The sequence below is a fragment of the Pinus tabuliformis genome, chromosome 3_2 (genome assembly GCF_031772625.1).
Source record: "Pinus tabuliformis cultivar Carrire ecotype Pingquan chromosome 3_2, CPIR1, whole genome shotgun sequence".
NCBI classification, from domain to species: domain Eukaryota; kingdom Viridiplantae; phylum Streptophyta; class Pinopsida; order Pinales; family Pinaceae; genus Pinus; species Pinus tabuliformis.
The window spans coordinates 1,250,280,546-1,250,352,634 of record NC_142302.1 but is presented as its reverse complement, the minus strand read 5'-3'; positions in this window follow the sequence as shown (position 1 = coordinate 1,250,352,634).

Here is a 72,089-nt window from a genome sequence, read left to right as displayed (position 1 = left end):
TGCCTTGCAACCATTCATCTTGGTTGGCATACTGCTCAATGTGTGGATATTTATAGTGATCATACCCTAGCAGCCTGTATTTGACTCTTCTAGCACTGATGAAGCCTTCGAGGTCATAAGGGACCCACCAGAAGCTTCTCTTTAGTTTGTATTTATCTTTGAGGTTTTGATCAGCCTCTTGCCAACCTTCTTTCTTATTCATGATAAAGGGGCCCATATGGTCTTTGAATTTGAGGTGGGCTTTCTTCTTGGCACTATGAAAGTGGGTGAGGTCAGAGCTAATGAGTTGCCTATAGTATTCCAAGGCGAACAATCTCATCGGTACATATCTTGGGAGCCTATATGGACAGAGCTCACAGCCATAGATTCTGATGACTGTGTGGTTTTGATATAGGTACCAGTCACCTATTTTATAGTTCTTGGACAGCTGCAAAGTTTTCTGGATCTCAAATGATAGTCTGGGAGGAGGGGATCTCATCAAAAGGCAAGAGACTGGGTAAACAAATTGGTCAATAAACTCACAGTAAGAGTATGGTGAATCTTGAACTTGGTGGAAAACTGATGACCAGAAGATAACAGACCTCCTCTCTCCCCTGGAATCCAATTTCTTAATGGGGCATTGAAAGACTTCTGACTGATAATACATGAATAAGTGGTAGATATATGATGAATATTTGAACACACCCTCCCTATCAACTTTCAAGAGCTGGTCATGTATTTTGTTGGCTATAAACTTGGCAAAGTTATATTTGTAAGCAGGAGGCTGGCCTGGGCTATAAGCAGCTAATAATACCAGCACTGTCTCATCAATGTGCTCACTGGTTTTGTAGCCCAGCACATAGGAGATCATATCAACTAGGAGCTTGCCTACATCAGTGAAATGGACATACAAGAAAGGAGGTGGCCCTGTAGGCTGGCGGTCTGCCCTCATGAATGTCTTGGTGACCTTCTCAATGTCAGCAGTGGAAAGTTTGGCGCCTGCATCCAGCAAATAGTTCATGGAGAAGGGAAACAGCAGCTGAGTCTGCTTGAAATTGAGCATTTGGTTGATGGAGTCAGGATTGATGTGGAAAAGTATGCTCCTAGATGGAGACTTGACAGTTCTCTGAGTTGGATCATAATTCTTAGCACATAAGCGGATGATTTCTGGAAAAATATTAACAGATGGGAGGAAATAGTAAGGCAGATTGGACTCCCATATCCCATATGTGTCATTGTTGCTCAAATAGCTGTCTCTTAATTGGCGGAAGGTCTGCAGATGGTTCCTGTCACCCACAAGGTCTTGGATGAGGTAATCTCTGTCAGCAAGAGGCATGGCTTCAAGCTCCTTGTTTGGTGGATTCATAGGAGTGACACTGAGAGCTGATGGTGTAGCCATTTGTAAAACTTCCAGGTCTTGATTATAGAGTGTAGCTTCTTAGTGTAACAATCTAAATATGATAGCTTATGAGGCTTTAGAAGTGAGGTGGCAGAATGAATGCAGCTGGGGCCACAGTTGCCTTTTGGAAGGAGCAACTTGAAGGAGTTGACTAAATTCTGGCTTCTTCTGGTGAATTCTCAGGATTTATGGACAGTGAGGGCAATTGCAGAGGAGAGAAGGATTATAAGTTGGTATAATGGGGTCTTTAAATCAAAAATTCGGCAAAAGGGAACAATGCTGGGTAGGTGGGAGAGTGAGTCGAATTTTAAGCCCGAAAGCGACTGTGCACCGGTGCAATTATGTATGGTGCCTGGTTATTTTGAACAGGGGGTGCTTTAGAATCTTTTAGGCTAACATTAACTGGTCAACACCATTAATTTAGGAGTTCTTAGGCAATTTAGTGGAGAAATTTGCAGAGAAATGGTAAGAACACGGGCAAACGGGTTGGTTTTGGCAAATACCTGGTTTAGCCAATGCCGAAGGTCGTCGAATTGATGAGAAGATGGAGGAGACTGTTGAATTGATGGGAGGCAGCGTCCGCAGCAGGCGAAATTTGAAATCCGGAGGTGGTTGGCGGTTATCAGCAGAACAGCGCGGCCAAGTTTGTATCCGTGAAAATGACAAGAAACGGTCATTTTTGGCCTTTTTAACCATAAATTTGGCGCATTAGCGCTTTTGGCGCTTTCCCGCGATGACATCAGCATGACGTCATCAGCGGGCCCCGGGTACGGATGGTGACGTGGATGCTGACTGGGATGCCAGCTTGGCGGGACACGGCGGCGGAATGCAGGGGTGGCAGGACAGAATGGCGGCGACGTGGAATAGTGGCGGGGACCCGGGCGTGACGTCACGCTGACGAAGTACCGACGTAACGGGCGCGGCGGAATGCAGGAGGCGGTTTCTGGTTTCCCCGCACCGCCTTTGGGGAAAGGTGGTTTCGGGGGGGAGGGCTCCGAACACCGCGGGCTGCCGCCACGTGGCGGGGGTACGGCGGCAATACCGCCCATCCCCCGGACGTTAAATGGCGGCATATCTATGGCCCATATCGCCCGCCCACCGTTAGATCAAGCCCGGCGGGAGATCAACGGCTGGCGGGGACCCGGTGTGTGGCGCGCAAGTTTGGGAAGCGGGACCCGCCCTACGTTTAATTAATATTTTACGGCGCGGGCCCAAACTTTGGATCGGGTGGGTTATGGTTTGACTTTTATGTATGCGCGGGTGCCGCAATACATAATGAAACTGCCCTTTAACCATTTTACCAAAACATTTGGGTTTTAACTTTGAGGGGGGTATTATTTTGCAAGGGTTTAAGGTGAACTGTGGTTTAGGAATAGGCTATTAATTTAACCAGAGGTTAGATTAATTCCGGGGTAAGGACTAGGAAGGGTTGACTATAGTCCCAGATGGACTAATGTCTCCCATGACATGTTATTTAGCTATAATGCTAAAGGGGGGGGATATTTAATATATTTTTTGGAAATTTTCTATAGTTTTTTGTAAGAAATAGGGGTGGGGAGTGCTTAGGGGGCTATATAATAGGGTTAGGAGTTAATATGGGTATGTGTGGTGAAGGTGGGAAACCAAAGACAGATGAAGTGTGAAGTGATGACTTTACACAAGAAATGTGGCTTCCTTTTGAAGAAGAAGGCCACAACTTGCAATGGTTTTGACAAAGGAGTAGTACAGGGAGGACTGTTTAGGCAGATCCTAAAGTCCTCAAGGGGATGTCAGTAAGAAATCTTTTGAAGGGAAATGAGGGAAGTTAGACATGCTTTGATATTTTGCCATATAGACCATTGTTCCTGTTTTTGTCTTGTTGGTGAGATGAGATATGATCTACCATATATCATGTGGCTTGACCTTATTTCTGCAACCCTCAACTGCCTACCCTGCATAATACACCTAACATTTTTTCTTCTTTTTGATGGGTGCACTTAGCCTTGCAAACCCTGATAATCCTCTTTTTCTTTTTGCTGCCCTCCTATCTAGGTCTACCCTTATGTCTTCCGAGGGCCCAGATTAAGCAATTGGGCTCCTCCCTTTCTCTATCCAGCTAATCATCTGCCAAGCTTGAGCTGTTTGAACAAGTATTCATTCTCTAGTCTAGAACAGGCAATTTAAAACATGGCATGGCCCAGCTTGCACTGTTGGGTCACCCATCAAGATAGCAGTGGCATTTTGGTTAGCCACTTTCCTAGTATTTCTTTAGGTTCATTTCAATTATTTTTTTATGACCAATTCATTTTCTTGCCTTTTGATTATTCTTTTAAGGCATACCCTCTTTACATTTTTTAACTGTCTGTTTCTCTCTCAAAGATGGAACCTTTGTATCACCAAAGATGAACATTTTTGGCACTTCCATTGTTAATCATGAAAAATGAAATCCTATTGGTATAGGAGACTAACATATACCAATATTCTTGATATTTACATTAGTTCCATAATCATCATATTATCATCATGTTAACGTCAAGTACATCTATACCAAGCAAGTTTCCATCAAGAAAACACATTAGTGATAATTCCAACAAGCTCCTCCTGAGACCTTCCTAGAGCAAGGTCAATGAGGTCAATATAATGTTTCTCCCCTTCCAGCTACAAGATTCTGCACTTCGTCCTACTACAATCTCGGCCTCCTTCTGCAACACCAAAAACCTTATATCTTCGAACGTGTGAGAGATATAGAGCACATAAACAAGATATTTCATCCTCCCAACTTTTTTTAGACCTTCTCTCTTCTCCTTCTTCCCTTTCTAGCTACATATCAAACTCTTTCTTATAGATCGAACTTGTGAGTGAGTGTATCTCAAATGAGGTCAAACTTCTCCTTTATATAGCCTTTTCAAGGGGTCAAATTCCCTTCTTTAGGCTTACTTAATGTTCCTAGGGCCGAGTTGTACTCTTGGAGATTCCAGGATTTTCTAGACTCAAAAATAATTCTTTTTACAATTAAAAATTTCTCAGAAGGGTCTTCTAAACATGATGTTGACTCCATTAACTAATGAAAATAAATTCTAAGACCTAAGAAACCCTGGAAGCACAAAAAACATGCTTTTACCTAGAAGACCATCAATAATGCGCATGAAACCCATGCTTTAATAATAATAATTTTTTTTCTTATTTTCTTCTTTGTTACATAGGATACATATTGAAATGAGTATAGCAATTATGAAGACCGAAACTAGTTACATTTTTTGTTGCATAATGTAGGGCAAATGAAGTTAATGAGATTCTTCTAGTCATGATAACTATTTGTGAGGTATTTTTAACTTTTCCTTATTATCATAATCTTCTCTTATTATTAGAGTTTGTCTTTTTAGTTCATCAAATATTTCCCAAAAGAAAAAGAGACAAGGACACAAGATGTTGGCTTTCTACCAGGGCCAAAACCTCTCACTCTTTGAGAGGAAAACCCGCACAAACTATTCTTATAGAGATATCAATTCACGAATACCAAGACCATGACCTTGACCTATATAACCACTCCAAGACCAAGACACCAATCCTCTTCTTTGTCACGGCTAAGATTATCATCATCATTGTTGCTTTACTTAGGTCATCATTATTGCACCATAAAGGTCATGACAGTTGCACCATTGTTGCACCTTCATTGAGATCATTGTTGTTCTTCCACATAGATCATTGATGCTCCTCCATTGATATTTTCACCATAACATCGAGATATTTGAATCTAAGCTTCTATGATCCATAATTTGAGTTTATAGAAATATTTTCGCAAAAATCACATCATAAAATCTTTGTTGACATGTTTCGAACCAACGAGTGTGGTTCATCATCAGGACAAGTTGAAAGAATCAGATCAAGGCTCCATGTTAAATAGGGATGACAGATTTTCCAACAGTTAGGTTTGACTAGAAAAAAAACGGCTATATTGGACCCAGGTCATAATTGAACAGAAACAGTTAGATTGGTCAAAATTATTAGTATAATATTATTATTTTTAATGTCATTTAATAATTATTGGTTTTAAAAAACCTTTTTTCTTTTTGAGTTATAAGTTATAAATTTAAAAGTGTGGAAATAATATTAAATATTATTAAATTATTATCATTATAAAATAGCAGTAATATTTTTATCATTATAAATTATAAACTTAAATAATAATCTTATAATGGGTGATATTAACCCATTTAGTTAGTTATAGCAAAGGCCATTTTTAATTATAATAACGTTTATCATTAATGTTTCATATTATAATAGTCCTAAATATTATTATTATTAAAATATTATAATGTTATAGTAGTAATAAACTTACTATTTAAATAATAATGTAATATTAATTCATTTTAGTTAGTTATGTCAATGGTAATCTCAATACCCCGGATGTGGGTGCTTATACTGCTAGTTAATGCGATGGGACAGGGGTGCAACAAGGTTGAACGACACCTGCTGTCCCTGTACCACTTGGTTCGTTGCCGGACGAAGTTTAAACAGAGGCATTGGATGTCATTTTGTCCCACATCATGGTGGCTTTGATATGCGCAGCCTGCACACGGATTTCTCCATCGCTTCCGCATGCTCTAACCTGAGCTGGGCTTCGGCTCTCTTCAATTCTGGAGTAATGGTGAGTGCAATCCAAGGAAGGAAGGATGAGGATAAATACAGGCTCAACTCTGCAATCCTTCGGAAGCCACCGGTGCTCTACTGGTCTGGTAAAGTTACGTTTTGGTATGCTGTCTGGTTATGCTTGGATAACTCTACGACGCTGCCTTTGTCTTCTCCCAATTTCCCCATCACTCCCCCCTCCGCTTACCCCAGCGCTCTTCATGCTCTTCATTCCACCATGGTTCGCCAACATATGCTCAGCAGACGGGGCGGCTCGCCGGGTGGTAGCTCTTGGCCTCGCGCCAGAAGGCATAGTACCTCAGACTCTTCGTCTTCTTCAGCGGAAAACCCCCACTATCCTAACACCAGAAGTGGTCGTGGTCGAGTAGGCCTTTGTTCCGTTCCCTTCCCCCTGCCCTCGCATCCCTCCCCCCATACCACGCAATTCCAGTTCAAAAGCTCCCTCAATAAACCGATCATCATAGCCACTCTTTCCATCTTCTTTTCTGAGGAAGCAGAGCAGAGTATCCCGATGACCTTCTCCATGGACGAGATGCACAGGGCTGGACCAAGTCGAAACAGAGACAAGGAAGGAGCGCACGGTGGTCATGGTGGTCAGACCAAATGGAAGGGGAAGGTCGTCGTTGGCAGCCTGCATGAGGATTTGGAACCGCAGAATGACACGCAAGTTAGGGAAGGGCGCAGCATGGACGTGTCGAACCTGCAGATGAACGTGTCGGACCCGTAGCTGGATGCAAGCAGAAAATAAGGCGAGCAACAGGCCGGGGGCCAAAATGAGCCAGACAACCCAGATGATTGGAGCTGCTCGATAGTGGAGGAACCTGCCACGGAGGATTTCATCAACCGCATCACGAATGCCAGGTGGCACTTCATTTAACTCCTGGCTCTTGATTCCTCTTTTTGTCCACGTAGGCGACACAATGAAGATGTTGTTATGAAACCAGCTCACAAAAAGATAGAAAAGAGAGATCCACGCCTTAGAATTCAGCCTCTTCGAGGGGGCAACCTCCTTTACATTACATAAATGAACAATTCTTGGATGATTCAAATGACAAAACCTCCTTTCTATATATAGGAGTCTATGGAGCCACAATATAATCCAGCCGACCTAACAATAATAATATAAAGCCACAAAAATAACAATAGAGGGATTCTATGGGCACATTAATAACAATATGCGGGTAATGGGGGCACAACAATATAAATAAGGGGTATAACTACAATAGTAATGGGGTAATCACTAGTATTATAGGGACCCAACATGCCCCTCTCCTTCAAAAAAGTGTTGTCCTCAACGCTTGAGTAGTTCAGGATACTTCTGCATAAAATTCTCATCCTCCCATGTGGAATCTTCAGCGGATAAGTTCTTCCACTTGATAAGGTACTCTGAAATTGATCGATTTTGTAGCTGTCGAGTTCTTGTTTCTATAACTGCTTCCGGTTCCAATATAATTTTTCCTTCCTCGTCAAGTTCTGGCAATATTGTTTGAACTGGGAGCTTGTCGCCTATAACCTTCTTTAAGCATGAAACATGGAAAACTGGGTGCAATCGAGAAGCTGCAGGAAGCTCCAATTTGTATGCCATAGTACCAATCTTTTGCAACACCTTGTACGGACCATAATACTTTGGTGATAATTTATTATCCTTCTTAGCTTGCTTGAGGGACATTTGCTTATATGGTTGTAGCTGTAGGAATACCCAATCACCTACATCAAAACTTCTTTCACTGCGATGTTGATCTGCCTGTTGTTTCATTCTATTCTGTGCCAACACAAGGTTATCCTTTAAGAGTTGGAGGACTTGTTGTTGATGTTCGATGTGATGTTCCACTGCCTGAACCTTAGAATTTTCTCTTAAATATGATGTGATGGATGGTGGTTGATACCCATAAAGTGCCATAAATGGGGTCATTTTTGTTGCTGTATGAAAGGAAGTGTTATACCACCATTCAGCCAGAGGCAACCATTTGACCCATTGTGTCTATTTATCAGATACAAAGCAACGAAGATATCCTTCCAAACATTTGTTTACTATCTCAGTTTGCCCATCAGATTGAGGATGATAAGATGAGCTATGAGCTAACTGAGTACCAAGACAAGAAAATAATTCTGTCCAAAAATTTCCAGTGAAAATGGGATCTCTGTCACTTACAATAATCTTTGGGTTTCCATGTAGCTTTTGAATTGTTTCCATAAATGCAGTAGAAACTGTACTGGCTTTAAATGGATGTGATAATGCACAAAAGTGTGCATACTTGGTAAGTCTGTCAACTACCACCATGATGACACTCTTTCCCTCAGACTTGGGTAAACCTGTGATAAAATCCATTGAAACCTCCTCCCAACGTTGGCTTGGAATGGATAAAGGTTGTAATAGACCCGGTGTCTTAATTGTTTCAACTTTATTTTGTTGGCAAACCAAACATTCTGCCACAAACTTTTGAATATCTGATTTAAGGCCATCCCAAAAAAATTCCTTCTTAACCCTGTGGTAAGTTTTTAAAAATCCTGAGTGCCCTCCTAAGGGAGAAGTGTGCAATTCCATAAGAATCTTTTGTTTTAGCTGGGAATTCTTACAGAGGTATAAGCGATCTTTGTACCATAACGAATCATTTTTCCAGCTAAATGTATCAGACGTACTGGAATCTTGTTGTAGCTTTCGAATAAGTGCCCACACTTCTTCGTCATTCTTCCATTCCTCCCTTGCTTCATTTATCCAATCTGGTTGGATAATAGAAATGCGCACAACAATGCTTCCACATCCTCATCCTTTCTTGAGAGTGCATCTGCCACCACATTTTGCTTCCCTTTTTTGTAGATGATTTCAAAGTCATAACCCAACATCTTTGTGACCCACTTTTGTTGCTCTTCAGAGGATAATCTTTGTTCTAAAAAGTATTTAAGGCTATCATGATCTGTTTTTACCTTGAAGTGTCTTCCCATTAGGTAGGGTCGCCATTTCTTAAGTGCATGGAGTATTGCCAACATTTCCTTCTCATAAATAGCTTTTCTTAGAAAACTTTCCCTTGATTGGACGACTTTCAAAAGCAATGGGTCTTTCATCTTGCATTAGAACAGCACCAATTCCATTTCCTGAAGCATCACATTCCACAATAAAGGTTTTTGTGAAGTCCGGTGTAGCTAAGACCGGTGCTTGGCACATTGCCTCTTTAAGATGTTCAAAGGCCTTTGTTGCTTCCGGAGTCCATGAAAATGCATCTTTCTTCAATAATGTTGTTAGAGGTGCTGCTATTCTCCCATAATTCTTAACAAACTTGCGATAATACCCTGTCAACCCAAGAAATCCTCGCAGATGCTTTATGGATGTGGGGATTTTCCATTCCTTAATGGCTTTAATTTTGCTAGGGTCTACCTTAACTCCTTCATGAGATACAATATGACCCAAATATTCCACCTCCTGGACTCCAAAGAAACATTTGGATCTTTTTGCATATAATTGTTTCTCCTCCAATAGTTGTAGCACCCTGTCAACATGTTCAACATGATCCTTCCAAGACTTGTTGTAGATTAGTATATCATCAAAAAATACTAACACAAATTTTCTAAGGAATGGTTTGAAAATTGAATTCATCAAACCTTGAAATGTTGAAGGTGCATTGGTAAGGCCAAAAGGCATGACCAAAAATTCATAATGACCCTCATGAGTTCTAAATGCCGTTTTCGGAATGTCTTCAATCTTCATTCTGATTTGATGATATCCCGAACGAAGATCCAACTTGGTGAAGTAAATTGATCCATGCAATTCATCCAGTAATTCATCAATGACAGGAATGGGGAACTTATCTTTAATAGTGAGCTTGTTGAGCTCCCTATAATCTGGACACATGCGCCATGATCCATCCTTCTTGTGCACCAATACTACTGGAGCTGAGAAAGAACTTTGACTCGGTTGAATTATACCAGCCTCTAGCATTTCTGCAACCATACGTTCAATTTCACTTTTTTGGACATATGGATATCTGTACGGCCTGATGTTTGGAGGAACACTTCCTGGAATCAGATGAATAGCATGATCATGATCACGCATAGGTGGGAAGACCTTTGGGAGTCTCAAATACCTTGGAATGATTGTCCAGGACTTTTTGGAGATCTGGAGAAATAGATGATTCCAATGTGGAAACATCTAGCGAACATAATTGTGCAATTACACCTCTTTGCTCCTTTTTTAGAAGCTTTGTCATGCCATTAGAGCTGATTATCTTTCCTGGTTTCCCTGCAATACCCCTTAATTCAACTTCCTTTCCTTCCACAGAAAATTTCATGAAAAGTTCTTGAAAATTAAAAGCTATTGTACCCAAGGATTGTAGCCATTGGACTCCTAGTACAACATCAGCACCTCCCATTGGAATGGAAAGCATTGGGCTAGTCAATACATATTCTCCCATGGATAGCTTGATATTATGGCACTTTCCAGAACAATTTATTGTTCCTCCATTTGCAATCATCACTTGACACTCTGGTGCTGGATATAGGAAGCAATTCAATTCTTTTGCTACCCTACAATGAATAAAATTGTGGGTGCTTCCTGAATCAATCAACACTATTACCTTTTTCTTCTTGATTTGTCCTTCTATCTTGATGGTTTGAGGAGTGGTAATTCCCGCCAATGCATTACAAGATATGGTCGGATTTATTTGTTCTTCATCTAGGCTTTGTTCCTGGAATATATCCTCTTCTTTTGACCTTTCTTGCTCCTTTTCTTCTTCCTCTTCACAATCTATGTAGAATAATTTCTTCTCAGCACACTTATGACCTTTTGTGTATTTGCTATCACAATTGTAACAAAGCCCTTTTGCTCTTTTTTCTTCCAATTGTTGTGGTGTCAACCTTGTAGGTTGTGGAAGACTATGGGCAACAACACTTCCGTCTTTATAGTTGTGAATGGTATGCTTCCTAGTTGCCATAATTTTGCTTTCCATTTTTCTTGCTAACCTGAATGCCTTCTCTAATGAATCAGGTTCCCAAAGGCGCACATCATGTTGGATATTATCCTTTAAAGACCCTATGAACACATCAATCCTATGCTCCTCTGGAATATCTTTTACCCTTATGTTCAATTTTTGGAACTCCTCAATGTGCTCCATTATTGAACCCTTTTGTTTGAGACTTATCAATTGGCTAAAAAAAGTGTTGCTTTTTGTATCCTCATAATGTGCTATCAATTCTTCCGTAAAAATTGCCCAAGTGATAAATTGTTTACGAGAACAAAGCCATTGATACCATACAAACTGATTTGGTTCCAAATATAAAGTTGCCATACGTACCTTTTGTGTGTTTTGCACATTATTGAGATCGAAGAATTGCTCCATCTGTAATATCCATGTGGCGGGATCCTTGCCATCAAACTTCCTCATATCGATTTTTGGAACATGGTGAGTCTTCGATCCAACATTAGATCTATGGAATCATGATTAACATTTCTTTTGTTCTCATCATGAGTTTCCTTTACTACCTTTTCACCATTAGTGACCCTTTCTTGTAGCAACTTCTTCAATTCTTCCATATCTGTCTTCAAATCTGCCATGTCTCTCTTCAAATCTGTCTTCGAATCATCCATCTTAGCTTCCATGCCCTTTATCTTAGATTCCACGCCACTTATCTTAGCTTCTGTTAGCTTTTGTGAGCGTGACATTTGTTGCACTTGTTCTTGTAATTTTGATATATCATGTAGCATTTCTTCCTCTTCTTCATGAGTCATGCTAGAGCTTTCAGGTTCCTTACTAGGTGTTTGCATTTTCTTTCCTCGGGGCATCAGTTACCGATAATAATGCTTTACTATGCCCTTTGAATTCCGTTAAACCAAGCTTACACAAAAATTTAAAAAAAAAACTACACACCTTTTTTCACTTTATAGAAGCCTGATATTGAATCTGATGTATCTCTGTAATTTCGGATCATCCAGTTCTGAAATTGCAACCTGTAGTAGCCTTCTGCGTCCTCTTTCCAATGCCACAAGTCTGAGCCAAATTGGATTCTCCAAGGAAGAGTTATGTGAAATCTCCCACAGTGACTTGCTTTTAGACTGGTTCAGTAGAGCGAACTTGTACGACGTGCCACGAGTCACTGTTTCAACCTTTGAATCTGAAAAACACATACAAGAAACTACAGTCCGTCCTCTTTCTGTACCTTTTTACGAAATTTCAATCCGATCCTCAGAGAGAGAGTTATGACGATTTTCCCCAGGTCACCTGTTTTGAATGTAATTCAGGAGTCTGCAAAAAGGCCAACTTCCTCAGATCATATCTCCGAAAATATCGCGCGAAAAGCTCTGAAATTCGGACCCAAGGTTCAGCGCCAATTCTTCTCAAATGGGTTTTTTTTGCGACTTCTGAAACGTCACAGAAAAAAAAAGTTATAGCGAAAATGCCACGATGACCTGTTTGGAGCAGCGAAACCCTAGAATCCAAAGCTCTGATACCAAATGTTATGAAACCAACTCACAAAAAGATAGAAAAGAGAGATCCACGCCTTAGAATTCAGCCTCTTCGAGGGGGCAACCTCCTTTACATTACATAAATGAACAATTCTTGGATGATTCAAATGACAAAACCTCCTTTCTATATATAGGAGTCTATGGAGCCACAATATAATCCAGCCGACCTAACAATAATAATATAAAGCCACAAAAATAACAATAGAGGGATTCTATGGGCACATTAATAACAATATGGGGGTAATGGGGGCACAACAATATAAATAAGGGGTATAACTACAATAGTAATGGGGTAATCACTAGTATTATAGGGACCCAACAGATGTATTGCTGGGTTTATGGGTGTCGCCTGTTCCTGGGTAGATTAGCTGGGGTTACAATGTGGTTTTACTGGCTCTCTTCAGAAAACTGTGGTTAATTTCCAGTGTTGTCCTCTTTTTTGCATCTCCTTCTCTTTCAAACTAGTTTCCCCTCTGTTGCGGCAGTCTTAGATCTAGTTAAATGGCAGCATGCTAAGATAGATTGTGTCCCTTCACAGCCAGAACACCTTTGTAAATACCTTTTTATTTTCTTTTAATAGATTACTCTTACTTAGAAAAAAAAAATGGTAATCTCAATAAAATTACCAATGTATAATATTAATAAAATTATTAATCCTAGTCAATATCAATAGTATTGCTTTAATATTATCCTTAAATTATAGCTAAACATTGTTAAATTATTATTATATTATTATAATAGTAATATTTCATCTATAATGGTTCTAGGAAACATTTTAATCTAACTTATTCAATAAGTTATCTAAGGAGAAACAAAAAAGAGGGAGAGGGGGGGGGGGAATATACATCAGAATAGTAATTTACGATATTAGTTCAAGTCATTAATAGAGGGGGGAGGCGTTGAAGAGGGGAGATATGACTGGGAAGAAAGGGCAGGGATCCAGCAACTACTGATTTTCCAACCGTCATCCCTATTGAGGTTACTAGGTCTTTTTTCAATCTCAATAGCTTCCCTAAATTTACAATGATGAAATTGCGAAACCTTAGCAATCACTCGGGCTTCCTCAATACAGACATGATGTTTAGTTTTCTCTGCATGTTCTGCCAGTGCAGAGGACTTGGTTCTCCCATGTTTTAGGTCAGTTGCGTGTTCATTGATCCTTTGATTAATGGAGCACCCAGTCTCACCAATATAGGGGGTTCCGCAAGAACAAGGAATCATATAGACACCCTTCATGTCCTTGGGGTTGATGGGATCTTTTACTGATTGGAGGGAATTTCGTGGACTTAAGGGGTCTGAAGGTCGAAGGGACATTATGCTTCTTAAGAATCCTAGCAATATTATCAGTGGTCCCTTGGATAAAAGGCATATGGACCCCTAGGATTCGACTTTTAGGTTCTTTTTTGACCACCAAGTTCTTGAAGGCTTTAAGGAAGGCTTTCTGACCAAGGTGTCTGCTATAAGCATTTTAAACAAAGACATTAATGAGATGGGACTTCTCTCTTTCGAAGCTCTTCTCATCGCAGATTCTCAGGGCATGAGTAGCGATGGTGTTGAGAATTCCCAACTTTGGCGCTGGGAAATAATGGGAACTAGCATGAAGATATTTCTCAGTGTGAGTTTTCTTCTGAAACACCTGGTGGGAAAGGGAACCATCAGAATTCTTCGAAATAAGAATGTCAAGGAAAGGGAGGTACCATTAACCTCTTGTTCCATGGTGAACTTAATGGTGGAGGATTGACTGTTGAGATGATTGAAGAAGAGATTCAACTCCTCTTGGCCATGAGACTAGATGACATTAGTGTCATCTACAAATCTCTTCCAAAGCTTGGGAAGGAGACGGGCAGATGCTAAAGCTTTGGATTCAAAATCTTCCATAAAAAGATTAACAACGACAGGGGACAAGGGGGAGCCTGTTATCACTCAGGTTTTTCCCAAAAGTTGTAAGAAATGGAATAATGCCGAGGTAACCACAGACCAATCTTTTAGATACAGAATTTAGCCAATCTGTATCCAGAGAGGGCTCTCTCTTTATGATTTAACTTTGTTTTTTAAAGGTATTAGGCTAGTTATGAAGTTCAAGGGTTTTGCTTTGAGTTTGGGTGGTGAGATTCCATAGAACAGAGAGGTAAAACAGAATAGTTCAGTCCATTGGGCATGATGGAGTCAAAGAATTTGGCTTTCTGGATTTGGTTTCTTAACAGAGGATGGCTTCACAGAGCAAGGTAGTCAAACAAGGAACAAAATAAAGAGCTGAAAACAGATGGAATGAGCTCAAATGGGTGAAGGGCAGTTAAGAATCCTTCAACATATTGAAAGAGGGAAAATGGATGATTACTGATAAGGAGCAGTTAAGAATTCCTTAGCAAATAATCAACATGAAAGAACCAGGAAACAGGAGCAATTAAGAGTTCATTGTTTATTCTAATTCTGGAGAAAACATAGAGAACAATAAAGACTGAAAATAGAATGCGATTAAGCAAATTCTGAAGTTAACTATTTTCTTTATCATTCAGATTATGAAACACGGATGATATAATAAACAAGAAAACTGTAAGACACAAGATATAGGGGATTTATTGATCCGGAGGTTGATTCAAGAATTCTGTGACAAGTCCTCTGCTTCAATTCTTCATCTAGTATGGCTAGACAACAGATGTTTCCAACAGCTCTTTATTCCAAAAAGTCAGTGTTACAGCAGAGTCTAGGAAATCCACACACCACAGACCACCCCAATACTCCAATGGAGGGGGTATTTATACAACAAAATATGTACAACCTATATCTCATAACAGTTGTGAGATAATATCTAGTTTTAACCTAAAATAGTTTACAAGTAAAATAGAAGCGGCTAGAGAAAGATAACTGATGTTGTGCTGGAGGCAGGCCTTTAGGGTTCGGCTTGCAGCTGTCTTTTATAGTAACTTTGCGTCGACTGCCTGTCTTAACTGAGCTCTTTAATTCTGATCTGCTACTTTTAATTTTGCTCTAACACTCTTTATTGCTGATCTGATACACTTTAATGCTTGAACTGATACTCTTTGACTTGTTTTGATGCTCTTTAATGTTGAACTGACCCCTGCTCACCACTGTCTGATATTCCGCCCAAAATTTCCTTTTTCCAAGGGTAACGGTGTAACTATGGAAAAACACCTGTTTTTGGAGCACTGGAGGTTGTTCTGCGCCTTTTGATTCATAACACTTAGCTCTTTCTATGGCTGGTATGCTAACTTCCTGCGGAGATTGCTGAGAAATCCTAGCAATTGATGTGTTGATAGCCATGTATTGGAAAATTCACAGGTACCTGTGTCAAAAGAGGAGGAAACCATACACTGGAGGGTCGGTTGACAGGCGATGGGGCTCGTCGATGGAGCCTTTTCTGGTCCAGAGGCGGTTGAGAATGAACTGCGAACCTGGTAGATATCATGTCCGGAGCGCTGTTTGCAGAGAAACATATCAAAAAATGACCTTTTTCCCTTTTATTTGACAAAATGGAGTTTTGGCGGGAACTTTTGATTTGGAGGACGAATGATGTCAGCAGAAGTACGGGGTAGGTGACGTGGCGGGTGATGTCAGCACGGGACGGAGGACATCAGCAGATAATGTCAGCGGAGGGCGGTGGTAAGCGGTTTTGCCCGCACTGCTTTTGGGGCTGGGTGGTTTCGGGCGGAGGGCGAGCGAGCATAGCGAGAGCGCGACGTGTGTCCTTGGTATGGTGGCAAAACCACCGGTTCCCCGCGTGTTAACGTTTGGCGGTTATGGTAGTCGCGAAATGATCATCGACCGTCGGATGGATGGGCGAAGATCTGACGGCGGACGGGCATCAGAGATGGTGGGAGGTTAACACTGTGGGCCCGATATATTAAACCATGTTTTAATCATATCGGCACTGTTTTTGTTGGTTCGGGGCTTGTTTTTAATTAACCCGGGCGGCTAATTAACCCATTATTTGTGCGGGGTGGGGAGGTTATTAATAGGTTTCAGATAAACCATTAATCCCTCGTTTATATAGTGATATGGTCGTAATCGACCGGGGTGGGATATTAATATTTTTGGGGTTTTTTGATATATATTTACATAATACGGAGATTTGGGAAATAAAGTGGGATTTAAATAATATGTGTTAAAAGTTAATATGGACTTTGAAAAATGGAAAGTGCTAAGCTATAATGTTAAAAACTTAGGCTAAAAGGGAAAAGTGATTTTATATGAGAAATAGGGCTATTCTCCTAAGTAAAATGGGGTTTTACTTAGGCAATTGATGAAATGGAATGAGTGGCTTGTGAGTGATATTAAGCAGATCTTAATACCTTTGGCGAAGTTAGTGAATGATTTTTAGGAAAAAGTATGAAGGGGAGTTAGTCATGAAACCTTGCCTCGCTTGAACTGCATCAGGTATAACGTCCAGCATTGCACTTGTGATAGAAGTGAAAGTTAACACATTTGAGGGACATGATCCATAACAAGTATCATTCTGCAACACTAGTCTACCTACCCTACCTACTTTGGCCTAGTATTTTTTCTTCTTTGTTAGAGTGCATTTAGACTAGCAAACTCTTATCAACTTTTCTTTTCTTTGCATGGCAAGCCTACCTAAGTCTGCACTTATTACTTCCAAGGGCTCAGATTAAACAGTTGAGCTCCTTTGCTTCTCTACCTATCTACTTATCTGCCAAGATTAAACAGTTTGGTCAGATTTTATTCTCTATCTCTAAAACAAGAAATTCAAACATAAACTAGCCAAGATTAAGTTGTTTGGCCATTCATCAATTGTGGCATAAAGTTCAACAAACTGCACACAATGCTTTATTTACAGAAAATGAAAAAGTAGTGGCATTTTGGACTTGCACACTTTCCTGGTCTTTCTTTATTTGGGGTTCATTTTTTCACTTTTTTGACCATTTTATTCTTTTCACCCTTTGATTTTTCTTTTAGGGTATACCCTCTTTAGATTTTTTACATTTTTTTTTATTTTTTGATAATATGGAAACCTTTACAGAAAGAAAATGAATGAACATATTACAGAGCTTAGCCAGTGAATCATGAAATATGACACCTATTGGTATAGGAGTATAACAGTGGCTCCACTTGGGGATGGCTTCCCCTGGTGGAAAGTCAAGAACAACAGGTCAGATGGCCTTATGAGTAACTTTTACTTTGTTCTAAAATCTTCCTTTGCTTGTTGCTTTATTACATGTATGACAACACACTTGTTAAGCTTAGGTCCTTCTCTTCGGGCTTCAACTGCAACAAGTTACTATCCAATCCAAACTATGACATTATTAAAAATATTGTATGTACATGTTAGAGTCAGGATACATCAAAAAACTAGATCAAAGTAATGTTTCAGCATTCGACCATTCACTGGTCCTTCTTTTGTTTCTATACCATCCAAGCTTTTCAGAAAGTAAGTATTATTCCCTTGCAATGCATGGATGATAAATGGCCCTTTCCGCAGGAAGTCAAACTTCCCATGTTTTCCTTTGTCTTCTCTCTTGGAATCCCACCTTAGAACTTTGTCTCCAATGTAGAAGTCTTCTGCTTTGGTCCTTTTATCAAATATTTTCTTGAGTTTTTCTTGTAACACTTGGGATCTTTGATGCACTTCTTCTCTTGTCTGCTACAAATGGATGGTTTGATTTATTCTCCTTTGAATGACATTTGGTTCAACCTGAGCTTCTTGCAGTAATTTCATTACAGGAACTCCTAAAGATGAAGGAAACACAGCCTCCATGCCATAAACCAACTCATAAGGGCTAGTTCCAATAGATCTCTTTGTAGTAAGTCTGTCTGCCCATAGTGCATTTGTAAGTTTCTTGTGCCAGTTTTTCTTGTCCTCTTCCAACAATTTCTTAATGATATTAATCAGGATTTTATTGGAAGACTCAGATAGACCATTACCTTGAGGGTAATAGGCTATGGAATGGCCTAAAGTGATATGGTATTTGCTGCAGAAATTTATCAGTTTCTTGGACTTGAAGGCAGCAGCATTGTCGGTTATGATTTTTTCAGGACAGCCAAACCTAGGCAATATGTTGGTTTCTAAGAATCCTATAATCACTGTATCATTGGCTTGTCTAGAAGGAATGGATTCTATCCATTTGGTGAAATAGTCTGTGGCAGTGAGGATCCATTTATGTTGGCCAGAAGAGGGAGGATGGATTTCACCAATGAAGTCCAAGCCCCATTGTTGAAAGGCTTTTTCAGTGGAAATTGGCCTCAAGGGCAAGGGTAACAGTTTCCTTTTGCCTTCAAAAATTTGGCATTTGTGGCAAGCAGTGACAAACTTCGTTGCTTCAGCGAACAAGGTTGGCCAGTAAATTCCAGCCCTTTGGATTTTGTCTGCAGTTGATTTCCAGTAAAGGTGTCCACCGCAGTCCCCTGCATGAAATTCTTTGAGAACTTTGTTAGCTTCTTCTTTTATTAAACAATTCAATAGAATACATTCATGATTTTTCCAAAAAAGAGCACCATCTAAAATACAGAATTTTGAAGCTTTCATCTTTAAAAATCTTTTCTTTGTTCTGGATAACCCTGGAGGAGCTTGCAGGTTTAATAATACATGAGTTATATCAGCATACCAAGGTGATTCTAAGAAGGCTTGGATGATTTGTGGAGTCGCCATCTCCTGTTCGTTATCCAGTTCATTAATATCCAGGGCTTGAAAGTTTGTTTCAGTCATGAGTTTAGCCAATCCCTGTCCTTTTATCAGCTTTGTAGGTTTTATTTCAATGTCATACTCCAATATTTTAGCTATCCATTTACCTCGTTTGCCTTCAATTCCATCCTGAGTCAGGATATCTTTGACAACAGCATTTGGCACATAAGCTATTACATGGGAGTACAGTATGTAGACTCTGAAGTCTTGAATGGCTTTCAGAAGTGCGAAAGCCTGTTTTTCCATGATTTTGTAATTCAAAGGTGCATCTCTGAGTGCTTTACTGAAAAAGGCTATGGGTTTTCCACATCCTTGATCATCTTTTTGCAGTGAAACAACTGCTATAGTTGTTCCCAATTTCTTGAGCAGTTTAAGACCTAGCAACAGAGCTTCGTATTCAGCCATATTATTAATGCACCTAAAGTTTAACCTGTAGGCATGGCCTTCAGCATGATTGTTTTCAAAATTGTGCACCCAGAATCCTACTCCTGCTCCTAACTTGTTGACAGAACCATCAAATTTTAAGTACCAAAGGATTTCATGTTCACAATTAGTATCCGGAGTTTCAGGAATCTGTTCAATGGGGAGATCTGGTTTTTCAGTTTCTTTTGGTTCAGCTGATGTTTCATGATTTTCAGAAATTTCTTGAATTTGGACACTAGACTTTTGATTTGCAATTTTTTCTGTTTCATCTGCCGGAATTTTTTCTTCATGTGGGGGATCAATTTCAGCATTGTATAGGATAAAAGAATCCATATCCGAATGTACTGAGTAGATGGGGAAATTTTGAGGTTTCTCTTGACTACTTACTACATACTTCATTAAGGTTTCTATGTATAGTCTCTTGGGTTGACCAAACACTGCAATAGTAGCGTAAGACATGTCTAACTGTAGAGATCCTTGAAGCTTTGTACCCCAATATCTAGACAATAACATACCATACGTTTGAGGAATATCAACTACTACTATGTCCATTAAGATGGTTTTGGCAGGATATTGGACTAGTGACACACATAAGTCTTTGATTAAACCCAAACATTTGACCTGACTTGAATCAAAAGAGAAAAGGTCTTTATATGGCCTGATGATGTCAAGGTCAAGTCTCTCCATTACAGATTTAGGCATTAAGTTATGGGAAGCACCTGAATCAAACATGGCATTACGGAGTATTTTATCATGTATGTTTAAACCCACATAGAAAGGAGGAACCTCTCCCTCTACTGTTTTTCCATTTACTCCAAGGCCAAATATCAATTCAGGCTGGTCATTAAAAACATTTACTGAATCTTCGTTGACAAAAATTTAGAGTGATCTGCTGATTTGAATCCTGTAGACATCATGTTTAGCTAATTCTGATAATGGAACAACTATCTTTAGTTTTCCTACTTCTGTCTCAAGATTAAAAGGTTTTTCGGTCTGAGTTTTTGTATTTCGGACAACTGAATTTTCTGTGTTTCTCTCCTCTTCAAGCATGGGATTATGGGCTGAAGTTATTTCCAAATCAAATTCTAGAGGCTCTCCTACTTTTCCTTTAGAAAAAATAGAAGTGGAAGGATGTTTGTTGGGTGCTTGATTGTCTGATATATCTTCAATTATTGGGTTATTTGGGTTAGAATTTGTTTTGGAAAGAATATGTACAGGGGGGGTACTAATCTTACCTTTGTTAGGCTGCTTGGTATCTTTCTGTTTTCTGATTTCAGGTACATCTATCCTTCTGCTCCTCAAATTGTATTGTTTGTGGACTTCATAAATGGCTGTATCATATCCCTCCCTAAAGTCAAATGATTCACCTGATTGAGTTTGGAATTGTTCTAGAATGTGAGCTTCTTGATCCTCTTGGGTCAAGAAAACTTGTTGTTCATTGTTGAGTCCCATCAAATTGATTTGAGTGTCTTCTGTTGGTTCATCAGAAGTTGAGGCTTCAGCATACTTTTCTTGAAATGGGGGCCTAATACTTTGGTCAGGACCTATTTTTCCTGTGTTAGGATTTTGGTTCTTCCTGAAATTTGGATTTCTCCCAATATTGCTTGTTTGACCATCCCAATGGGATTTTCTCTTGATTGTTTCCACTCTATCTCCAAGTCTATCCGTTCCTTTAATAATAGCATCTAATTTCTGTTCAAAGGCAGAAGGCTCTTCTTTGAAAGGTGTTCTCCTTTCAGCTCTGGCTCTAGATCGTTTAGATATCAGGTTGGCTTCAACACTAACAGCTATACTCTGCATCTCTTCTAAGTTTCAAGGATATCTTTCCCTGAGTTGGTATGCCATATCAGAATCAAATGCATCAGGAAATTTGATCAAGGCCAAATCTGGAGGAGGTCTGAGATTTTGAGGAATAGCATTGTAAACATTATTGAATCTGGTGCAGTAATATTGGACAGTTTCTTGTGTGCCTCTTCTTAGGTTCTCATACTTTGATAAAATGTGGAGAGGATCTTTCTTCTTTTCCCATCTATTCAAGAAGGTGTGATAAAGAGCTTGTGGGTCATTGATACTATTTGCAGGGAGGGCTCTAAACCAGGTTCTAACATCTCCAGTTAAACTTTGAACAAATACTTTCATTCTAACATCATCATCATCAATGTCATAACTTTCGAAATAGTTAGTCATTTTCTTGGTATGTTGTTGAGCTGTGTAAGTACCAGTACCTTCAAAATAGGTGATTTTTCTTTGATAGTCTTGGGGCAAAGCCCCTGGATTGGTAAGTAAGTTTAGGGGAGTATATCAGTTTGCCATGGTTGCAGAAATAGATGTGACAACTGGAAGAGTAGGGATAACAATGGGAATATGTGTTGTCAATGGAGGAGTGGAAAGGGTAGTTGGAGGTGTTGATGGTGAACTTGGAGACGCTGTAGTAATCACAGAAAGGTTTGGTGTTCTTTCAAAGGTAAGGTCAGATTGAGTGGAGTTCTACAAATGTCTGTCAAGGTGTCAACTAACAAAATTTCCTTGGCTCTCTTGACTTCTAAGAATCCTAGAAATCAGATTAGGATTTTCAAACATAGGTGGGGGATTAGGATCAGGATGTGATCTAGTGTAATGAATCTTTTCTGAAGCCAGTTTCTAAGTGTTTTTGGTTTTTTCTTGAAATAGATTTAACAATACAATTTTAACAGTCTCTTCTAGGAAGTTTTTAGATGTAGGAGTTTAAACTTTCCTAAAGACTTATTAGAAAATAGGAACTGATCAAGTATTTGAAACCAATTGTTCAATCCATAAACTAGACCGGAGATAGACTGAAGCAACATTCATTTACTTCTGCAATTGCAAAGCAAAAGCATTTCAAATGCTACCTGGCTAACTTCAGGCTCCATCTGTAGCTTATACAGAAAACAGTGGAAACAAACAATTATTCAGGTCCTCAGCGGAGTCGCCAATGATGTTATCACTCAGGTTTTTCCCAAAAGTTGTAAGAAAGGGAATAATGTCGAGGTAACCACAGACCAATCTTTTAGATACGGAATCTAGACAATCTGTATCCAAAGAGGGCTCTCTCTTTATGATTTAGCTTTATTTTTAAAAGGTATTAGGATAGTTATGAAGTTCAAGGGTTTTGTTTTGAGTTTGGGTGGTGAGATTCCATAGAACAGAGAGGTAAAACAGAATAGTTCAGTCCATTGGGCATGATGGAGTCAAAGAATTTGGCTTTCCGGATTTGGTTTCTTAACAGAGGATGGCTTCACAGAGCAAGGTAGTCAAACAAGGAATAAAATAAAGAGTTGAAAACAGATGGAATGAGCTCAATGGGTGAAGGGCAGTTAAGAATCCTTCAACATATTGAAAGAGGGAAAATGGATGATTACTGATAAGGAGCAGTTAAGAATTCCTTAGCAAATAATCAACATGAAAGAACCAGGAAATAGGAGCAATTAAGAGTTCACTGTTTATTCTAATTCTGGAGAAAACATAGAGAACAATAAAGACTGAAAACAGAGTGCGATTAAGCAAATTCTGAAATTAACCATTTTTTTTATCATTCAGATTATGAAACACAGATGATATAATAAACAAGAAAACTGTAAGACACAAGATATAGGGGACTTACTGATCCGGAGGTTGATTCAAGAATTCTGTGACAAGTTCTCTACTTCAATTCTTCATCTAGTATGGCCAGACAACAGATGTTTCCAACAGCTCTTTATTCCAAAAAAGTCAGTGTTACAGCAGAGTCTAGGAAATCCACACACCACAGACCACCCCAATACTCCAATGGAGGGGATATTTATACAACAAAATATGTACAACCTATATCTCATAACAGTTGTGAGATAATATCTAGTTTTAACCTAAAATAGTTTACAAGTAAAATAGAAGCGGCTAGAGAAAGGTAACTGATGTTGTGCTGGAGGCAGGCCTTTAGGTTTCGGCTTGCAGTTGTCTTCTATAGTAACTTTGCACCGACTGCCTGTCTTAACTGAGCTCTTTAATTCTGATCTGTTGCTTTTAATTTTGCTCTGACACACTTTATTACTGATCTGATACACTTTAATGCTTGAACTGATACTCTTTGACTTGTTTTGATGCTCTTTAATGCTGAACTAACCTATGCTCACCACTGTCTGGTATTCCGCCCAAAAATTTCCTTTTTCCAAGGGTAACGGTGTAACTATGGGAAAACGTTTGTTTTTGGGGCACTAGAGGTTGTTCCGCGCCTTTTGATTCATAACTCTTAGCTCTTTTTGTGGCTGGTATGCTAACTTCCTACGGAGATTGCTGAGAAATCCTGGCAATTGATGCGCTGATAGTCATGTATTGGGAAAATTCACAAGTACTTGTGTCAAAAGAGGAGGAAACCGTACACTGGAGGTTTGGTTGACAGGCGGAGGGGCTCGTCGATGGAGCCTTTTCTGGTCCAGAGGCGGTCGAGAATGAACTGCAAACCCGTAGATATCATGCCCGGAGCGCCGTTAGCAGAGAAACATATCAAAAAATGACCTTTTTCCCTTTTATTTGACAAAATGGAGTTTTGGCAGGAACTTTTGATTTGGAGGACGGATGATGTCAGCAGAAGTACGGGGTAGGTGACGTGACAGTGAGGTGGCGGGTGATGTCAGCACGGGACGGAGGATGTCAGCAGATGATGTCAGCGGAGGGTGGTGTTAAGCGGTTTTGCCCGCACCGCTTTTGGGGTTGGGTGGTTTCAGGTGGAGGGCGAGCGAGCATAGCGGGAGCGCGACGCGTGTCCTTGGTACAACGGAAAAACCACCGGTTCCCCGCATGTTAATGTTTGGCGGTTATGGTGGTCGCGAAATTATCGTCAACCGTCGGATGGATGGGCGAAGATCTGACGGCAGACGGGCCTCAGAGATGGCAGGAGGTTAACACTGTGGGCCCGATATATTAAACCATGTTTTAATCATATTGGGGCTGTTTTCATTGGTTAGGGGCTTGTTTTTAATTGACCCGGGTGGCTCATTAACCCATAATTGCGCGCAGTGGGGAGGTTATTAATAGATTTCAGATAAACCATTAATCCCTCGTTTATATAGTGATATGGTCGTAATCGACCGGGGTGGGATATTAATATTTTTGGGGTTTTTTGCTATATATTTACATAATACGGGGATTTGGGAAATAAAGTGGGATTTAAATAATATGTGTTAAAAGTTAATATGGACTTTGAAAAATGGAAAGTGCTAAACTATAATGTTAAAAACTTAGGCTAAAAGGGAAAAGTGATTATCTCCTAAGTAAAATGGGGTTTTACTTAGGCAATTGATGAAATGGAATGAGTGGCTTGTGAGTGATATTAAGCATATCTTAATACCTTTGGGGAAGTTAGTGAATGATTTTTAGGGAAAAGTATGAAGGGGAGTTAGTCATGAAACCTTGCCTCGCTTGAACTGCATCAAGTATAACGTCCAACATTGCACTTGTGATAGAAGTGAAAGTTAACACATTTGAGGGACATGATCCATCACAAGTATCATCCTGCAACACCAGTCTACCTACCCTGCCTACTTTGGCCTAGCATTTTTTTATCTTTGTTAAGGTGCATTTAGACTAACAAACCCTCATCAACTTTTCTTTTCTTTGCATGGTAAGCCTACCTAAGTCTGCACTTATTACTTCCAAGGGCTCAGATTAAACAGTTGAGCTCCTTTGCTTCTCTACCTATCTACTTATCTACCAAGATTAAACAGTTTGGTCAGATTTTATTCTCTATCTCTAAAATAAGAAATTCAAACATAAACTAGCCAAGATTAAGCTGTTTGGCCATTCATCAATTGTGGCATAAAGTTCAACAAGCTGCACACAATGCTTTATTTACAGAAAATGAAAAAGTAGTGGAATTTTGGACTTGCACACTTTCCTGGTCTTTCTTTATTTGGGGTTCATTTTTTCACTTTTTTGACCATTTTATTATTTTCACCTTTTGATTTTTCTTTTAGGGTATACCCTCTTTACATTTTTTACATTTTTTTGATTTTTTGATAATATGGAAACCTTTACAGAAAGGAAAGGAATGAACATATTACAGAGCTCAGCCAGTCAATCATGAAATATGGCACCTATTGGTATAGAAGTATAACAGAGCCCATGGCAATGCCACAGGTTTGCTCAAATAATTCACCTTCGAAACTGAAAAAAGTGGAAGTGAGACAGATCTCAACTAATTGAGCGGTGTCAGGATCCATGAGACGATTGATGACCTCCATGGCCTCCTTAATAGGGATGCAAGTGTAAAGGGAAACGACATCAAAACTCACAAGAATATCCTCAGGTTCAAGTTTTATGCCTTTGAGCTCCTCAACAAAGGACGCGGAGTCCTTTACGAAGGACTCCGTAAGACCGACTAAGGATTTAAGCTTTGAGGCAAGGTATTTGGCTAGAAGGTAGGTCGGACCACCAATGGTGTTTACAATGGGCCTAAGGGGAGCTCCTTCCTTATGAATCTTTGGAAGTCCATAGATCCTTGGAAGTCCATATACTAAGATATGTATGTATATATATATTATATATATATATATATATATATATATATATAGATATATCGAGATCTTCATCATGCTCATCATTGTGTCTTTATAATTACTTCTATTGATCCAAAATGGATCTTGAACCTCTAAGTCTTCAAATATTGGAAACAGAGATCGCAGGGAAAAACACTAAGGAATGGTGGAAACCCAAGTGAAGCGGAAAATGATGTATCGTTGAATCAGAGCCGTCAAATCTGCCAGATCAACGGTCGGGATTGAATCGACGATATCGCATCAGAGGTGGCCAACGGAACGTATCGGAGGCAACCCATTGGGAAGTGCGATCAACGATCCAACGATTAAATGTGAGCCATCAGATCGGGCGCGTAGATCCAACGGTGGATATCGCATCGCAATAATCCAAGAGGAGGACTTAACCACAAGCCTAAAGACCATGCGATATGTGATTTCTGCTTTATCGCATCGCAATGATCCAAAGAAGAAGGACTAAGACCCGAAGCATTTTGAAAGGCCGATGACCGATTGCAATATTGATCGCATCAGAAAGGGGAATGACCATTTATCAGCCGCAATACTGTCGATGTGCCGATCGTCGGTCCTTTCGTTCAAACTATTTCTATTATGAACAATTGTGCCACACTATAAGCGGTAATGATGTAACAAAACGTGTTATAAAAACACGAACAAAACAGAACAACAAAGAGAGTTCAGCTGTTTAGAAGGGAACAGAGAGGTTGACAGAGTTCGAGAGCCAAAGAGCCAAAGGGAGTTGACAATACAAAGGTGGAGAAAGCCGAGCAGAGCAGAGCCAGAGAGGTTGTGAAGCCATCCAGGGGGTCTGGAGGTTGTGACACTTTGTTTGAAGTGTAAACTCTGTGTATTTCCACTGACTGTTGTGTTGAGACTCAGTGTTTGATTTCACACTTGTAATCTCTAGAGTTGATTTCACTTCAAGTCTAGTGAACTCCTTTATCATTTGGTTGTGTTGATATGTGTTTTATTGTGTCTTTTAACTGTTGATTGTCTATATTATTCACAATATTATCAATCAATTGCACTAATTAATATAGGCATTTCCTGCACATAAGTCTGTAATACCTTAGTCTTTATTTAAGATCACATTTTAGATCAAGTGGTATCAGAGCTTAAGGTTTTTGTTAAGGTTAGACAAGCTTGTGTAGGAATTTGAATGCTAACTAGATTAAAGCTCAGAAGAGGAGAAGGAGAACTTGTTGAGGCTAATCCAGAGATCGGAAGAGTCTTTTCTCAAAGGAGAATGGCAGAAGAAGCTCCATTGGGATCAGAATCTCAGTTTCTAGACAGTTTTATGACCATAAGAGCTATGGTGGAAGAGATGTATCTGGAGTTCAAAAAGGGTCGAGGTGAAGGCACTTCAACACCAAAACCAGACAAAGGAGCAGAGGAACCTTTTCTATTTGCACCTCTAGAAGACAAAGGAAAAGGAGGAATGCCTCCTCCACCATCTCCTCCATCATCATCATCATCCTCAGAGTCATCCTCTTCGCATAAAACTAGCTCTTCAAAGAAGAAGAAGAAAACTTCTTTAATCAAATTAGATGTAAAGTTTGATTTTCCAATTTATGATGGAGAACTTAATGCAGAGAAGCTAGATAATTGGATAAGGCAAATTGATGTATATTGCAGGGTACAGAACGTTGAATCAGAAAGGAAGAAGATCCAGCTGGCTAGCCTTCAACTTGGAGGAACTGCACTGGTATGGTGGGAAGGCAAGACACAAGCTGATCTTCAAAAACATGGTAAAATCATTTCTACCTGGAATGAATTTGTTTCTACTATCAAAAAGCAATTCTATCCTTTGGCTTACATGCAGCAGGAAATGATGAGTTGGCAAACTCTTCGGCAATTGAAGGGACAGAGTGTACAGAGTTATACTCAGGAATTTAGGAAAAGAGCTTTAACTCTAGGTATTTCATTAGACTAACCTGAGACTTTATTGAAGTATATAGGTGGTCTCCATAATTATTTAAAACATATCATACTTATGTTTAATCCCACTAGCTTAGATGATGTATTAGTTCAAGCAACACATCTAGAAGCTAGAGGTAATAATGTAAACCCAGAGGTTGGGAAATCATCCAAATCTTTTGTAAACAAGAATAAAGAAAAGAAGAAACTGAAATGGAAGGAGAGGAAAGAAAACACTATAAAGAAGGATAAACCTTCATGCACTAATTGTAAGAAAGAAGGACACGATGAGGCACACTGTTGGTCTTTGCATCCAGTACTGGAACCTAAGAAGTTCGGGGGTAAGGAGAGAAAGAATGTTGTTGTTATTCAGAAGGACTTGGGGTTGGATTCAGGTGATGAAACAATAGTTATAGCCATAGGTATTAAAGGTAAAGATTCGGAAGCATCCACAAGTAATTCTTCACAATCTGTTGATAATGAAAGTAATGAGAGGAAAAGAAATGAGCTATTTCATATTAGAGTAATTTCCAAGCACAGCAAAATTGATACTTTATTTGATAGTGGATCACAAGTAAATTTGATTTCTGAAACAATTGTAAAGAAGTTAGGATTAGAAACAAAGCCTCATAGGAAGCCATATCCATTAGGTTGGGTGTGTGATAAAGCAAAACTACAAGTCACGAGACAATGTCAACTTAGGTTTGCTATTGGATCAACATTTGTAGATGAGGTTGAGTTAGATATAGTTCCATTAGATATATGTGGTATTGTTTTAGGAAGTCCATACTTGTATTATAGAAAAGTTATTTTCTATAGAGCTGAGAATAAGTATCAACTCACTAAATATGGAATAGAATACACTGTAAGGGCTCATAAACTCAAAGATAACTACTCTCTCAGAAACTCAGGGCAGATGAAAAGAATTGTGAATTCAAGTAAAAACAAATTACTAATGGTTGTAAAGGCAATGAATCCTGAAAAATCCAATGCATTTGAAGGTTGTGATCCTAGACAGAAAGCTAATTTAGTTAAATTTGTTTTGGAGTACGATATTCTATTTCAAGAACCTAAAGGTCTGCCACCCAAGCGAGAAATAGTACATGATATTCATTTATAGCAAGATGCTCCACTACCTAACATTGGAATGTACAAGTTATTAGCTTTAGAGAATGCAGAGATAAAGAAGCAAGTACAGGAGTTGCTCGATAAGGGGTTTATACGACCAAGAACATCGCCATGTGGATCACCAATCATGCTGGTGAGAAAGAAAGATGGTTTGTGGAGAATGTGTATTGATTTTAGAGCACTAAATAAAATAACGATCAAGAATCGTTATCCTCTTCCTCAAATAGATGATTTGTTAGATCAATTGAAAGACATAGTTTACTTTTCTAAGTTAGATTTAAGAAGTGGCTATCATCAAATCAAAGTCACAGAACAGGATGCTTGGAAGACTTCTTTCAAGACAAAGCAAGGACTTTATGAATGGTTGGTTATGCCTTTTGTCTTAACTAATGCTCCTGCTACATTTATGCGAGTTATGAATGATGTATTTAGACCATTTATTGATGATTTTGTAATAGTTTATTTAGATGAAATTCTTGTTTTTAGTAAGACATGGGATGAACATGTAAAGCATGTGAAGTAGACTTTAGATGTTTTAAAAAGGGAAATTCTCTATGTGAAACTGTCGAAATGTGAATTTGGTAGAACATATTTAAATTATTTGAGTTATATTGTAGGGGGTGGTGAATTGAAGATAGATCCCTCTAAGATTGAAGTCATTATGAATTGGCCTAAACCCAAATCTGCTACAGAGGTTAGGAGCTTCCTAGGGGTAGCACAATACTGGAGAAAGTTTATTGCTAACTTCTCATTGATTGCAGCTCCTTTACATGCTTTAACAAGTTTGAAACATGTGTTTCAGTGGGGAGGCAAACAACAGAAAGCCTTCGACACCTTGAAAGAGAAAATTAGTACAACACCAGTACTAGCACTACCAGATCTTCAGCATCCATTTGAGATTGAGATAGATGCCAGTGACTATGCCATGGGAGCAGTGTTGATGCAACACAGGAAACCCATATGTTATCATTCTGAGACATTTACTTCTACAGTAGTTAATTATCCTACATATGATAAAGAATTGTATGCATTAGTACAAAGTGTGAAAAAGTGGAAACATTACATAATGGGTAAAGAAACAATCATACATACAGATCATCAACCAATTCAATATTTGCACTCAGAAACTAAATTGTAGCAATCAAGACATTATAGGTGGATGGGTTTTCTACAACAATTTCATCTTGTCATCAGATATAAGAAAGGCATACATAATAAGGTTGCAGATATGTTATCAAGACCTATCATAAATGCATCTACTATACTTAAGCATAACTCAGTAATTCATGAAATTTACATTGAACAATATGCTCAAGATGTAGATTTTAAAGATGTATATGCAACTTTAAGTCATGGCAAACAAGTAGAAGAATTGGATTATTATGTAAAGGACCAACTCTTATATCATTTGGGAAAGCTATGCATTCCACAAACTGAAAGAATTAACATAATTCGAGAAGCACATACTTCTCTCGTATCAGGTCATTTTGGTGTAAGTAAAACAGTTGCACAGTTGCAAAGGTTCTGTTATTGTCCAAGAATGCATGAGACAATTTCTAGATATATCAAAAGGTGTACTATGTGTGCTACAAGAAAGCCCAGTAATAGAAAATTAGGCTTGTACACTCCACCCCCAATTCCTTCTCGTCCTTGGGAAAGTGTTTCCATGGATTTTGTTGGGGGATTTCCAAAGTCTAGGAAAGGTCATGATTATTTGTATGTAGTTGTGGAAAGGTTCAGTAAAATGTGTATTTTGATGCCGTGTAATAAGCAAGTTACAGCTAAACAAACAACAAAGTTTTTCTTTCAGAATGTATGGGTTCATTTTGGGTTACCCACTTCTATTGTATCTGATCGAGATTCTCGATTTGTTGGGAAGTTTTGGTCAAGTCTATGGGAGTTAATGGACACCAGATTGAAGAAAAGCACAGCATTTCATCCACAAACAGATGGTTAGACAGAAGTGGTCAACAGGACAATGATCCAGTTGCTCAGAGGCTATTGCAGCAAGCATCCCAAGCTTTGGGATGAGAATTTGTGTTATGTGCAGCATGCTTACAACCGTGCCAAACACTCTTCTACTCAGAGATCTCCTTTTGAGACTTGTTTTGGTTTTATACCAAAGTCTCCCTTGGATTTTGTCTTTGGTAAAGACATAGCAGTTTATATGTGTTTTATTGTGTCTTTTAACTGTTGATTGTATATATTATTCGCAATCTTATCGATCCATTGCACTAAGTAATATAGGAATTTCCTGCACATAAGTCTGTAATACCGTAGTCTTTATTTAAGATTGCATTTCAGATCAGCTATGCCCAAATTATAGTGGCATCTTAAATGTATGCCAAGACAGAGAGTGATACTTGAAGATCCTCCTCTTCAAAAGAATGTCGAGACTGTAAGGCTGCTTCAAAGATCACTGTATTGATAGGATGAGACTGTGAACACAGAGATATTTTTCATCACATGTATGCAGACACTGCTAGGAGACAAGTACAAGCTCTTTCTTGTGATATTCACCGAGATTGTGACAGTGTTCTTCCTTACACCAAGACTGTAATTACTCATTGTAATTACCCATGAAACATGAAGAGGCATCTGAGATTCTTGAACCTCCTATAATGCATATTTATGACCTTGTACCCATCCGAGAATTACAAAGGAATCCAAGTTCGGTACCTTGTTCTTTTGCGTAGACCCTATTTGGGTATTTATAGTGGTTCAACCCACATATCAATTCGACATGGCAGTGAACCATTGTGTCTTCTTTTATGAGCCGACATCACTTCTTTTTATCTTGTTTGGAGGCTAACTTCTTCAAGAGGGATTGTGCTTGTCTTTGGAGGGAATTTAGACATTTCTATAGACTTGTATACGTTAGATATATGCTCAAGAAGAGCTTCTTCATACATGACATTGACTCTTTGACTTATTGATAAATCCTAAGGCCCTCAATGGGAACTACTACCAAATAAACCTCTTTCTCATGAAACCCATGCAGAAAAGCATACAAAAATAATTATATTTCTTTCATTTCATCATTTACAAAGATCATGTCATTATGAAGACTGAACCTAGTTAGACTTTCTTCAACACTCCCTCTTAAGTAGGGAGGTGTTCATAATGGTACTTGGTCATTCTCAATCTGAAGAATTTCTCATAAGAATAATCGGATTGGTAACCCATCTGTATATCATCATAGTAACCAACATTGTTTCCACAACAAGGCCTTGACTGACAACTCTATCTCTCATCAGATTAGAGCACAATGTTGGTGAGACCAATGACTATAAACACCTTCATCATTGTCTCTTAAGGTACATACCCACCCGGGTGTTCACCAAGTATGACTTTCTAGGACTATTCTTATCTTGGGTTCCTAGCCCTCAAAGAATATCAATCCTCTTGCCTACTCTTATCTTAGATTCCCGACACATTCTCAAAGAGCATCAAATGCCATATGATTACCCAATCCTCCATTCTTTCTTCACAAATGAAGACAAGAATGTTTTGTTTATCTCTCCCTCTCAACTAGGGAGGACACATCCATAATGTGTTTATATTCCTCTTCATGGACTTCACTAAGACTTACGACTATTAGTCCTAGTCTAGTGCATGACACATGAAATAGAAAAACACAGATGTCACTCCTTTTTAATCAATGGTGACCCAATCTAAGCTCCCTATTGATTAGGGACCTGCCAGAGCTCCCTCTTAACAAGGGACTCTCCTTTTTCATCAACAATTTCTTCTTCATGGGTCCTTCAGCTGCTTGATCAACTTCTTTCCTTAATGTCATGAAATTTAGTTGAGCTTCTTCCTTGTAGGGCATTGGCTATACATCACTTTCCTTCTTGATTTGTCATGTCATTCATTTCTTCATGGAAAGTGGCCTTCTTGATACATATTTGGAACAATCGTCATATGGCTACTTCTTCCTTATCATGTTTATTTCAGGAATTTCCATCCACCACATGAATGTTATTTGTACTTGTACTTGCAATTCTTTTTCTAGTAACCCTGCATGAACTCATCCAGATATTATTCAAGAAATCATAACATTAAATCAAATCATACCTTTCGATATCGCTCTTCATCATGAAATATTTCTGTAGGTATCTGTTGAGTCTTGAAAATGTCATTCATTTCCATTACACTTTCACTATTATGTCCATTATATCACCTCCATTTCACTACTATGTCACCACATTCATCCCACTTTCATTATCATTGGGCCACATTTATGTTTTTCCAATCTTTATTATTTCTAAGCCTTTTAAGTGAATTTGTGGTTAAACATTAGAAAATAATGTGCATATGCTTATACCTAACAAATGGGTTGAGATTGTTGACATGTGTAGGTTGAAAGGAGGCTTCTAGAAGACTCTTATGTGGCACTCTAAGGCCAAATTCGAATTTGAGTGGAAAGAATCATGGGATCATGAGGATATGTGTCACATCTCCTAATTGTATTGTAACTCTAAGAATACATGTGTCTTATCAGTTCCTATTTTGATTAGGACTCTAGAGGTAGAGGGAGAGATTCATGGATTCTCATTAATGAGATGGCTTCTCATCTTTTTGTATAAATAGGAGATCTATCTCCTTCATTTGGGAGCTTAGCTTATTAGTCTTTTAGCTTGTGAGTTCTTTAGCTTGGAGTTTGTAGTTCTTCCTTGATGGCTTTTGAAAGATTTGGAGAGCTTTGTTGTACTTTGTAATATTGAAGAATTTGAATAAAGCTTTGATGTTCTCAACATGGAAGAAGATGTGAAGTAGATTTCATGGAGCATTTTAAAATGTAAGGTAGAGTAGATTTCATTTTGTAATTTTGCTTTGATTTCATTATGTCATTTAATTGCTTTCAAGTTTGATAGATTAGATTTTTCATTCATGCAATTTTAATTCATGCAAGTGTGTTCAACCGGTTGATTGTAGGTTAGTAATGCACATAGCTTTTTAATGACTAATGATATGACGGAATCATCTTGTCCTTCTGCTGATTTATTTTTTTTGAGTTCTAATTCCAGCATTGTTATTTCAATCAGTTTTGTTTTGCTCATTTACTTTCCTGCAATTTAGATATCATATTGCTTAACTTGTTCATGATTGCTTCCCATAAGGTAGATTGAGCTGAAGGGTAAAGGATCAGAAGAGTTGAAGTAGTGTGATTAGTTTCCTTTATGCAATTTAATTTCTTGCAATTTAGATATCATAATGCTTAACTTGTTCATGATTGCTTCTCATAAGGTAGATTGAGCTGAAGGGTAAAGGATCAGAAGAGTTGAAGTAGTGTGATTAGTTTCCTTTATGCAATTTAATTTCTTGCAATTTAGATATCATATTGCCTAACTTGTTCATGATTGCTTCCCATAAGGTAGATTGAGCTTAAGGGTAAAGGATCAGAAGAGTTGAAGTAGTGTGATGAATTAGTTGCTTTGCTTTCAGTCTTTGAGTTGCTTTAAGTTCAGTTTTTACTTTCTTTTTCATACAGCAGCAAGGATACTGGGTTTCATAGTCACTAGCTCATTGATTGGTTGTTGCATTCCATTTTGATTGAAGTAGCTGCATATTTACACTTTTGTTCAAGTACTAATTCCGCCAATAACATGTTTTGAGATCTTTTGAAGTGCTAAAGTTTTGGAAGTTACCATTAGGGACTTAGGCCTTAGGCCTTGTCTTGAAATCTCTATCCATACTTGTCCTTTAAAAGTATTCTTAAGACCTTAGAATAGGATTTCCATTTGCATTAGACACTTTAGGAAACCAACAAAAACAAAACCCCAAAACAAAATAAAATCTATAAAACAACGAAGTAAGAAAAAGGTTAACTAAGCACATATGGTTCACCACACTTCATCAGTTTACGATACCCAGATTGATAATTTATGTAGAGCAATTTAAGACGTTAAATTGACTAAACAATATCAACATCCTTTATCCATGTTGACACATCTCCCAAAGATATCCATTGTCAAGGGTCTCCATATTTTCCATACTTTCATCAAAGTCTTGATATCTTTTCCAGGATATTTCCTAGTCAAGTCTTCTTGGTCCTTTGGATGTTGATTTCCTTCATCATGGTTGCATATCTTACGGTCTCTTCCTTCCTCACACATTCCATTCCTAGGATATTATCAAAGTTTCTTAATTGTATTCAACCACCTCATACTTCATATGAGGACATATTATGTTGATTTCATCTTAGTGTAACTTATGCCTTCCTACATCCTTTCAAAGGAGGAAATCCTTTTCCCTTGATCATGCTTCTACAGATAGAAGTAGTGATCCATGTTACCTGCAAGCATATGACATGCCATTATAATATTAAATACAATCATACATACCTCATTTTACCTTTAGGTCATCTAGGCTTCTTCCAAAAGATTCCTTGATTGAAAATATCTTCAATCCTTGATCTACTTCATCATACCATCATCCCAGACTTTCATAAGTTGGAGTTATTGATGAAACATTTGCTTCCTCTCTAGATTAGTGAACCCTCCGATGAGGATTCCATCAGAGAATCTTAAGGATCTTGCATATCCCCATCTGGCAGATGTTTTCCCTTTTGTATGATGAGCCTTGTCTAGGATGACTTCTTCCTTTCCTACAATGTCCAATGAGGTTCCCAAGAGCTATATCTTTCATGTTTTGACTGTCATAGATTATGTCCTTCATGATTCCCATGGCGATGCCACGAGCTCTTGTTTCTAATTCTTCCATGGTGCCATGATGCATCTTATTATCATTGTCATATCTATAACACAAGATTTAGGAGCTTAAGATAGGACCCTCTTGTGAGGGACACCATCTCAATCATAGTAGACGTCTATTACTCCCTCTTTCCTTGGCCCTTTTCTTTAGCTTCCTCCATATTTTTGGTGATATGAGCTTCTTTCAATCATCTTTCTATAACATTGAATCTCAACTATACAATTATGCAATTATGTCTTGTTTGAGGACCAACCTTCCCTTTCCTTTCTGCACATGTTTTAGTCCTTTAACCTTCAACACTTTTGCCCACAACTTTTCATTTTCTATCTAGCATAGAGACCACAGGTTGTCCAATGTAGTAACCTTCTTGTTCATGGACATTTGTTACCTTGCTTATTAGTTAATGATGATTATCTTCTTATCGTCTCTCCAAAATCTCCCAATTGAGATCTCGTGAAGATATTTATTTATTCTTTGATACCTTCAATCAGGTCTAAGTGATATGACCTTCTTCACTGTATTCCAGTATATCTTCTAGAATTTCATATATCTCTTTTATGTCTCCTTTCTTGCTACATAGGGAGGAGAGGACCTTAAGATTTCCCTCCCATGAATTCAAAGGAGACCTTGATATGTTCACTTACTTCTCTTACCTATGAAGATTATCATAGTCCTCCTTATTCCATGCAAGGACCTTTGATGACCCATCCAACTTATAGGTCTCCTTGCAATACGAAGTCATTTTACTAAATTGATTAAAGAATGAAAAGTACTTACTTGACAAGTGAAGATGAAGTCTTCTACTTGATCACTTTGATGATGGTTAAAGAAGATGTATTAGGGCTTCTCCTTGGATGATCTTCTTTCAAATGAGAAATCATTTCCTCAATAGAAAAGGTTGCTCCTTTTGATGAGGACGATTTGTTGCTTCCTTGGATGATCTTCTTTTAGGAAAAGGAGATAATCCTTTCTGGAAGATGAGCATGCCTTATTACCTTCAATGTGCTTTGCCTTCTTTTGTAGTCTAGATTAGGATTTCTTCTAGGGTTTCATCATTTTCCAAGATGATGTGATCTTTGTTTTTGAGGTCCTTTGAGCTACCTTGCTTTGTAGACAACTTGATGAGGGCCTTGGTGGCCCTTTGATGATGACTTGTGGAAACAAAATTTCTTGTTGTTGTAGACTGCTTCTTTGAATGTCTCTTTGTTGCCCTTCCATTAAATTCAACACCTTATCTCTAATACCATGTTGAAGAATCTAGGGAAAATGAAGTTAATGAGATTCTTCTAGTCATGATAACTATTTGTGAGGTATTTTTAACTTTTCCTTATTATTACAATATTCTCTTATTATTAGAGTGTGTCTTCTTAGGTCATCAAATAGTTACCAAAAACAAAAGAGATAAGGACACAAGATGTTGGATTTATGCCAAGGCCAAAACCTCTCACTCTTTGAGAGGAAAACCCGCACAAATTCTTCTTATAGAGATTCCAATTAACAAATACCAAGACCATGACCCTTGAACTATTTAGCCACTCTAAGACCAAGACACCAATCCTCTTCTTTGTCACTGTTGAGATCATCATCATCATTGTTGCTTTACCGAGGTCATCATTATTGCACCACAGAGGTCATGACAATTGCACCATTGTTGCACCTTCATTGAGATCGTTGTTGTTCTTCCACTGAGATCATTGTTTCTCCTCCATTGAGATTTTCACCATAACACCAAGATATTTATACTAAGATATGTATATATATCAATATCTTCATCATGCTCATGGTTGTGTCTATGATTACTTCTATGCCAAATTATAGCTACATATTAAATGTATGCCAAGACAGAGAGTGATACTTTAATATCCTCTTCAAATATCATTGTATTGATAGGCCGAGACTATGAACACAAAGATATTTTTCATCACATGTATGCAGAGACTGCTAGGAGACAGGTCCGAGCTCTTTCTTGTGATATCCACAGAGATTGTGACAATGTTTTTCCCTGCACCGAGACTGTAATTACTCACTGTAATTACCCACAAAACATGAAGAGGCATCCGAGATTCCTGAACCTCTTGTAATGTGGATTTCAGACCTTGTACCCATCCGAGAATTACAGAGGAATATGAGTTATGTACCTTGTTCTTTTGCGCAGACCCTAGCTGGGTATTTATAGTGGTTCGACCCACATATTAAGCCAACATGACAGTGAATCATTGTGTCTTCTTTTATGAGCTAAAATGATTGCTTTTTATCTTGTTTGGAGGTTGACTTCTTCAAGAGGGATTTTGCTTGTCTTTGGAGGGCATTTAAACATTTCTATAGAATTGTATACGTTATATATAGGCTCAAGAAAAGCTTCTTCATACATGACATTGACTCTTTGACTTATTAATAAATCCTAAGGCTCTCAATGGGAGATACTACCAAATAAACCTCTTTCTCATGAAACCCATGCAACAAGGCATACAAAAATCATTATATTTCTTTCATTTCATCATTTAAAAAGATCATGTCATTATGAAGACCGAACCTAGTTACACTTTCTTCAACATTTTCAACATAGCTCACCCTCAACAAGTACAAAGTACGAGTTGGATTTTTCATCACTCTTGGTGAAGCACAAACCAAGAAGATATCCATCGATCCTAGTGTACCATATGCCATATGCGCGAAACCTGATTTAGCCCACAAAGGGACTTCTTCAACCAGCATACATGAGACTTTCTCCCATGGACCTCAAAGCCTTAAGGATGCTCAATATACACCTCCTTCTCAATCATCCATTTAAGGAAAGGAGTCTTCAAAAATCCATCTGATGTATCCTCCACCCCATTTATGAGAAAATGAAAATGACTTCTCTAATGGATGTATATTTAGAAATCATGTGTGAATGTTTCCTAACAGTCCACTCCCTCTTGTTGGGAGAACCCTCTCGCCACAAACCTCGCTTTGTACTTCTCGACACTTCCATTAGCTGCATGCTTAATCTTGAATATCCATTGAGAAGTGACAATAGGCTTTCCCTTTGGCCTCGACATTGTCCCACACATCATTCCTCATGATGGAGATATATTTCTCGACCACATAATCCCTCCATACTTGGTCATCCGCATCCTCCTTAAAAGTAGAAGGTTTGGACTTACTCATGCTACTCAACAAGGAAAAATAAATAGAAAATATCATTAGTGGTCTACAATGCCTACAAGTTCTACTACGTACCTCCACATGATCATCAACATTTCTCAAGGTATGCTAAGTTGATCTTGACCTCCTACTGATAGGGCTCAAAGGAAAATCTTTCTCCTCCTCCAGACCTATAGGTTGTGTCCTTATTATTGGTCCATGGTCAACCTTATGAGCCTCTTACACCTAATTCTCTACCCCTATTGGTTATATATCATGAGATCTCCTAAAGGTTTTTCCCTCATTGAATCTGACATCCCCACTGGTGATAACTCTCCTCTATCTTAGAATTTAGACTCGATAGGCCTTCAACACCTCATTATAGCACAGAAATATGCCATTTTTAACGAGGGTTCCTGCTTAGTGATTTTATCCATAGGACTTACCTTTGGCTTCACTCATGTAAACATCTCTTCAAGAGTCATATCCTCCAACACTCCACGAGGACTCTTATTTTGTAGATACACATATGTATTGTAGGCCTCTGCCCACGAAAACATAGCCAAACCCTAGTCATAAACCATTTCCCTTGCTACTTCCATTATGGTCTTGTTTTTCCTATTTGCAACCCCATTTTATTGAGGGTTGTAAGGTACGATAAGCTCCTTCTTGATCCCTGCTACCATGCAATAATACTAGAACTCATTGGAGGTATACTCACTCCCATTATCCGATCTCAGTACCTAATTCTTCTTCTTGGTTTGTTTCTCCATAAGAGCTTTAAACCCCTGAATCCCCTCACCTTTGGTATTTAGGAAGTAGACCCAAATCTTCCTAAAAAAATAATCTACGAATGTTGCAAAGTATAATGACCCTGTGATTTATTTCACTAACATAGGAACACAAATGTATGAATGCACCAAGTCCAACACACCATTGGACCTGGTCTTGATGTGAGGAAATGTGACCTTGGCCTGCTTTCCAAGTGCACACCCCTTGTACACTCCCTCTTGCTCCATCCTGATCTTCATAATGTTAGCATTGCTTCCATTAATGGAAAAGTAACTACAGGAGAAACAAAGTAGAAAAAAATTGGGCAGAGGAACAAGGCATATGCTTATGTTATTATTGAAATGATAATATATGCACAAATGAACAAGACTAGCAAAGGCAAAGGAACAACAACAACAGAATAAAAACATGGCATGTTGATTCGAAGATTGATTGATGGATTGGGAGAAACTAGCAAGGTAGAACATACAATGTTACTGAGTTTAGTATTTTGTTGAAGAGGTGCAAGGTATTTTGCAAGCTATGTGAATCAAATTGTTGAGCTTAATTTTGTTGATGAGATGGTGGCATTGGCTTATGTTACTATATGCATATGATGTTAATTTATACATTGTGTATGAATATGTTGAGTGAGACGTTGTGTTGCAAGAAAATTGTTGTTATGCAAGGCAAAGGCAAGTCTCCAAAAGGAAAGACTCCACGACATACAAGGAAAGACTCAAGGTTGTTGAAGCACTGGCATGAAGAAGTTGTGATACAAGATGTTGCAGAACAAATATATGGCGTTCATATGTTATGTGCATATTGCTTGCACTGGAGAGTAAATATTTTATATGTGTTATGATGGTGTAATGAATTACTTGCTTGCATTTGTTGGCATTTTTGTGGTGTATTTAATTCTTACAAGTGGATGAAAATAATATTTGGTGGAGCACTTTATTTTGTTCTAATATTCAAAATATGAAGAGATTGGAAATGAATGAGTGGAAGGCAAAGAGTCAAGCTAGTTCACTTCATATTCTTATGTGGAATATAAACAACCAACAAACTATCTTTATAAAAGATGTGATTTTGGAAGGCAGAGAAGTTAGAGGTCAGCGAGTTAGAGAGTATTTGAAAGCTAATTATTTGAGAGTGTTATTTGTGAATTATTGGCACATATTAAGTTGACGTGAAGCAGATTTGATGAGCAGAAGTGGCAGAGATAAAGATGGAGATATGCAGAATTGATGACCAGGTAAACCAACGTGTTGTTTCTTGTATGTATCAGGGGATTGTAGTCTCTTTACAAGTTGGAGCTTGATAAAGAACATGTTGTAGCCTATTGAGGTAGGATTCTGTTGAACACCAGAATTTCTTTTTTTTTACAACTCTTTTTCACTCCATTCCTCCCTTTTTGACCTTCATAACTACAATTTGGGTATCAGTTTACAAGGTTAATAGCATAGCAAGTACATAATCATATCCTATTTCATAAATATCATTTGTCTTTACTATTTAACTTAATATCTACCTGAGACACTGAATTACAACAATTCTGCAGTTGATTTATGTTTCTGCAGCTAAGTCCAAGGTTCGATAGGTTGTGGAGCTTCAACCGAGAAACGGGGCATATGGGTAGTTGGAAATTAGATGGGAAAATGATTTGTTCCTATTTGCAGAAGTTGGATCAATAAAAAAGGCACTCTAACAGCTCAGTCAAAGTATAAGTCAACCACTGTAGAAGGTGAATCAAACGAGCGAGATGCATATTTTTTGTCTCATGATTTGCTGCATTGATAGCAAATCATGAGCAGATCACGATATCTTATATTTTACAGTTAATTATAGCTAATGTTGATTAGCATAGGCGTAATGCTCTGAAACATTTATTGCGTAAGGGTTTTATAAATATGCATCTCGACATAGTTGAGATAGACTTGAATTTTATTTGTAAAAACTATGTTTTGTTATACAAACTTTGTTTCGTTCCATTTTCTTGTTGTGCGATCTCAATGTGTTGTTGATCATCTCGGGAAAGCATTATAGTGCTACCTGCTTCTCATAGGAGGGCCCTCTCGAGATAGTAAGTTTTTCTTTTTGTTTACAGTTAGCAATTCATTTTATGTTTCATGTAACCAATGTAAACTTTGAAACGTGAACTAATATTGTTACCCGTTTCGTAGAGATAGCAAAAACGTGACCCGATTTTGAAAAGGGGCAATGCAGAACACGCATATTTTTTTTCAAGCATAGTTTTTGGCACTTTAAATTTTTTATGTACATTACGTTTTAGAATTTTAGTGATTTGCACGCTGATTTTAAAAAGCAGTGATTCTACATCAAGCCCTTTTTTTAAAATACCTATTTTTGACTTTAAATTTTCTAATGTATAAAATGTAAATAATTATTTTCTAAATTTAACAATTTTTGACACTTTAAATTTTTTAATGTATTAAGTGTGGATATTTTTTTAAATGTTACAGTTTTTTACACTTTAAATTTTTTTATTTCAAATTTTTTTTGACATAAAAAAAGCAAATATAAATATATATATATAAAAGACAAAAAAACAGAACATAAAAAATGTAAAAGAAAATTTAGCGTAAATCATAAAAAAATAAAAAAACACCAATAAAAGTCTAAAAAACTATTAAAATCAAGATTAAAAACATAAAAAAAAAAAAAAAAAACAAACAAACAAACAAACAAAACAAAACAAAAAACAAAATATACTTGAAAAAAAAAATATATATATATATATATATTAAAAAAAAAAAAAACCTGAAAACATTTTAAATTTTAAAATATATATATATATATATATATATATATATTGGGTTTTAAAAAAAAACATTTAAAAATTCTCATCATTTCCCCGCTCAAAAATTGGGGGTTCTTAACACTCTCGCTACTCGGGCCCTTAGGATTTCAAATAATAAGAGCTTCGATAAAGAAAAATCCCATCTCCTTAATGTCTTTGTGGAGAATGGCTATAGTAGGCGCCTAGGTTAGAAGGCTTTCCTTAAAGCCTCTAAAAATTCGGTTATTAAAAAAGAACCTAAAGAACGCCTACTTGGTGTCCATCTTCCCTATGTCCAGGGGACCACGGACAAGATTGCTTGGATCCTTAAGAAGTATAATATTCCCTCAACCTTTAGGCCCCTCAACACCATTTGTAAATCCCTCCGATCAGTGAAAAATCCCATTGACCCTAAGGACATGAAGGGTGTCTACTTGATCCCCTGTTCTTGTGGGACCCCCTATACCGGGGAAATCAGGCGCTTCATCCATCAAAGGTTAAATGAACATGCAGCTGACCTAAGACATGGGAGAACCAAGTCTTCAGCATTAGCAGAGCATGTGGAAAAAACCAAACATCATGTTTGTATTGAGGAGGCCAAGGTTATTACCAAGGTTGCGCAGTTCCATCACCGTAAATTCAGGGAAGCAATTGAAATTGAAAAAAGGCCTAACAATCTCAATAGAGATAATCGCTGGAAGATCAATCATTGCTGGATCCCTGTCCTTTCTTCTTAGTCTTGGAAAGGTTTCCCCTTATTTTCCTGGTTCCTTCTCCTTAGAGCTGTCTTGTCCTTCCTCCTAGGGTTTCTCCTTTTATTTATGTTTTTTGCTTATTGTCATGTTCTTGTCCCTCTTGTAAAATAAATAAATAAATTTTGAAGCTTGTTCTAATTTTTATTACTTTTTCCTTATCAAAAATTTTATTAATATTATTAATCCTATTTGTTTCTAAGTTTCTACCTTTACCATATAATTAAAATATAAATTGACATATAAATAAAAATTAATTTTAACCAACACTCATAATTATTTTATTCCATTAATTCACAATTATCAATAACCCTTCACTTATCCCTTAGGATTTTAGATTTAATTAAATAAATAAATAATTTTATTATTTTAATCTTAAAAAAACCCCTTTTACTCCTTAGCGATTCAATTGATTAGATAAATTAGTATTAGGTAATTTAATATATAATTAAAATAAAATAGTATAACATTCTGTAAAAAGAAAAACCCTTTACTTTTCCCTAGTGGTTATATAAATTATAAATGAATTAAATTTATTTATTAACCTATGAAAAATATATTAATAAAATAAAATATAATAACTTGTATATTACAATTAGTTAATTATTCAATTACCTTTGACTTCTTAATTTTTTATTTTTTATTTTTTTTTTAATTTTAATCTAGTCATTTTAGCTAGTCGTTGATAATCAACTTAGTCAACCTAGCCTTTTGGATGATCTGCTCACCCTATATATTAGCAGCCATGAACTGACTTCTCAACTTGTCCTGACAATGAACCACACTAGTTGGTTCGAAACGCGTCGACGAAGGTTTTCTTTATGTGATTTACGCCGAAACTATTCTTAATAAACATTTAAAACTTTAAAAAACATATATTTACGATTAAAACATTAAAAAACATATATGCAAACAGCTCCACCGCCCAAGGCCGCGCCCCCACGGGTGACCGGGCGGTGGCTATCTGACCACAGGCGGCCGAGCAGTGGCCGATAAAATTCTTTTTTTTAAATAAAAAATAAATTTTGTTAAATATGTTAATTGTAATTTTTTAAAATAAATTTTAAATGTTTTTTATTTTTATTTTTATTGTATATATATATATATATATATATATATATATATATAAATCAAAAATATATTTAGCTTTTTTTAATTTTAAATGTTTTTAAATTTTTATTTTTTTTTAAATAGAAATTTTAAATCAATGTAAAATCCAAATTTAATTTTTTTTAATATAAAATTGGAAATGTTTTTTTTTTTGAATAAAGATATGTTTGTATTTTTTTTTTTTAATTTGAAAATATGCATATTTTTTAAAATTTTAATTGTTTTTGGGTTTTTTTTTTTTTATTTCAGCATTTTTTTATTTTTTTGGATTTTTTAAATGTTTTAAATTTTAATTTTAGTAGTTTTTTATTTATTTATTTTTGTTAATTTTATATTCTTTTAATCTAGTTTGTTTTTAATTTATTTTTATTTTTTATTTTTTTAGTTTTTGTTAATGTTTTTTTAAAAGTTTCATATCTTTACTTCCTTAATTTTATAGTTTTTTTTCTTTTTTTCTTTTCTTTTTTCCAAAAATTTTTATGGTTTACGAGATATGCTATTTTTTTTAAATATGTTTTTCTTATTATTTATTTCTTTATACTTTTTAAAAAAAATTAATTCTTATTTTTTATAAGTTAATTTTGTTTTTTTAACATTTTTATGATTGATTTTTTTTTTTTTTAATTTTATGTTTTGTTTCTAATATATGTTTTTATTTACGTTTTACTATTTTTTTAACTTTTTTGTTTTTGTTTTTTCATTGTTTTTATTTTTAATTTTAGAAAGAAAGAAAGAAATTATTTTAACGTCCACGAGGCTAAAGATAGCCTATGGGAGAGATTGCTTCTTCATCTGCTTGATGTATTCGACCCTTTTTTCTGTGAAGCTTCAAAATAAATGCTACCAGCTTCTTGACAAATCTCTCGCTAAATAGATTATCCCAAGAGCTAGCTGCTAGCATAGCTGCATAGCTTTCCCTATTGCCTTTGAAAGCCTCACATTCTAAAATGAAATGTTTTTCTATTTCCACTTTTCCGGAAGAACAAAAAATGCATATTCTTTCCTCCCATGCTTCCTTTGGCCTTTTCCAATGCCCTGTTTCACAACGGAATTGATGAGAATTAGTCCTTAACTGAGCAATAAGAATTTTGGCTCTGCAAGAGATATTGGCCTCTATGTATGCTTTTGGTTGATGACTATGAGTGAGATTAAACACTTCAATATGGTAATTTTTCTTTCTTCCTAGCTCCTTATTCCAAGTACACTTGTGGAACTTTTCCATAACAAAAGCTTTTATCTCTTTGTTGTTTATAGGACACGCGTTCAAGAAAATGCCCCATTTACTAAACCATTTGTTATTTTGTTGCATCCAAGTTTTTTTGCTCTTGCATAATCTATCATTAAAGACAACCTTAGGCCATCTACCCTCTTCCATTTGCTCAATTTTTTTTAAATACCTTGTGACTTGCACCATAGCAATTGCTTCAATAAGAGCAGTCCCTGTTTCACTTAACAAGATATCATAAGGAACTGCACTTTTAATCTTAAATTTGTTTCTAATCAAATGCTTCTGAATTAACTCAATTTGTCTCCACTGCATGTCGAATGTACTGTTGGCCCATAGTTCACAACCATAGAAAATCACCGAAATCACTAGAAGCCTAAAAAGAGTTTGAGTGGTTTCCCAATCCCATAAATCTGCCTCTCTACACCTATTTTGAAAAGCATAAAATGTTTTCAAACACCCTAAAGTTCTTTTCTTTCTACAACCATTCCATCTTAGATTTTTGTTGAAGTCAATTCCGAGGTATTTGTAATCCGCAACTTCTTCCAGAATGTTGCCTTCAAAGTAGAACTTATGATGGTTATGTTTTCTTTTCTTAGAGAATACGACTACTTTCGTTTTGCTGATATTGACTTGCATCCCCACACTTCTAAAAAAATGCTCAAGGGATAGTAAGTACTCTTGCAAACCAAGAGCTGATTTAGCAATCATAATAAGGTCATTTGTGTACAAAGAAGTCTTATAACAAACTTGCCCAAATAGATACCATCACCCTCTTGCGAATTTAACCACTCCTCAAGCTTGTTGATATATACATGTTATGAAACCAACTCACAAAAAGATAGAAAATATATATCAACGCTTTATAATTCAACCTCTTTGAGGGGGAAACCTCCTTTACATTACAAAATGAACAATTCTTGGATGATACAAATGACAAGACCTCCTTTCTATATATAGGAGTCTAAGGGGTCATAATATAATCAGAGCCAAAATAATAATAATAATGTAAGATCACAATAATAACAATAGTAAGCTTCTATGGGGCACAATAATAACAATATGGGGACTACATGGGCACAACAATATAATAAAGGGGTTGTACTAATAACAATAAGAAGTTACACTAGTAGTATAGGGACCTAACATGCCCCTCCCCTTCAAAAAGTGGTGTCCTCAACGTTTGAGTAGTTCTTGATGCTTCTGTATAAATTCTTGTCCTCCCATGTGGAATCTTCAGCGAGTAAGTTCTTCCACTGTATGAGATACTTTGAAATTGATCTATTTCGTAGCTTTTGATTTCTCGGTTCTGTGACTGCTTCAGGTTCCAATATGATTTTTCCTTCCTTGTCAATTTCTCGCAATATTGTTTGAACTGGGATCTTCTGCAACTTTTGAATGAGTTCCCACTCCTTTGGACATATGGATATATGTAAAGCCTGATGTTTGGAGGAACACTTTGTGGAATCAAATGAATAGCATGGTCATGATCACAAATATGTGGGAGGCTTTTGGGAGTCTCAAATACCTCGGAATAATTTTCCAAAACGTTTTGGAGATCTAGAAAAATACATGATTTCAATGTGGGATCCTCTAGTGAACATAATTGTGCAATTACACCTCATTTTCCTTTATTTAGAAGCTTTTTCATGCCGTTAGAGTTGATTATCTTTCCAGGTTTTCCTTCGATACCCCTCAATTCAACTTCCTTTCCTTCCCAAAAAAAATTCAAGAAAAGTTCTTAAAAGTTAGAAGTTATCATACCCAAAGATTGTAGCCATTGGACTCCTAGTAAAACATCAGCACCACCCATTGGAATGGAAAGCATTGGGCTATTTAATACATATTCTCCTATGGATAGCTTGATATTATGGCACTTTCCAGAGAAATTTATGGTTCCTCCACTTGCAACCATCACTTGACACTCTGGTGCTGGATATAGGAAGAAATTCAATTCCTTGGTTATCTTACAATCAATAAAATTATGGGTACTACCCGAATCAATCAACACTCTTACATTTTTCTTCTTGATATGTCCTTCCATCTTGATAGTTTGAGGAGTGGTAATTTCTTCCAATGCATTACAATATATGATCAGATTGATTTCTTGAGACACGATGTGATCTTTCAATTCTTGAACATTTTTCTTCTTGATATGTCCTTCTATATTGATAGTTTGAGGAGTGGTAATTACGTCCAATGTATTACAAGTTATGGTCGGATTCATTTCTTCTTTCTCGATGTGATATTTCACTCCTTCAACCTTTTTCTTCTTGATATGTCCTTCTATCTTGAGAGTTTTAGGAGTGGTAATTCTTTCCAATGCTTTACAAGATATGGTCGGATTCATTTCTTCTTTATCTAGGGTTGGTTCCTGGCGTATATACTCTTCTTTTGACGTTTCTTGATCATTTTCTTCCTCCTCTCCACAATCAATGTAAAATAATTTCTTCTCAGCACACTTATGACCTTTAATGTATTTGTTATCACAATTGTAACAAAGCCCTTTTTCTCTTTTTTCTTCCAATTGTTGTGGTGTAACCCTTGTAGGTTGTGGAAGGCTAGGAGAAACAACACTTCCATCTTTAACCCTTCTTTCCATAATTTTGCTTTCCACTTTGTAACAAAGCCCTTTTTCTCTTTTTTCTTTCAATTGTTGTGGTGTTCCTATAAAGAAGGTGTTGCTCTTTGTATCATCATACTGTGCTATCATTTCCTCCGTAAAAATTGACCACATTACAATTTGTTTACAAGAACAATGCTCTTTATACCATAAAAATTGATCTGGTTCTAAATATGAAGATGCAATACATATCTTTTGTAACAGTGGTACACCATGTAGATCAAAATATTGCTCCATCTATAGTATCCAATATACTGGATCCTTTCCATCAAACTTCCTCATATCGTCTTTTCTTGATTTCAGGAGCTTGATCTTGAAATCGCTATAAATCTGTACTTTCAGATCTCAAAGTTCAGAAATTGTCTCCTGCAGTGGCCCTCTGAGTCATCTTTCTAACCCCGCAAGTCTGATCAGAATTTGATTCTCCAAGAAAGAGTTATGCCCAATCTCCTAAGATGACCTGATTATATAATGTTTCAGTAGAGAAAATTTGTACGACGTGTCACATGTCACTATTTCGACCTTCGGACCTGAAAATTATATACAAGAAACTACAGTCCGTCCTCTTTCTGTAACTTCTAACGAAATTTCAATCTGATGCTCAGAGAGACAGTTATGACGATTTTCCCACGGTGACCTGTTTGGAATGTAATTCGGGGGTCTGCAAAAACCCTAACTTACTCAGACTATATCTCTGAAAATATAGTGATACAGGATCTGAAATTCAGAACCAAGGTTCAGACCGATTTCTTCTCAAATAGGTTTTTGTTTTAGCTTCTGAAACTTCGTAGAGAAAGAGTTATAGCGAAAATCCCACGATGACCTATTTTAGCTTAAATTCTGGAGCTTGCAAAAACCATAACTTCCTCAGATCATATCTCCGAAAATATAGCGAGACAAGCTCTGAAATTTGGACTTGAGATTCAGCGCGATTTTGTCTCAAATGGGTTTTTTTTCGCTTCTGAAATGTCGCAAAAAATATATAAATAAATAAATTAAAAATAAAAAAAAATAAAAAAAAAAATTATAGTGAAAATGCCATGATGACCTATTTGGAGCAGCGAAACCCTAGAATCCAAAGCTTTGATACCAAATGTTATGAAACCGGCTCACAAAAACGTAGAAAAGATAGATCAACGCCTTATAATTCAGCCTCTTCGAGGGGGAAACCTCCTTTACATTACACAAATGAACAATTCTTGGATGATACAAATGACAAGACCTCATTTCTATATATAGGAGTCTAAGGGGTCATAATATAATCAGAGCCGACATAACAATAATAATGTAAGGTCACAATAATAACAATAGTGAGCTTTTATGGGGCACAATAATAACAATATGGGGACTACATGGGCACAACAATATGATAAGGGGGTTGTACTAATAACAATAAGGGGTTACACTAGTAGTATAGGGACCTCACAATACACCAAAAGGGTAGGAGATAATGGGCAACCTTTCTTGACCCTGATATCGCTTTTAAGACTTTCAAAAATGCTTGTTGAAGTTCTAATTTTGACTTTCACCTCTTCATACAGCCTATGCACAACTACTCTCAAATGTTTAGAAACTCCAAGTTCCTTCATTCTGTGCCGAAGCTTATCCCTAGGAACCGAGTCAAACGCTTTTATGAAATCAACAAAGCAACAAAAGAATTCTTCCTTTTTCTCCCAAACTTTTTCAATGATGTGCCTTAAAGTTATACAATGATCAACTGTTGAATGTTTTGGTCTAAAACCTATTTTCCCTTTAACACACTTATCTCTTTCTTCTGCCCACTTGCCAATTTTGCTTTCTAGCATGCTTCCAAATAGATTTGCAAACAAAAGGTTTATCATGATGGTCTTATAATTGGAGGGATTATTGACATCACCGCTCTTGAAAATAGGTATTGCCAAACTAGTTGTCCAATCTATGGGGAAACCTTGCTGTATGATGGTGTTGAAGATTTTTGTAATGTGAGGTGCAAGAATCTTTGAGCCCCACTTCAGATATTCTGTTCGGATTTTAGCTAAGTTTTTTTCTTTTCCAACACCCAACTTCTTGATACCCATCTCTACCTCATGTACCATGAAGAGTTCAATATCAGTGTTGACCAAGGGGGGAGGTTCAACCTTGGGAACCTGCTCATAGAGTTGTCTTGCATAGTCAAACCATTTAGATGATGTAATATTATTTCCAATTTGTATCCTTTTCAGTTGGTGCTCCTTCCAAAATGATTTGGGATTATTTTTCTCAAGAAAGATTAGTTCTTTCCTCCTTGAAACCATGAAATCGGCATTTTTCTTGCTTAATAATTGTTTGTAAGCTTTGAGCTTTATGTTATCTTTGTTTGATTCTTTCCACATTCTCTTTGCCTTTTTGCATTCCTCGTCAAACCAAGCATTAACCGAAAAGCAATTTGTTTCAGATTTCTTAATTTTTGCTCTTTTGCACTTTGCAAGTGCGCATTGAATTAAATGTGTCAATTCATGACTATGAAGGTTGTGAATTGTAATTTTCTCCTTCTCGAAGAGCCTCTCTAGCATCATTTTAAAGGTATTAAAATTTTATGGGGTCAAAAGAATTCTACCCTGTGGGATATTTTGTTGGACATGCTGAATTTTTGACTCTAATTGTTTCTTGCCAATCCAAGAGAAACATAAATAAATTGGATTGTGATCTGATTTCAAGTCCCATAGTGGATCTCCAATCAAAACTTCATCCATTTTCTCACACAAACCATGCAAGCAAATTACATAATCTACCACACTTTTCGGAGTCATGAAAAAATCTTTCACACCATTATTTCAAAATGTTGAAAATTTACCCTTAAAAAAAAAAAAGGTGTTATTCGAGCATCAACACTTTTCGTTTTGAGGGTGTTTTTTTGCACAATTTTTGCACATAAAAATTTGGTTTCACTGGCATTTTTTAAAAATGTTGAAAATTGACCCTAAAAAAAATTCATCGTTCCAGTATCAACACTTTTCATTTTCAGGGTGTTTTTTGCACAATTTTTGCACAAAAAAATCGTTTTCACTACCATTTTTAAAACATGTTCAAAATTGACCCTTAAAAAAAACCATTGTTTTAGTATACACACTTTTCGTTTTTAGCATTGCTTTTCATTTTTTTCTGGGTTTTTTTGCCAGAGTTTCCATTTTGAGTTTATAGTTCTCGTTTCAAAGTTTACATCGTTTGTAGATTGCTATCATTTTGTTTAATGATTTAAGTTTTGATTGTTAGATAGAGGTTTAAGATTGTTTTGTAGCGTGTTTATATAATCATTTTATTGTTGAAGAGAAGTGAGATTTCTAGTGCACATGGACAAAGTATGAGTTGACATAGATTAGAAGCATAGCTTTACTTTGTAGTGATATAGATAGGATTTTCATTAGCAGAGCTAATCTTTCTTTTTGTTAAAATAGATTCATTTTTAGTGTGATTTTATTATAGGTGTAATTTTGTTTATAAGCAGGAGTGATTCCATTTTAATGCAAGTGTGATTTTCATTTAAGCAAGTGTGATTTTACGTATAAGCAACTATTATTTTCATTTAAGCAAGTGTGATTTTATTTATAAACAAGAGTGATTTCATTTTAAAGACAGTGTGTGAGTGATTGTATTTCAAGTAAAGTGTGAGTGTGATTTTATTTTAAGAGAAATAGAATTGGTTCCATTTTTATGAAAAAATTATTTACTTACATCGCTGTAGAGAAACTTGTGCATTTCGATATCTCAAATTAACTTAGGAATTGCATGAGTGACAAGGACTCCTAGCACATACAGTGCACATACATTTCATTAGTTTACTAGCTCTGATTGATAATTCATGTAAGTAATTTAACATCATTTTAATTACCAAACAGAGCCTCTTGCATGTTGTAGCCTACAAAAAAATTATGGTAGTTGGGGCTTCCTTGCATGTTGTAGCTTGCCGAAAAATTGAGGTAGCAGTGTCTTGTAGGTTGGAACTTACAAAAAATAAGATGTAATAAGGGAGTAAGAGTTTGCTTTTGCATCACAACAATAAAAAATCATAGTTTTCTCCCTTTATGGGTTTCTACTTATATCGAGTGTCCATATGTGTTGATGATATGTGCTTATGTGATGTTTTGGATTGCTTATTACTTCTTGTTCACATATTCAATTTGTTGGTCATTATGTGTTAAGATTCTCATTTAAAAGTTCAGTTAATGAGTTCTAAAGAAAATAAATTAATTTCCTTGAATGTACTAAATCGATTCACCTTCCCTCGCCGCCCGCCGTCCCCAGCCCCTCACAGTTTAGTCAAGTTTTCATCAATTGGTATCAGAACATGTTCCTTTTGTGATAGTCTAATAGCGAGAACGTAGACCTAGATAAGTCAAGGACTATCAAAGTGTACATGTGCTAAATGCAGCAATCTTTCATGAATGGAGAGATATGGTAAAAGGAGAATTGGTAGCTTATGGACCCTATGTATGGAAACTAGTGTGTAAAGGATATTGTAAATATTCCCCCTCTACACAAGAACAACAATGGAATGTTCAGAAAAAATGTATAATATATAACAATATTGAGAACAAGGATCTTGAGACGGTTATCGATCTTAAATATGCAAAAGAAATTTGGGAAATATTACAACTCATGCATGAAGGAGATACTAATAGCAACAATACCGAAAAGGAGAAGAAAAAGGGTTCTCAAAAGGGAAGCATTGAGTCAAATGAGACATCTACTAGTGTGAATGTACCTTATTTTAATGAGGAAAATAAGATGACAAGGTAATTGAACATCAAGCTATGCTTGACTCAACCTTAGCTGAAATGGATAGACAAAAGAATGAAAACAAAGGCCTGAAAATAATTGTGCATATATGTGACGAGAGAGCATAAGTACAAGAAAGAAATTGCTAATTTGAAGACATATCTGGAAGAGGCAAGGAGAATAGAAGGGATGATGAATAGTCAATTAAAAGAGAAAGAGGTACAGTGTGAAATGTTATAGTTTCATATTATTTCAACTAGAAGAAAGTTAGATGAAAAGAACAGGTTGTGTAAGCAACTAGAAGAGGAGGTTGTTTCCATGAAGAATTCAAAAGTGCAGTAGATCAAAAACAACCATAAAGGATAATGAAGTAGCCCTAAAAATACCTACAGAAAAAGATGCAAACAAAAACAAGCATCAACATCAAGAGCCAAAGAATGAGATGAAGAAATGGTCCTTTGCAAAAAAATTGTTTGCTCATAGAGATGAATTGAGCAAATTTGGAAGATCTCAAAGGAGATTCTTTGCTCCTTTGAAATATATAAAGTGTTTTTCTTGTCATGAACCTGGACATCTTGCAGCATAATGTAAGACAAAGAAAATCAAGTTTAATCAACAAAAGATGCAGCAAATAAGAAGGGTCCCTCAAGCAAGCAAACAAAGAAGACATTCATCACTAGATATAAAAATCATTTCTATGGTTAACGTTATCTATGCAATGAATTTGGACATAAATTTATTGAATGCAAAAAGTATGTAAAGAAAAGTATAAATGACTCAAGAAAGCACACACCATTTGTTTCATTTATTGGCCATATAAAATGTTATTTGTGTAGCAATCTTGGCCACATGGCCAAAGACTACAAGTTGTTAAATACCCTATAGTATCTCTAGATAGAAGATGGAGGACACTGCAAGTAGACCAAACAATGAGACAAAAGGAAATGCAAACAATAGAAGGCACCTATATAAAGTGTAGAAGAGGAAAAAAAAATCAGCATGTGACTTCAATGACAAAGTGAAGTTAGCATGATCTGAGGGGGAGTTGCTCAAGTAATGAAGAAATTGATCTACGTCGGAGCATCACAATTTTAGGGGGAGAGCAAACCCAAGAATGCATTGAAAGAAATAAATATGCATATTGAACAAGATGAAATAGTGTCCAAGCTTTTGGAAGAGAAAGAAACATTGGACAAAATATCATAATATGTATGAACATATTTTGTAAAATAAGCACCATGATATCGTGAATGGAATAACAGATATTGAAAATAATGTGGAGAAAACTATACAATATTCGAAGGAATATTATTGTGAAGAAAAGGATGTTCATGAGTTTTTGTTTACTCCCATGACCAATAATGAGATTTCGAGAGTTCTTATTACAAAACTTGATGAAGATGTCTTGAAGTTCTTAGCATGGAATAGTTGCTACAAAATGTACCATGGAAAAGATTTCCCACCAATACTCTCTCCACCTGTCTGTGCCCATCGATTTCAGAGCCATTGCTTATCCCATAAGCATAAGTGTGATTCCTTTCCCAGTCCTAAAATAAAGGGTAAAACCTCACACTATGCTTCTTTCTAACAAAACCCTTCATGAGTTATTGAGGTTTTTTGTTGTATAAATGAGGTTATAAAGGGATAAAGCAAAGCCAATAATAGTGGTTCGATATGAATAACATTCATAAGCAGATACAAGTGTAGTAGATAGCGTCCCAAATAAAATTTGCTTTACTTAATAGAGCCAGTGTTGAGATGGATGATAAAATGACAATCAAATAGAAGTTGGTCAAAGTATGTATATAAAAAATAAAAAATATTAAAGGTAAGTGCATGCTTGGGCTTGATATTTAACCATTGATGGGCTTGACACTCAAAATTTTACTATGGTATTCAGTCACTTCAAAATCATATTGTGAAAATTCACTTCAAAATATATAAGACGTCAATTTATCCCCCTTAAGTTAAAGGAGAGCACTTTGAGAATCGAGATACAATAGTTTCACATACCAAAAATAATTGGTGGAAATATAGTAATAGAAATAAAATAAAAAAAAGTCTCCCACAGGTGTGCGTTATGATCAAAGGCAAAGGAATATGAAGGTAAGACAGAGTAACGATTATCTAGTAATGAAATGTAGAGGTTCCAAATTCCAGATCCGAGATTGACAAAGAGAGTCCAGTCAACAAAAAATACATGTAAAGCAGGGATGACATAAACGGATAGAAGATGCCAAAGAATGTTACACAATTTTAGCGTTATGCAGGGAATGCAAATGGTGATTACATTGTGCGATATTGTCTAGTTGTGCATTATGGTCCTCATTTTTCGTTATCCATTCCATCCACTATCAATCTTTTCTCGAGCAGGAAATGGATTCTCGATTGTCGCGTGCAGGGGCCTGCTCTGAATAAGCTGCAAAAATATATTGTCGCGTGCAGGGGCCTGCTTTGAATAAGCTGCAAAAATATATGCAAATGTATTATAGAATGGGATCATCCATAACTTGAGCACTGAAAAAAATATTGGCATACTGTTATGAAACCAGCTCAAGAAAAGATAGAAAAGATAGATCAACGCCTTAGAATTCAGCCTCTTCGAGGGGGCAACCTCCTTTACATTACATAAATGAACAATTCTTGGATGATTCAAATGACAAAACCTCCTTTCTATATATAGGAGTCTAAGGAGTCACAATATAATCCAGCCGACCTAACAATAATAATATAAAGCCACAAAAATAACAATAGAGGGATTCTATGGGCACATTAATAACAATATGGGGGCAATAGGGGCACAACAATATAAATAAGGGGTATAACTACAATAGTAATGGGGTAATCACTAGTATTATAGGGACCCAACATGCCCCTCTCCTTCAAAAAAGTGTTGTCCTCAACGCTTGAGTAGTTCTGGATACTTCTGCATAAAATTCTCATCCTCCCATGTGGAATCTTCAGCGGATAAGTTCTTCCACTTGATAAGGTACTCTGAAATTGATCGATTTCGTAGCTGTCGAGTTCTTGTTTCTATAACTGCTTCCGGTTCCAATATAATTTTTCCTTCCTCGTCAAGTTCTGGCAATATTGTTTGAACTGGGAGCTTGTCGCCTATAACCTTCTTTAAGCATGAAACATGGAAAACTGGGTGCAATCGAGAAGCTGCAGGAAGCTCCAATTTGTATGCCATAGTACCAATCTTTTGCAACACCTTGTACGGACCATAATACTTTGGTGATAATTTATTATCCTTCTTAGCTTGCTTGAGGGACATTTGCTTATATGGTTGTAGCCGTAGGAATACCCAATCACCTACATCAAAACTTCTTTCACTGCGATGTTGATCTGCCTGTTGTTTCATTCTATTTGTGCCAACACGAGGTTATCCTTTAAGAGTTGGAGGACTTGTTGTTGATGTTCGATGTGATGTTCCACTGCCTGAACCTTAGAATTTTCTCTTAAATATGATGTGATGGATGGTGGTTGATACCCATAAAGTGCCATAAATGGGGTCATTTTTGTTGCTGTATGAAAGGAAGTGTTATACCACCATTCAGCCAGAGGCAACCATTTGACCCATTGTGTCTGTTTATCAGATACAAAGCAACGAAGATATCCTTCCAAACATTTGTTTACTATCTCAGTTTGCCCATCAGATTGAGGATGATAAGATGAGCTATGAGCTAACTGAGTACCAAGACAAGAAAATAATTCTGTCCAAAAATTTCCAGTGAAAATGGGATCTCTGTCACTTACAATAATCTTTGGGTTTCCATGTAGCTTTTGAATTGTTTCCATAAATGCAGTAGAAACTGTACTGGCTTTAAATGGATGTGATAATGCACAAAAGTGTGCATACTTGGTAAGTCTGTCAACTACCACCATGATGACACTCTTTCCCTCAGACTTGGGTAAACCTGTGATAAAATCCATTGAAACCTCCTCCCAACGTTGGCTTGGAATGGATAAAGGTTGTAATAGACCCGGTGTCTTAATTGTTTCAACTTTATTTTGTTGGCAAACCAAACATTCTGCCACAAACTTTTGAATATCTGATTTAAGGCCATCCCAAAAAAATTCCTTCTTAACCCTGTGGTAAGTTTTTAAAAATCCTGAGTGCCCTCCTAAGGGAGAAGTGTGCAATTCCATAAGAATCTTTTGTTTTAGCTGGGAATTCTTACAGAGGTATAAGCGATCTTTGTACCATAACGAATCATTTTTCCAGCTAAATGTATCAGACGTACTGGAATCTTGTTGTAGCTTTCGAATAAGTGCCCACACTTCTTCGTCATTCTTCCATTCCTCCCTTGCTTCATTTATCCAATCTGGTTGGATAATAGAAATAGCGCACAACAATGCTTCCACATCCTCATCCTTTCTTGAGAGTGCATCTGCCACCACATTTTGCTTCCCTTTTTTGTAGATGATTTCAAAGTCATAACCCAACATCTTTGTGACCCACTTTTGTTGCTCTTCAGAGGATAATCTTTGTTCTAAAAAGTATTTAAGGCTATCATGATCCGTTTTTACCTTGAAGTGTCTTCCCATTAGGTAGGGTCGCCATTTCTTAAGTGCATGGAGTATTGCCAACATTTCCTTCTCATAAATAGCTTTGCTTAAAAACTTTCCCTTGATTGGACGACTTTCAAAAGCAATGGGTCTTTCATCTTGCATTAGAACAGCACCAATTCCATTTCCTGAAGCATCACATTCCACAATAAAGGTTTTTGTGAAGTCCGGTGTAGCTAAGACCGGTGCTTGGCACATTGCCTCTTTAAGATGTTCAAAGGCCTTTGTTGCTTCCGGAGTCCATGAAAATGCATCTTTCTTCAATAATGTTGTTAGAGGTGCTGCTATTCTCCCATAATTCTTAACAAACTTGCGATAATACCCTGTCAACCCAAGAAATCCTCGCAGATGCTTTATGGATGTGGGGATTTTCCATTCCTTAATGGCTTTAATTTTGCTAGGGTCTACCTTAACTCCTTCATGAGATACAATATGACCCAAATATTCCACCTCCTGGACTCCAAAGAAACATTTGGATCTTTTTGCATATAATTGTTTCTCCTCCAATAGTTGTAGCACCCTGTCAACATGTTCAACATGATCCTTCCAAGACTTGCTGTAGATTAGTATATCATCAAAAAATACTAACACAAATTTTCTAAGGAATGGTTTGAAAATTGAATTCATCAAACCTTGAAATGTTGAAGGTGCATTGGTAAGGCCAAAAGGCATGACCAAAAATTCATAATGACCCTCATGAGTTCTAAATGTCGTTTTCGGAATGTCTTCAATCTTCATTCTGATTTGATGATATCCTGAACGAAGATCCAACTTGGTGAAGTAAATTGATCCATGCAATTCATCCAGTAATTCATCAATGACAGGAATGGGGAACTTATCTTTAATAGTGAGCTTGTTGAGCTCCCTATAATCCGGACACATGCGCCATGATCCATCCTTCTTGTGCACCAATACTACTGGAGCAGAGAAAGAACTTTGACTCGGTTGAATTATACCAGCCTCTAGCATTTCTGCAACCATACGTTCAATTTCACTTTTTTGGACATAGGGATATCTGTACGGCCTGATGTTTGGAGGAACACTTCCTGGAATCAGATGAATAGCATGATCATGATCACGCATAGGTGGGAGACCTTTGGGAGTCTCAAATACCTTGGAATGATTGTCCAGGACTTTTTGGAGATCTGGAGAAATAGATGATTCCAATGTGGAAACATCTAGCGAACATAATTGTGCAATTACACCCTTTGCTCCTTTTTTAGAAGCTTTGTCATACCATTAGAGCTGATTATCTTTCCTGGTTTCCCTGCAATACCCCTTAATTCAACTTCCTTTCCTTCCGTAGAAAATTTGATGAAAAGTTCTTGAAAATTAAAAGCTATTGTACCCAAGGATTGTAGCCATTGGACTCCTAGTACAACATCAGCACCTCCCATTGGAATGGAAAGCATTGGGCTAGTCAATACATATTCTCCCATGGATAGCTTGATATTATGGCACTTTCCAGAGCAATTTATTGTTCCTCCATTTGCAATCATCACTTGACACTCTGGTGCTGGATATAGGAAGCAATTCAATTCTTTTGCTACCCTACAATGAATAAAATTGTGGGTGCTTCCTGAATCAATCAACACTATTACCTTTTTCTTCTTGATTTGTCCTTCTATCTTGATGGTTTGAGGAGTGGTAATTCCCGCCAATGCATTACAAGATATGGTCGGATTTATTTGTTCTTCATCTAGGCTTTGTTCCTGGAGTATATCCTCTTCTTTTGACCTTTCTTGCTCCTTTTCTTCTTCCTCTTCACAATCTATGTAGAATAATTTCTTCTCAGCACACTTATGACCTTTAGTGTATTTGCTATCACAACTGTAACAAAGCCCTTTTGCTCTTTTTTCTTCCAATTGTTGTGGTGTCAACCTTATAGGTTGTGGAAGACTAGGGGCAACAACACTTCCATCTTTATAGTTGTGAGTGGTATGCTTCCTGGTTGCCATAATTTTGCTTTCCATTTTTCTTGCTAACCTGAATGCCTTCTCTAATGAATCAGGTTCCCAAAGGCGAACATCATGTTGGATATTATCCTTTAAAGACCCTATGAACACATCAATCCTATGCTCCTCTGGAATATCTTTTACCCTTATGTTCAATTTTTGGAACTCCTCAATGTGCTCCATTATTGAACCCTTTTGTTTGAGACTTATCAATTGGCTAAAAAAAGTGTTGCTTTTTGTATCCTCATAATGTGCTATCAATTCTTCCGTAAAAATTGCCCAAGTGATAAATTGTTTACGAGAGCAAAGCCATTGATACCATACAAACTGATTTGGTTCCAAATATAAAGTTGCCATACGTACCTTTTGTGTGTTTTGCACATTATTGAGATCGAAAAATTGCTCCATCTGTAATATCCATGTGGCGGGATCCTTGCCATCAAACTTCCTCATATCGATTTTTGGAATATGGTGGGTCTTCGATCCAACATTAGAGTCTATGGAATCATGATTAACATTTCTTTTGTTCACATCATGAGTTTCCTTTACAACCTTTTCACCATTAGTAAGTATTTCTTGTAGAAAATTTGTCAAATCTGTCTTCAAATCTGCCATGTCTGTCTTCAAATCTGTCCTCAAATCTGCCTTCAGATCATCCATCTTAGCTTCCATGCCCTTTATCTTAGATTCCACGCCATTTATCTTAACATCTGTTAGCTTTTGTGAGCGTGACATTTGTTGCACTTGTTCTTGTAATTTTGATATATCATGTAGCATTTCTTCCTCTTCTTCATGAGTCATGCTAGAGCTTTCAGGTTCCTTACTAGGTTTTTGAATTTTCTTTCCTCGAGGCATCAGTTACCGATAATAATGCTTTACTATGCCCTTTGAATTCCTTCAAACCAAGCTTATGCAAAAATTTAAAAAAAAAACTACACACCTTTTTTTTACTTTGTAGAAGCCTGATATTGAATCTGATGTATCTCTGTAATTTCGAATCATCCAGTTCTGAAATTGTGACCTTTAGTAGCCTTCTATGTCCTCTTTCCAATGCCACTAGTCTGATCCAAATTGGATTCTCCAAGAAAGAGTTATTCACAATCTCCCGCAGTGACCTGATTATAGACTAGTTCAGTAGAGCGAACTTGTATGAAGTGCCACGTGTCACTGTTTCAACCTTTGACTCTGAAAAATATATAAAAGAAAACTACAGTCCGTCCTCTTTCTGTACCTTCTTACGAAATTTCAATCCGATGCTCAGAAAGAAAGTTATGACAATTTTCCCCTGGTCACCTGTTTTGAGTGTAATTCAGGAGTCTGCAAAAAGACCAACTTCCTTAGATCATATCTCCGAAAATATCGCACGAAAAGCTCTGAAATTCGGACCCAAGGTTCAGCGCGATTTCTTCTCAAATGGGTTTTTTTTGCGACTTCTGAAACGTCACAGAAAAAAAGTTATAGCGAAAATGCCACGATGACCTGTTTGGAGCAGCGAAACCCTAGAATCCAAAGCTCTGATACCAAATATTATGAAACCAGCTCAAAAAAAGATAGAAAAGATAGATCAACGCCTTAGAATTCAGCCTCTTCGAGGGGGCAACCTCCTTTACATTACATAAATGAACAATTCTTGGATGATTCAAATGACAAAACCTCCTTTCTATATATAGGAGTCTAAGGAGTCACAATATAATCCAACCGACCTAACAATAATAATATAAAGCTACAAAAATAACAATAGAGGGATTCCATGGGCACATTAATAACAATATGGGGGCAATGGGGGCACAACAATACAAATAAGGGGTATAACTACAATAGTAATGGGGTAATCACTAGTATTATAGGGACCCAACAAATACATGGATCTATATATCGACATTATTACATTAATGTATTCTAGCTTGCATCTCTGAAAATTTCAACCACTGATATCCTTTTGCAACAACGGGAATTAATTCTTCTAAATGTTAGTTAATTTATCAGTTTATTGCTATGATAACAACGAATTAATCACACTGCAACATTCACAAATAAAAATATTGTAGAAGATAAACTGGAATCTGAGAAAATATTGGCACACTTACATAAAATATGACACAATTGTTTTTGGACAAATGTCCCTGGAAAATCCCAACTTGGGAAAACCGGTGCAGCGATTGAAAGTTTTATATTATTATGCAGCAGCAGAAATTCTAAGTACAATCTATGGGTGCCCAACTGGCAATCCAATTTGAGATAAATACTCGAAAAAATATTCTAGGGAAATTTTCAACCTTCTGCAAATCCACTGCAAATACATGTAACTATGAATTCTTGTAATTGTGAATTCTTGCAATTACGCACAAATTCCTATAATCGTGAATTCCTACAATTACACATGAATTCATGTAATCGCGAATTCCTGCAATTACACGTGAATTATTGTAATCGTGAATTCCTACAATTACACGTGAATTCCTACAATCACGCACGAATTCCTACGACCACACGAGAATTCCTGCAGTGTGGCCCTTTTCTACAGAAATATTCGGCCTTCTCTCTCTTGATTCTTCTAGCACTGGAAACTCCTCCGGAAATTTTCTACTCTGCCCCTTTGACACCTGCTACTCGATCACTGGTTCAATCTCACTGCTGAATCAGCTGCTACTAGAAAATCAATCTGCCTTGATCACTAAGTATCTGCAACTGGTGTACCCTCAATCTTACTTGTGCGTCCTTCTGGCTCAAACTTCTCCCTTGCTATATCTCTGCAACTGGGTAGCTTGATCAAACAAGGAACTCGCACACTGAGTATGTCCCTCTGTCTACTCATCGACCTCTTCTTATAATCTCATTGTGAGACTCCAATGACCAAGATTGAATCTTAATCAATGGCTGAGATTATTTCCTAGTCGATCTGTGTGAATTTATAGATGATTTACACATTTCTCAATTAATATTGATTAATTAACCCATTTTCCTAATTTTAGACTCAGGTAATATTTTAAAATAAGCTAATAATCTAATTGAGACATTTTCAGGTGGAATTTCCAAAAACGATTTCTAAGTTATGGAGAACTCATGTGTTTTAGCCTCTCCACAAAGTTTCTAGACTAGAACACCTCTGATGCTACAAAAACTAACACTCCCTCTTAGCAAGGGAGGTGTTCTAGTGATGTAATACTACTATAACACCCTATCTCTATATCACCCTCTATCACACTGCTAATGTTTGGCCACTGTGACTACATGTCACTTCCCACCAACCACTACACAACTCTAATGTTGCAATTGTGTTGTTGTTGACATTGTTATACTACTTTCAACTTCGCATCTGCAATGCAACTCCTTCTCAAATGTTGTTGTTGCTATTGCAACCACTGCAATTGAGAAGCATCTGAAATATTGAATCAATTGTGTATCTGCGCTACATTTGTCTCTTGAGCATTTGACTGCTACTAGCCTTTGCACTGTCCACTAAGGAATTTGCGAAGTTGATGACTCTGTTACTGAGCCTCCTGCTCTATTTTCAACAGTGCTATGCACTCCTCAACGCATGACTACAACTAGTTTGCTCATGTCTCTCTGGATTCTCACTACATCACCTGGCACTAATCCATCCTACTACTGAATATTATGGGCCCCCGTAGCAAGGTAATGATCCATGAGGAGGACACCTCAATAATCTTGCCCAACCTCTGTGATGCTCTGGGATTATAACTCCATATCGCCCCACCTCACTTCTATAGGTATAGTTGCAACCTGGGGTACTTCCACCACATTATATACATATGCTTTCAGGACATGTTCATCCAGTAGGAAGGGCATCTTAACATTCCAGATGAAAAAGTTGGAGGCTTCCTCCAACCTATCCTGATCTTTGAGCCCAACTGTGGCCATCTTTGAATCTGATTGAAAATCTCCCTCTTTCCCACTGCTCAACTATTGAGTCTGCTACACACACTCCCTTCTAGAGTGAAAAAAAAATTCTCATAGCTTCTGGCAATATGCAATAGGAAAATCATATTTCTAGAGTTCGAAACCCCTTGAGAAAAATTATTTGTGTGTCTTTCTCTTCCTCAACGTTGATCTGCTACTACTGGTCTAGCTGCAAACTAACTACGCCCAGATATTCTCAATGAAATTTCTAATCTACTCATCGGAACCCTCTATCTAGCAAATCTCCTGCAAGTTCTTGCAATCACACTACGAATTCCTGTAATTGTGAATTCTTGCAATCTGAATTCCTGAAATTATGCGCGGATTTCTATAATCACAAATTCCTACAGTCGTGTGCAAATTCTCGTAATTACGCATGAATTCCTACAGTGCAATTCTCTCGCCACCGAGGTCAATTGACTTTTTTGTTGGTCGCAAACTGAAATTAGAACCCCTGCCTCTGTAATTCGCACTCTATGTAGATCTAGGGAAAATTCTCTTAGATCTTGTTGAAATACGTAACTAGGCTCAGTGTTCATAATGACATATGTAATCATGATTTTATGTATTTAATGCATATATATATATATATATATATATATATATATATATATATATATATATATATATATATTATTATTGTTGTTCTTGAGGCATGGGTTTCATGCTCAAGGAAATTTATTTTATAGGTCAAGCACCCATTGAGTGCTTCTAGGTTTGTCATAAAGTCAATTGAGTCATTGTCATGTATTGAAGACCCATTTGGGCATGTTACATAGTGTAAAGAAAACTGTTTGAGTCAAAATTAGAGTCAAAATATCTTCCAAGACCTCGTCATTGTGCAAAGATCAAGTCGACCTACATGAAGGAACAAGTCGACCTAAAGATAGGTATTTGTACCCCTCACAAACCTATAAATAATAAGGAATTTTAAATCATTCGAACACTTACTCAAGCAAGTTTGATCTCCTCAAGATAGAAGTTGGAAAAGGACGCAAAAAAAGAAGAAGATCAAGATCAAAGTTTATGTGCCTCTCTCTCTCACTATTTCGTTAGAGTTTCTACAATTACTGGGCTAGACGAAATTCTGAAGTTGCATCGAAGTTGTGAAGTTAGGTTGAAGTTGTGAAAGGTCGAAGCTATGAATCTGCTAGAGAGGTCGAAGTTGCAGAAGAATTTGTTGGACAAGTCAAAGTTGTTGCTAGAAGTCAATATTGCAGAAGTGGTTGGAAGCAAGGTATGACTTGGTCCTAGAAGGTCTTGTTCAAGGGTCAAAGGTCTTGCAATTTTTCAATTGAAGATCTATAAGAAGAGAAATAATTTTGTTGAGTTTTCCTCTTAGTTGGAGAGGTTTTGGCCCTGGATGATCGCCTATATCTTGTGTCCTATTGTCTCACTATTATTTTTTGTTTGGTAGTTGTTTGATGTTAGAGACCACTAATAATAATCAAGAGAAAGAAGAATTTAATCGAGTTAAGTAAAAATTTATCACAAGCAATTATCAAAGTTCGATAAATCACCTATCTTTAGCTACCCCCTAGATTTCTCAACATGGTATCAGAGCTAAGATAACTACATCAAGGAAGGGAAACACGAAGAAGGATACTCAAGGGCCGAAGTATAAAGGGATCATCTTGGAAACATCAAGATCATCAATCATCAAGAAGGACTAACCCTCTCATCATATTCAGGGCAATAATTAAGAGCATCAAAGAATACCTCCAAACCCTAGCTCATCCAAAGAAGGATTCCACACTTGAAGCATTCTTTGGAAACTCACACATTCTACAATCATTATCACGAGGAAGGAAGAGCGAAGCAATTTTGGGTCTATCTTCTGCGATATATTCTCCACACGTGCAAAGTATTAGGACATCCTTCTGCAACAAGAAGTATCAAATTGTATCCACCATCAAGGGTCAATTTTTGTGCCAAGAAAGGGCTTCTTTGCAAGCCGAAATAAAAAAGAAAAATAAGTCAAGTCAAGCGAAGTAGAAAGGAGGCAAATTTGTCCATATTTTAGCCACGCGTGTGAACTAGGGTTACTGCAGAAAAGTTTGAAATTGTAGAACTGCTACAACAAGCCAAAATTATGAAGAAGGGTCGAAATTTGAGGTTGTGAAACAAGTTTAACTGGAATTGACTTGAAGGACGAAAAGCGGGAAAAAGCGTTGTCATCATCATCAAGGAATCAATGTGTCTCCCTTTGAGACAAGGATCACTTTTGAAGGAAGACATCTTCACCAAGAAGACATCTTCTATGTACATCATCATCAAAATCAAGAAGGCGTCAAGTTGAAGATCTCATCATCTAGGAGTATCTTCACTTGACAAGTAAGTATTTGTATATCTTATGTTTGAATCTATCAAAATGAATTCATTTTGCAAGAAAAGAAACAAATTGGTTGGGTCGCCAAACTTTCTTGCATGGAAGAAGAGGAAATATTTGATCCTCATAGAAAATGAAGTCGTTGAGCATGTTAAGAGTTTTGTCACTAAACCTCCAAAGGAAGAAGCGCAAGCTCTAGATGAATGCATGAAAAGGGAAATAAGGGATTAAAGGATTCTTATAGAATCCATCAAGGATCCCCTTGTTCTGTATGTAAAGTTAGAGAAAACAAAATAAATCTACGAGAAATTAGTGGAATTGTTCTCCGTAGGCACTACTGGAGAAGTCATATCTTTAATAATTGAGTTGTATAAAATGAAAGAATCTATGGAAAGGAGGAATCAACCCCATTCAGTGAACTCTGGTCATTGTGTAAAATTGAAAAAACCAGGTTAAAAGCAAAAAATGATTTGGGACCAAGCAAACAAGTTCAAGAATTTGTTGCCATGGCTAAGAGAAAAGGAAAATTTGGTCCTCAAAAATAATAATAATAATAAATAAATAAATAAAATATGTGTGTGTGTGTGTGTGTGTGTGTTTATGTGTCAAATATCCAATACTATGGTTGTCAGGAATATGGGCATTACAAAATAGATTGTCCGAAATTCAAAAAGGATTACGAGAGGAAAGAAAGAAATGAAGCTCATGTCATTGAAGAAGTGGAAGAACCTGATGAGAAGAAATTTAAAGGGATAGATCTTCACTATTAGGGTTTATCCAATGCATGGAAAGGAAAAGTGGGAAGTGAGGAGACCTCTACCATGGCAGTCAAGATAAGGATGATTATGACTAGATGCATCTTAGTAGAAATTGGCATCATACTAGAAGCATACGATTAAAGCAAGAGCCCATGTCATAATTATAAAAGCTTGAAAGGATAACTGAAGTAGAAGTCTACATGGTTGTAGCAAGAAAAGGAAGTAGCTCTTGGTAACCTCATTAAAAGCATAAGTAGTACTTATGGGAAAGGAAAGTCATCTAGCATGATAGAAGGAATTCATCATACATCATCTTTATGAGAAAGGAGCATTTGTTGAATGAGGATAATCAAGATCCTCTGTTGGAATCTTAATTAGGAGGTTCACCTCTCTTGGGAAAAGCAAATGTCTCATTGAGAATTCCATCTTGTATGGGATTCATGGTTTAAGAAAAATGATGGTACGCTGATAAAAGAAAGCAGCATGAACATTCAAGCAAGGGAAGGAAGTTTAGATTACCAACAAAAGAAAAGAGGTATTTATGTGTTTGTTAGAATAAGTCATGTCATCACATAGTTGCAGATAGCATGGGTAAATGCTCTACCTCATGTGCATGATTGAATAAAGCAGATCTCTTACTTTGGAAAAGATGCATGAAGGCTTGGTTCACATATTCACAAGATGCAATCAACGTAATATGTCCTCACATGGAATATGAGGTGGTTGAAAAATATAAAGGAACTATGGATGGAAGTTCCTGGGAAGCAACATGTGAAAGAAGATATCGTGAAAGATGCAACTATGGTCACATAAGAAAAGGAATCAACATCCGATGACTAGAAGGAACTAGTATGACATCTCCATGGAGAAGGTATGAAGACCCTGATAAGGTATGTAAAGAAAGGGGACCCTTAACATATGGAGTCTTTGAGATGTGTTTATGAATATGCAAGATGTTGACGTTGCAAGCAAGTAGATGTCATGATGAAAGGCCATCACAAAAGGTAATTTTGATTTGATGTTCATTTTTTATTTTTGAACAACATTTGGATGGGTTAATGCAGGGCTACCGAAAAAGAGTTGTAGATGTCACCTAAAATTAGCATTCATGTGGTGGGATGGAAGGTCCTAAAGGGAACATAACGTGGAAGAGGTAGTTGTATGGAGGAAAGACAGATGTGGACTAGAAGATCACTTTCCAATGAAGAGAAAGATGACATGACTAACTTGGTTTGTAGAAGAAAGTGATGGATGGTTGATTCCCTACAAGATGAAGGCTCCATAAAGATGAAATGCATGACATTGAATGGAGGAGCTCTACAAGCAGTTGAAGGTCCCATGATTTCCACCAAAGAAGGGATAGTTGCTGCTAGAAACAAGTCCCTGGTTAAAGAGGGAGCTTGGAAGCAAGTCCCTGGTTAAGAGGGAGCTTGGAAGCAAGTCCCTGGTTAAGAGGGAGCTTGGTTAAGTCCCTGAATAAGAGCAAGCTTCAGTACATTCTTTTTAATAGGAATGTGCACATTCCATTATAGGAATGGGTATATCCTCCCTAGTTGAGAGGGAGAGATAGACATGTCATTATTTTCTTCAATTTGAGAAGAAAGAATGGAGGATTGGGTAAGCATATGGCATATGATACTCTTTGAGGATGTGGTAGGGCATCCAAGATAAGAGTAGTCTTAGGGGACCAATATTCTTTGAGGATTAGGAATCCAAGATAAGAATAGTCTTGGAAGGACATACGCTATGAACACCCGGGTGGCATATGTTATTTGAGAGACAATGATGTTGGTGTCTATAAATCATTGGTCTCGCCAGCATTGTGCTCTGAGCTTGCGAGAGATAGAGGTGTTAGACAAGGCCTTGCTATGTGACAATCCCAGTTGATATGATGATAAACAGATGGGTTACCAATCCAACCCTTCTTATGAGAATTCTTCAGATTGAAAATGTCCAAGTACCTTATATGGATTATGAATACCTCCCTAGTTAAGAGAGAGTGTTGAAATATGTAACTAGGTTCAGTCTTCATAATGACATATGTAATCATGATTTTATGTATTTAATGCAAAAAGAAAATAATTTTTTTATTGTTGTTCTTGAGGCATGGGTTTCATGCTCAAGGAAATTTATTTTATAGGTTTGAGTGCTTCTAGGTTTGTCATAAAGTCAATTGAGTCATTGTCGTGTATTGAAGACCCATTTGGGCATGTTACATATTGTAAAGAAAATTATTTGAGTCAAAATTAGAGTCAAAAGACCCTCCAAGACCTCGTCATAGTGCAAAGATCAAGTCAGCCTACATGAAGGTAAAAGTCAGCCTAAAAATAAGAATTTGTACCCCTCACAAGCCTCTAAATAAGAAGGAATTCGACCTCATTTGAACACTTACTCAAGCAAGTTCAATCTACTCAAGATAGAAGTTGGAAAAGGACAAAGAAGAAGAAGAAGATCAAGATCGGAGTTTTTGGGTCTCTCTGTCTCTCTCTTTCGTTAGGGTTTCTACAATAACTGGGCTAGAGGAAATTTTGAAGTTGCCTCAAAGTTGTGAAGTTGCATCGAAGTTGTGAAGCTAGGTTGAAGTTGTGAAAGGTCAACATTGTGAATCTGTTGGAGAGGTCGAAGTTGCAAAAAAATATGTTGGGCAGGTCAAAGTTGCATAAGAATTTGTTGGATAGGTCGAAGTTGCTGCTAGAAGTCATGATTGCAGAAGTTGTTGGAAGTAAGGTGTGACTTGGTCTTGGAGGGTCTTGTTCAAGGGTCAAAAGTCTTGGAATTTGTCAATTGAATATCTATAAGAAGAGAAAGAATTATGGTGGGTTTTCCTCTCAATTGGAGAGGTTTTGGTCGTCATTGATTGCCTATATCATGTGTCCTATTATCTCATTATTCTTTATGGTTTGGTAGTTGTTTGATGATAGAGAACACTAATAATAATCAAGAGAAAGAAGAAGTTAATCAAGTTAAGTAGAAATATATCACAAGAAGTTATCAAAGTTCGAGAAATCGCCTATCTTTCGCTGCCCCTTAGATTTCTCAACAGATCTCCCTCTAAACTGCGAAATTTTCTCCCTCTTCATCTATGAGCCTCTGCTCTGATCAACAATCCTCAAATACCATGTGCAAAATTCAACTACTGAAATCTTATTACAGCAACTGGAATTAATTCTTCTAACTCTTAGTTTATCAGTTTATTGCTATGGCAACAACGAAATAATCACACTACAACCTTCACAAATAAAAATAATGCGGAAGATAAACTAAAATCTGAAAAAATATTGGCACACACACATAAAATATTACACAGTTGTTTTTGGACAAATGTCCCCAGAAAAGCCTAACTTGGGAAAATCGGTGCAGCAACTAAGGATTTTATATTATTATGCAACAACAGAAATTATAAGTGCAATCTATGGATGCCCAACTGGCAATCCAATCTGAGAGAAATACTAGAAAAAAAATTCTAGAGAAATTTTCTCCCTTTTGCAAATGCACTATGAATTCTTGTAACTGTGAATTCTTGTAATTGTGAATCTCTGCAATTATGTACGAATTCCTGTAATCTCTAATTCCTGCAATTACACGCAAATTATTGCAATCATGTGTGAATTCTTGCAATGTGGCCCTTTTTTGCATAAATATTCAGCCTCCTCTCTCTTGACTCTTCTGAAACTGGAAACTCCTCCAGAAATATGTTACTTTACCCCTCTAACACTTGCTACTCGATCACTGACTTGATCTCACTGTTGAATCACCTATTGTTGGAAAATTAGTCTGTCTTGATCACTGGGTATCTGCAACTGGTGTAACCTCAATCTCACTCGTGTGTCCTTCTAGCTTGAACTTCTCCCTTGTTAGATCTCTGCAACTGGATAGCTCGATCTGCCAAGGAACTTACACACTGAGTGTGTCCCTCCATCTACCCATCAACGACTTCTTATAATCTCATTGTGGGACTCTAACAACCAAGATTAAATCTTAATCAATGGCTGAGATTATTGCTTAAATATGTGTGAGTTTCTAGATGATTCACACATTTTTCAAATAATATTGATTAATTAACCCATTTTCTTTAGTTTGGACTTAGGAAATATTTAAAAATACACTAATAGTCTAATTGAAACACTTCTAGATAGAATTTCCATAAACAATTTCTGGGTTATGAAAAAATATTGTATTTTAACTTCTCTACAAAATTTCAAGATTAGAACACCATTAATGCTACAAAAATTAACAATACCCTATTATGGCATTGAATATTATATTGTGTGCATTGAATGGATTTTATATACAAAGCGTTATATATTATGGTTCGTTTAATTATTGGACAAAAGAATTATTCGTTTGCTCCTTTCACAAGTATGATGTTGAAGGTGGTGTTAATATATAACAATATAATGGCGTTAATACAGGTAGCATGATGGGGTTATATGGTTGATGTAGTTGTCGGCCATATTATATGTAGCGATAAATTGATATATTGTTGGTTGTTATATGAAAGTGGCAGCGTTAAATGCGTTGGAAAACTGTGGACTCAAATTTTTAATTAAAAAATATAAATATGTAAATATGGTTAATCATTATGTTTTATTGATAGCATATATTATTATAGATTTATTTTAAATACAGATTTAATATGAATTGATAAAGATGTATAAATTTATTTTTTAGTGTGTAAAATTTTTTATATAATTATTTATTTTTTTTAGATTTTTCATAATTTTTATTTTGTGAGGTATAAGTAAAATTTCAATTCAATTTTGAAAGGATCCAATTTTTTCACGTGTAAAATTTTTTATATGGTTATTTAATTTTTTTTCTTTTTAAATTTTTCATACCTTTTATTTTCGCGAACATAACAAAATTTCAATTTAATTTTAATGAAGAACAGACAATGTTACACATCATATTGAACTGTAAAATAAACTTCTCAACTTAATAATCTTCTCAACTTAATAATATTTTTCATCCATAATTAATTTCGCATGGATCCATTGAGCTATTGGCGTTGTAAATAGGCAGTATCGTTTATGGGTTTCCTGCATGCTTCGTATAAATATACGACGAAAAAAGTGTATTCTTCACCATATAGGGTTGCACGTTCTATTTCAATTATGTTCGTTGATGTTAGGAATCTCATTGTCAGTGTTCATTGTGTTCTTTATTATGGTGGAGAACATTCAAAGAAATCAAACATGCGTTCCTTATTTGGCACCCACTGTGGCAACGTTCAATGTGTTATCAAAGCGTTGGCAGCGTTCATATTAAAGCATTGACAGCGTTCATACTCTTTGCCAGCGTTAATATTTCATTAACATATGTTTTTTGTGGAGAGAATTAATGTATGCTTCTGTGGAGAGCATTAATATTTTTACATGGAAAGCGTTAATATTGCAGATTGTGAAGAACATTAATATTGATTGTGGAGAGCGTTGTTTGAAATATAGCGTTATATATATTGTGGAAACAGATATCATTGAAATATGGATTATGGCAGCGTAGGTTACAATGCAATACGATGTGCTGGTATCAATACCTTGCGATGTTACAATGCAACG